This window comes from Trifolium pratense, linkage group LG5, assembly GCF_020283565.1.
Source record: "Trifolium pratense cultivar HEN17-A07 linkage group LG5, ARS_RC_1.1, whole genome shotgun sequence".
In the NCBI taxonomy this organism is placed as follows: domain Eukaryota; kingdom Viridiplantae; phylum Streptophyta; class Magnoliopsida; order Fabales; family Fabaceae; genus Trifolium; species Trifolium pratense.
In genome coordinates this window covers 585,246-657,334 of record NC_060063.1, presented here as the reverse complement: position 1 = coordinate 657,334, position 72,089 = coordinate 585,246, and the positions used below count along the sequence as shown (strand labels likewise).

The 72,089-nt window shown below is 32.9% G+C and overlaps 3 protein-coding genes and 1 pseudogene across 3 annotated transcripts; all 4 read right to left on the bottom strand.

Annotated features, from left to right (window-relative positions):
- Positions 1 to 12,042: 12,042 nt before the first annotated feature.
- LOC123884171 (heat stress transcription factor C-1) lies at positions 12,043 to 13,792 on the bottom strand. Its single transcript, XM_045933198.1, has 2 exons — positions 13,436 to 13,792; positions 12,043 to 13,067 (listed from the first exon to the last, which is right to left on the bottom strand). Exons 1-2 carry the CDS (start codon positions 13,643 to 13,645, stop codon positions 12,258 to 12,260), a joined length of 1,020 nt encoding a protein of 339 aa, XP_045789154.1. The 5' UTR covers positions 13,646 to 13,792; the 3' UTR covers positions 12,043 to 12,257.
- Positions 13,793 to 30,308: 16,516 nt separating this feature from the next.
- On the bottom strand, positions 30,309 to 30,890 carry LOC123884302. Its single transcript, XM_045933375.1, has 2 exons — positions 30,700 to 30,890; positions 30,309 to 30,582 (listed from the first exon to the last, which is right to left on the bottom strand). Exons 1-2 carry the CDS (start codon positions 30,888 to 30,890, stop codon positions 30,309 to 30,311), a joined length of 465 nt encoding a protein of 154 aa, XP_045789331.1.
- A 19,915-nt stretch (positions 30,891 to 50,805) lies between these two features.
- LOC123884170 (kinesin-like protein KIN-13B) lies at positions 50,806 to 56,889 on the bottom strand. Its single transcript, XM_045933197.1, has 12 exons — positions 56,463 to 56,889; positions 56,260 to 56,364; positions 55,156 to 55,299; positions 54,926 to 55,027; positions 54,255 to 54,332; positions 54,081 to 54,162; positions 53,832 to 53,991; positions 53,452 to 53,754; positions 52,773 to 52,991; positions 51,931 to 52,402; positions 51,416 to 51,481; positions 50,806 to 51,329 (listed from the first exon to the last, which is right to left on the bottom strand). Exons 1-12 carry the CDS (start codon positions 56,568 to 56,570, stop codon positions 51,153 to 51,155), a joined length of 2,016 nt encoding a protein of 671 aa, XP_045789153.1. The 5' UTR covers positions 56,571 to 56,889; the 3' UTR covers positions 50,806 to 51,152.
- Positions 56,890 to 62,840: 5,951 nt separating this feature from the next.
- Positions 62,841 to 65,585, bottom strand: LOC123884301 (annotated as a pseudogene).
- Between the last annotated feature and the right edge of the window lie 6,504 nt (positions 65,586 to 72,089).

The following is a 72,089-nucleotide window of genomic DNA, read 5'->3' as shown; positions in this document are numbered from 1 at the left end:
TCAAATAACTAGAATAAATTTTTATTAGGGTTAAATTAGTCATTTTAGCATTTTAGATTTCCATTCTTTAATATTTTTTTCTCTTTCAATATATCTTCTCTTTATTTCATCTTAAATTTTTTATTATTTTTTCTCTTTTCATTTCTCTTTTCTCTCTTTCCATTACTTTTTTATTATTTTAAAAGTGAGAAAATGAAGATATATATAGAACTAGAAAAAATAATAAAGAATGGAAAATTAAAATGCTAAAAGTAACTAATTTACCCCTAAAAAATGTATATAAGAAATTTAGTTACCTACATAATTACATTACTATCCTTCACTTAAATAAATTTTTCTTAGGTAACTAAATTTCTTTTATAGATATTAGAATATTAGAAGATAGTAGAAGTAGAGATGTTAAATGAATCTCTTTTGTCTAGTTTGTTTTGCCAATTGGATTCGATTACATAAATAGGTTTATATTCTTTCATTTATAAAGCGTTTAACTTCCACATTTTCGAAAAATGTGGGATTCAACTTACTTCACACATGCCACAACAATCTATGTCTCATATGTGACTCATCAATTCCTTATATATGTTTTCCCTCAAACGTAAGCTTTTTTTTAATCCATACACTTGCATCGTTGTTGTTGTGCTAAACGGGACACGCTGCATGTGTACCACCATTGTCATTGTTGTGTTAAACGGGACACGTTGTTGCTATACTTTCTACACAAAGAGATATTAAAACCTTCGGCTTTCACTGTTCGGTCATGAGGGGAGCTTGAAGATCATCCACATTAGACTTAAAGCAACAACACAAGTGATCAGTTGGACACCACTTCTTTATTCAAAACTTTAAGACATTAGATCGATCTATGAGTCATCTCTCATTTATAAAGTATTCAACTTTACACTTGCCACAATATATAGAACTTAATTCAAACAATGTAGAACTTCATATATTTACCTCATACTTGCCACAAATATTATATGACACACTTTTGAATTATTTTTTATGTTAATGTTGTTGAATTATATAGCACCTTTTTTTTCTGCGAATTTTCATTTTTGCTCTTGGATAAAAACTTCGGAACATGTTTTCCGAATTTGAACTGGAAAACTTCGTAAAACGCATTCCGAAGTTTTTATTCAAGGGCAAAAATGGAAATTTGGGAAAGGGGAGAGGGAAGAGAGGGAATGGGGGGAAGAGAAAAATCTATGTCACATACTAGTTATTTGGGCTTATACTTGTAGAATTAAGAGAAAATTAATGGGCATTTAGGCTTATGATAAAGAGCCACAACCACTAACAAGCCTGCTATTCATTCATGCAAATTTAAGAAATGCTTATTGTACCCCCGCACCTTTCTTAAAAATGACACCATTTAAATTTACCAATTCGAAGGGTAAAAATACCATTTATTTTTTTGTGTGTATATGGATGGATTTACCCGGACAAAACAAGAGTAATTATTTATTTTATTTTTTTTGTTGCAAAAAGGTCTTAAGCCCAGAAAAAGGGATAACATTCTCCATTAAACGGGAGTAATAATCTTTTAAGAAACATGGAAAATGAGAAAAAAGCTTCTTAATTTTCTTGTACATGGGACATGATTTTCAGAGCCCATATTATATTTGAGCTGGGAATTTTGCTCTTTAGGCCTCCTTATGTTACTGTCAGTCCCCATGTTGTGACCATTTTGTCCTTGTAAAGGATTTTGGGTTGTAGAATTCGAAATAGTTTAATTTTGGAACATAAAATCCGAAGTCAATTGCTTCCAAACACGCCTAATTTCGTAACTTTAATTCCAAATTTTTAAATTTTTTTAACTTCGGAACCTAAGTTCCGAAAGGTACTTTGTCCCAAATTCTTAGATTAAAAAGGTAGTGTAGTGTCACCCAGATTTCCTTTTCTTTCCTCAACAACACTTCAAACACTACACTTTCCCTTACCACACTATCTTCATCTCTAATTTCTTCTCTTAGTTTAAGATCAACGATGAAAACAATAACATATGAAATTTTTTTATAACAAACAACAACAATAAAGCCTACCTCTTCTATTTATCAACACAACAAATTAGCAAATCAACCAAAGGAAGTTGAGGATGTTTTCTCTTTAGGCCCCCAATGGTTCTTTTTCATCCTCTGGATTTTACTTTTTTGTCCTTCAATAAAAATTTCGGTTTCTATGAACCGAATTTTTTTTGCCTTGAAAAAAAAAATTCGGTTTCTGTTAACCGAAATTTTCCTGAATTTGAACTAGAAGCTGGTGACTAAGTATATTTTTGCTACAACCAAATATCTATTGATTTTTGTAAATACTACTACATAAGTAATTATTTGTAATTCTAACATATATGAACCCTAACATAGATATATATTCCATTGGAGAATTCATGTGGGCATTGGTTTTTAATGGTGATTCACATTGAACATAGGAAGATCTACAATCTTGATTCATTCTTGATTGATGAGAAAATTGATGTCAGGCGCAAGCAAATTAGAAAAATTGTAAATTTAACAATTAAATTAAAGTATTGTCATTCATAAGATTAATTCTAATGTTGTATTAATTTTGTATACAAAACATTTTATAATTATCATGACTTTAAACTATTTGTAGGCTACTATTATTTCACACATGTTTTTGCTCATATACAAAATGGAAATGTCATTTTGTCTGTTACCGGACTTTGAAAAATGGGAGATTGTTGAGCTAAGGGGATCCTAAATTGTGGCCACAGGCATATGGTGTTAAGTTTGTAAACTAAGTAACATTTCGTACATAAAATAGTTTGTACAATTTACTAATGTTAAACTATAATCAATTTAATGAAGCGAAAGGCTTAACATCCAACAATCCTTCAACAATCAGATAATAGGAGTGGTATGATTTTTTTTTTTTTTTTTATAAAAAAAATACATATACAAAATGTCTTTTTTATGTTTCTAATATTTTGTTTGTAAACAATATAGCTTGAAGAACGGACTATGAGGATGAAAATGACTTTGAGGTTGTTGACGGGCCCCCACAATGGTCTCCGTCATGTGCTTGAGACCAAGCATCGGAATATTGGAATAGGAATACGGATGCCACACCATAATCAGATTTGGAATGTGATGGTGACTCTGCAAGTGCACAGAATCGCAACCAAGTAATAAAGTGATAAGTTATCATTCTCCATAGGGATTGTGGCAAAATTACTAGTTTCGCTTAGGAATTTAGAAAGTAAAACTGATTTGCATTCGCTTTGTTTGTTTGAAAGAGTTTGGTTTAAAAGTAAATAACAATAAAGTAAATAAAAGAAGTAAAAGGCAATTAATATAAAAGAGTGTGCGAGTAGACACATAGGGTGGTTAAGTGTTTCGATTAAAATAAGCTTAGTATTACTATTCTTATTTCTATTGCAACCTTACTTATGACTAATCAATGCTTCGATAGGTTTAACCTTCGTTATCTCATATCATTACCTTTAACGGGTTCAGCCTCGTAGAGTACTTCCTAACCTTTAGAAGTTCAATATTTAACAAGTTCTCTACGCCCGCTTGATTAACCTATTCATTGTAGAATTTAACTACGTGTGATTCTTAATCCTGCCCCTACCTCAGATACCGAATTTAATTGTCTCGTAGTTGGTAGGATGAATTGTCTTTTTAGTCTGGCCTATTAATTCTGTTGTCACGAGATCAGTTAATTTCCTCTAGGTTCATTCAATAATGTGATCAATATTAAGAATGAAGAATTAAAACAAGACAATTATAGAAAATAACTCAATAACAATCAAATATAAACTTTCTCGAACCATAATTACATGTCTCAAGCATTCATAAGGGAGTTTATCTACTCGGCCTAATCTATGAAAAATAAATTACAAAGACAATAAAAGAAAAGAATCTTATTGGCATTGGAGTTCTCTAGCCCCTCTTGCCTCCTCCTTAGAGTTCTCCTAACTCTATAGTGAATATAGAGCAGCTCTCAATATCTCTGAATATTTTGGAATGAATAATTGTGAAGGAGGAGGGCTCTATTTATAGTGTTTCAGCTGGATTTGGGCTTTTTCCCGCGCTCCATCGTGGCCACGATGACGTTCAATTTCGTCTCATCGTGGCACGATGAAAGATTTTCTCCATATTTTCTGTTTTCTTCAACCGGCTCCATCATACCATGCTGGGTCATATCGTATTACGTTTTTGCCTTTTTTTTATGTTTTTTCCATTTTTCTTGCTTCTTGGCCAAGTAACTTCATTTTTTCAGGTATTTGCTTGTTTTTTATCTTCAATTGCTACTAAAACTCTTCTTCAAAAAATTGCTACTAAAACTATCCTAAAATACTACTAAAAACATCATATAATTGATTGTCATCAGAATGCAAATTTCGTTGGCCCTTCAGAAGTGTTTGATGCCTTTAGTAGTATTGTATGGGTTGGATATTTTGTTTACTTTGTGATAGGGTGTTTAAGTAGTGTTTTATGGATTGGATGTGTATTGTACTTTGTGAGGGGGTGTTTTGGTTGTTATTCCTAATTTTGTGGTGTGTGTTTGATGTTTTGATGGTCATCTTAAGTTAGTTTTTTTGCTGCCTTTTTTGGATGACATGATTAGTAATGTGTAATGTCCATTTTTTTTATTTCTTGTTGTATGATATGAATAAGTGGTTGCTACCGTAACAAAGCAACATTAGATCATTTATAATGCGACAATATCATAATATTTCATGTTTTCAATGTCAATTTCTATAGTTCTGGTTTCTCCACCACCACCAATCTTACGCCATATTATATCTAAAATAGCGAAAGAAACATCTCCGCTAGAGATAACCAACTTGCGACAACACACCACCAAACTACATTACATACACAATAAGATAACCCAAAAAAAAAACACAATTAAACCTAACACCAAAAAATTGGAAGCAACAATGAACCCAATAATAGACTAATTTCACTACTAGCCGCTTAGCACAAGAGAACTAAATGGCACACTTCCAAAACAAATTTTATCAAAAGGTTCTCCAAATTAAAAATCGTACAACTAAAAGAAAAAAAATAAATCCACAATCGAAACAGCTAAAAAATCCATAATTTCAAATTAAAACTCAATCAAACAAAAAAGAAGACACAATTGGGATTATAATTAATAAGAGGACAAAGGCCAACATAGACCCACAAACATCCTTTGAACTGTAAACAATAACCTTTTTCCATACCACAACTGCTGAAGCACAAACAACCTCCTTCCAATTTAGCAACCAAAAATACAAAACCATATATATATATATATATATATATATATATATATATATATATATATATATATATATATATATATATATATATATATATATATATATATTCTAAAGTACCTACATAGCCAAACGCAAAACAATATACTAAACTAAACCCAAAACTCACTTCAATTACAATATTGATTTTTTTGTTCCATCCTCATAGGCATCAAGATTTATATCTATTGAATTATCCACACTCCATAATTGTCATCATCACTATAAAATGTTGAATGTATGATTTTATGCAAATTTCCACAAACAAAGTCGACATAATATCCAATCCAAGGTTTTAAATTGCGGACCGCATCACTTGATGTGGCTGCAATATTGCGGATTCGGTAGGCACCACAACCACATTGGACCGCAATTGCGGTGTGAACTCAAATCACACGTGATGCCGCGCCGCAACGTAACGGCGTTTTGACCGCAATAGTCATTTATGTCCCAAATCAAGGAAAAGAGTAAAACAAAAATTAGAGAATCTCAAATTCAATTTCAGAAAACAGAAAGAAAAATAAACAAAAAACAAAATAAAGCAAAAACTTTTCAGAGAAAATCAGAATCTTATGAAGAGTTCAAAGAAACTTAATTTTTTTTTCCTTTATATTCATTCCATTCATTTTAGAATCTCTTTGTCCTTTAAATCATTGAGCTGGTCCTGTGAAGAGTTGCAGTTTCAGTGACTTCAATTTATTGTTTCCTATGAATAGTTTTCAATGTTTGCTATCTCTCAGGGTATGTTATTGTTAACTACTCATTCATATTCTGCTCTTTCCTTGTTACTGGCTTTTTGGGTTTTGTTTGGAAGTTTGATTTCTAGGTTTAGTTAATTAGTCACTATGTATTTTAGGGCTATAGGGTTTTGTGTTTCTTTGGGTGTTTGTGTGAGTGGATGAGAATGAGATGCTTCTTTGTAGAGAGAAATAACATATTTGAGAAGAAAATCAACCGGAGAGATTTTGTTTGCCGAAGCAAAGGATGATTTTATTAACTTTATTTTAAGTTCTGAGAGAGTGAATAACAAGAGAGAGAAGAAAATCTGAGAGAGTCAAGAACGGAGAGAGAATGAGATGTTTTTTTTTTTGTGATAATAAATAGTGGTGTTTAATTATTGTAATAATTTTAATTTTAATTTTTTTTTAGTGGGGGGAAGAATGGAAGTGGAGAAAATTTTTGGGGAAAAACGAAAATGCAGTGGGCGAAGAATGGAAGTGGAGTAAAATATGGTAGTGCGGTATTTTTTTTATTTCTTTCTAATTTTATAATAGATTTTTTTTGTAAAAAAAATTATTTTTTATATTTTTTATAAAGTAAGTGATATTTATGTTAACTTTTTTATTTACTATAGTAGATACAAATGATGAGATTGTGGAAGTTGATGATGATAACAATGAATCAAATGGTGATTGTGGTGGTTTAAGTCCACCAAGCGGTAACAATGGTGATGGGGGTGGTAATGAAGAAGTTAACGAAGGTGATGGTGGTGGTGGTGGTGATGAAGAAGATGCACATGTAGACCATGATTCATATGGTGAGACACCGCTTATTTATAGGTGTTATAGAAACTTAACTGATATGATGAGACATCACTTTTACACACAATCAATTAAAACACTTCACCTCATCAAAATTAAAATAAATAATATCAGAATAATTATTATTAAAGATTTTCTCTTTCTTAAATCTCAACTTTCTTTAACCGTCAATTATAATTGTTTCCTAACAAAACTATATCCCTTAATTTCTCATTCATGAATCAAATTACCCCATATTTCAATTTGTATCACAACCACAAAATGATTAACCTTCATTGTAAGAGTGAGATCAAATAACTAACTTTTCTTAAAATGAAAATTAAAACGAAAAATCTCTTACTTAAAGTGTACCCATGCAGATCATGGCCATATACATACAACAAGCCAAAAAAGAAACAAAAAATTTGAGAGTACATAGAAGAGCAATGGAGGAAGAAGAAGAAGAAGATCATGTTGCAACAATGGTTTTTTTCTTTCTAAAATTCCTTCACCAAACAATCCATTTAATAAAAAAAGAAAATTTAACAGGAAAAAATATAGAAGAAATTGGGACAGGAAAGAGGGAGAATCGTTAGTTAATAAAAGAGATATAAAAGAGATATTTTAATTTTATTTATTTATTTTAATTTTAATGAGGTGTAGTGTTTTAATTGGTTGTGTGTAAGAGTGATGTGTTAAGGGGGTATCCATGCAAGAATTTCTCGTAAAGATATATAAGGAATTACAATAATTATAATATTTTTTCTGTTTGTGCGGATAAAAAATTATTTCACGCCGCAACGGCCGCAATGTGCATCGCAGTGTCCATAATGGCAACATCTGCAACCGCAATTTAAAACTTTGATTCGACCCATAAAAAGTTCACATTAAAAAATGGACCAATAAGGCCCATAAAAATCCACACAACAAATCACTTGCAAATTGAACCAAACTACAACTACTACAAATAAACACCAAATTACATAAAATATTAAATACGAACAGATACTGAAATGTTCATTTTGGCAACATCAGAAGTGTATACGATACTTAACTTAGACAACTACACTCCAGAGTCGGCAGACCATTGACAAGTCCTGGATAAAAGGCAGAGGCATTATATTATGGAAAGTTTGGGCAATTGCATAAAATAAAGGGTTTGTCTAACATGTGCAATATTAAACATGTTAAAGTAACCAAAACTAGTAACTATTTATTGCAAACCAATAATTATTTATTAAAAAATTATACATTTAATATAAAATGCACAAGATCCAATATAAATTTATTATTTTGAATTTCTTAACATGTGCAAATTTGCACAGGATAGATAAACCCTAAAATAAAATAGTATGTCATATGACACTAACTTGCATAAACTTTTATTACCATCTTCCATAAGCATCAACACATTCAGTTTTGCCTTTCAATTTCCTATAAAAAGAGTGTTTAAACAAGATCAACTATTCACTCACCATGTATACAATACAACATAAAAATTATTGTAATTAATATATAACGTTTCACTTACAGATTGACCGAGGAACTCATAGGTTTCGTCAATGTAATGTCTTGCTTCAGTGACTGGAGATTGCGTATTTCCACTAGCAGAGTTAGTATTGGTGTGGGGACAACTATGCATGTTATGACCTATCACGCGACAAACTCCACAGCTGCGCTGACGTCTCTGATTGCTTAGTGTTCCGTTTGGCATTGCACCGCACCCTTTGGTTCTAACAATATCAGGGTTCAAAATATCCTCTTCAGCACTACCCGTCTGCAATCCTAGAGATAATTCACCATTTTTGTAGTTTCTTTTAATTTTCAGGCTACTAATTTCACCACCCAATATGTTAACAATGTGATTATACTCCTCTAAATCATTGTACACCAACTCCACTACAACTTTGCACATCTGTACAATAGCAGGAAATCTAGCAGTAGGTTATGCATCCCAATAAAGCAAACCACTATCATAGCTATCATGGATTGATTTTTTTGCAAATTTTGACCACCTAGGCAAAATCAGACATTTGAGGAAGATGATCAAAGTCCAGATACAACATCGCGGCTAAAATATGATCGCATGGCAATCCCAGAGATTCCATCCTCAAACAAGAACATTTAAAATCAATTGGTTCTTTACAAAATGATGCATTACCAGACACTACCATCACCGCAATATTTTGAAACATATATTGAAAATATACCCCATAGACATTTCTACACGTTCTGTATATGGAGGAGAACTGCCTTTTTAAGTATAGAGCGGAACAAAAAAAATCTCCTTTGTAAACTATTTAGCAGCAGATTTCTCTTTGGATCTCATGCTCGTTTGTAATACTGGCTCACCATAATTCGATTGGAAATCTATTTCCCTAAAACGAAAAAAAGTGAGGCACTTGTGAAATTGCTAAACAAAATCAGTCATACTGATCCGAGAGTGTAGAAACTGTCCAATGTGGTTGTGGAGTGCTACACATCGAGAAGTTGTTCTTATACCCGCAAAAAAACAACCTTTAATGTGAGCAGTCACCCACATTTTTCTTTTCTCGTACATATCTTTCACCCAACTGTTGTCTTGCAACCCAAACTTTTCAACCATCTCAGATTAGGAAATAGATGGATCCAAACACCCTTTACATTCCCTGTTCTTGCTTAATTTTCCTTTTTCTTTTGCAATTATGCATTTCTTTTCATCTTCTTTATTTTTCTTTCTTTTGAATGCTCACTTGAGTATTTTTTTCTTTTATGTTGTCATGAGACAACTTGTTATTAAAAGTTTTGGATGCAGTTCTAACACTAATAAGAACAATGATTTTGTTCTTAAAGAATGCATAAAGTGATATCATAAACCGCGAGACTTAAACGAATACTGTAAAAGCACTTCTATCCGGTCCCAAAGTGTTTGTGGATAGCGGTTGTTTACATTACAAAAATCGGTGTAAACACCAACATACATCTTTTGAGATGAGACACACATTCCGGAATCCCAATATTGGACGATGCATTCCTTAACAAATGCCATGCGCACAATCTGTGGCGGGAATTAGGGAATACCCTCCTAATAGCATCTCTCATTGCAAGGTCCTCATCAGTAATTACTGACAACGAATGCTTACCATTCATTGTAGTTAAGAATTGTTCCAGCAACTAGACATATGTCTCTTCATTCTCTCAGGTTACAATACCTGTCGCAAATACTATGGTCCGATTATGGTGATTAACCCCAGAAAACGGGAAATTGTACTTGTTTTTTTCCGGTAAGTGGCATCTGATGACAAGAATTCATATGATGTTTTTATATAGTTTTTAGTAATTATCAAGACTAACGCATGGAAAATACTTAAGGAAATCAAGTTACTTGAAGAAGAAGCAAGTGTTGAAGAAAAAGAGCAAAAAAGGAGAAAAAGCCCAGTTATATCGTGCCACGATGAGGATTTATTTATATGAAGAAAATATGGCAAATTTTGGAAGAAAATCTGAAGTCATCGTGCTACGATGCATTATATCGTGCCACGATGGGATGAAAATAAAATTAAAGAAAATCTGCACAAAAAAAATAATTTGGAGTAAATCTTGTTATATCGTGCCACGATGCACTATATCGTGTCACGATGTTGCTTGAAGCTCAAGTCCAAGAAGCCTATAAATAGAGCTCTCCTCCTCCACAATTATTCATTCCTCTCATTCCACGACAAAGCAACTCTCAAGGAGGGGGAATCACTTCAAGAGGAGAGGAAGGAGGTCTCAAAGGAAGACAACTCCTCACCACTCACCACAAGGAGTCCTTACTCTAGTGCGACAACGAGGTTACAGTTTATGTGTAGTTTGTTAACTCTTTTGTTATGTTAATTATGCTTAGAAGTAACTAATTTCCTTAGGCTTTGTTTGGATTGACGGAGCAGAAGGAGACGAAGCGGAAAGAAATAAGACGGAATGGTGTGGAACGGAGCGGAATGAAACAGATATTTCATTCCATTGTTTGGGTATTCATAATATGACGGAACAAATTAAAACTTTTTTATTCCATTTATATCCTCATTTAAAAATATTAATATCATGTACAACATATTACTACTAAAATATTATCTCCTTCAACAATTCAACTACTAAAACAAAAACTCGTTTTAATACTAAAATAGCACATCAAAACAAAGAAAGAAGAATGGAAAACTAAAAAATAACAGAGTTTTTTCTTTTTTCTGTCAAAGAAAAGAAAAAAAAATAGTTTTTCTTATTAAAGAAATCATCTTTATAATTAAATAAACAAATTTATGCAATATTAATAAACTTGTGATATTTCGATTGTAAACTTTATACAGCCTTCCTGATATGAGCTTAGCCACAGTACAAGCTTATATATGGAAGAAATCAAATGTCTTGGTCCATGTTGAATTTACCATTCTATTTGGGTGTGAATTATGTATTTGCATTATTTTGTGAAGAGAAGAAGACAAATGCAAAAATGGAGAAGAAGACAACTTACCGGCCGGTAGCGATGTGATATTAAAAAAAGAGAGTAAAAAGGTCATTTTAAAATTTGAGAGAGTGGTTCCATCACATACCTCCCACGATTTTACTTACTACTTTATTATTTGAACGATTTTGTACACTTTATGAAAACCACCAGATGCATTAGCCATCGAACCATACACCTGCTGGTGAAAATCCACACATAGTTCCATTCAACAGCTCATGGTTGTGTTCAATTTCAAATACAGTGACATACCATCTTCTAGAGATAATGTCTAATGTGCACTCTACATTTTGTCATACACCCACATCTTATTGTGTTCTTTTTGTTCATGTTGTCGATCATCTGGATTTAAAGCCCTTGAATCTCTAAATCTTTCACGGGAACATAAAAATGTTTGCTGTAAAACTTGTCTTTTCGGATTTGAAATGAAGTGATGAAGATGAAATTTCTGATTGGAAGGAAGTGATGAACATGAAAATTTTGGGTTTTAAATTTATGGGTTTGATGATGAAGTTAGTGACGAACTAATGTTTTTTTTTTGAGAAAAAACTAACATAACGGACCAATGTGACATACAGATATATCTTTAAAGGGTCAAAACATAACGTTTATTCACTAATGAATCAATATGAAATCAAAAAATTCTTTAAGGGACCAAAATACTAATTAAGTCAATAAAATAAATTAATAAATTATTAATATATTTCTATGGACTTTATTGTGTGAAAAGGAAGTATATTTAAGCAAAAGTGCAAAACAAAAAATCCACATAGAACACAAAATATCTAATGATTTATACTTTCTATCTTGTTTTGACTTCTTGTATTTTCTCTTTACATACAACAAATGAGAATTAAAAACCAAAAAAGAAACAGAGATGTTACACAAAATATAAAAAAGAAATCCAAAAATAAAAATAAAAATAAAAAAGAGAAAAATAGATTTGTCATACAAAAAAGATAGAATCCAAGATAAAATCCATAAACTAAAAGCCACCTTCTAACAATGAAAAAGGATAAGGTGGCAACTTACTATTCTCCGCCGCCATTTCATTGAAAACCACACACTCCGTTCTACTATTGCTATTCCCACCTCCCATCACCGGCGCCGGAGACACCACCGTCAACGGTGTCGGAACAACTGCACAATCATTCCTAAAACCCATTTGTCCAAACTGTGTCTGCCCCCACCAATCACCCGCCGGCGTCAACCCCTGCGGCGGCTCACGGTGGAAATAATCAATTTCAAAACCCATCTCCGGCGAAGACGACGTCATATTATTCGCAACAGTCACCTCGTCTTCATCAAACTCCATCTTCACGGTACTCGCTATCCCCATGCCGGAAGATGACGAAGAAGTTGACGTGGTCGCCACCGTCATCGCCGCCGTCTCCGGCGGAGATATAAACCGTCGTTTTTTCGTCTCAACAATTATTTGTTTTTCTCTCTCATTTAGTATTCTTGATAGAATTTGAGGATCTTCAACGACATTGCAAAGAAAAGCCATCATTTGTTGTGGTCTTTTCTCTGTTGTTTCTAATCTTTTGTTCATTCCTTGAAGCTCTTCATCTAAAATTCTTTGTTCTTCTTTTAGCTTCAATATTTCCTTCATCATAACTTCATCTTCTTCTAAATCTTCAAATTTCACCTCATTAAAATAATTATTATTGTTCCTTCCATTTCCAACTCCACCAACGTGCTTCTTCCTAACTATGTTCTTCAATAATTGTTTTTGTCCTCTTAGAAAATACTCATTCGCAAATTCCCATCTATCCGGATCCACTTTTCTAAAACCCTATACACAAACAAAAAAAGAAGCAAAAATATCAAAAATCTTAAATCAAAAAAATTGAATGATGATTTTATTGAATTATTTAGAAATGAAAAATACCCATTAATAAAAAATTGATTTTGAGAAGTGGGTTTGATTGAATTAATTAAAAATGAGAAATATTTTTATGGTCTCAAATATAAATAAAAGATTGATCAAAAATAAAATTTGAACGAAATACATCAAATTTCTTTGATTAGCTACTTTTACTTAGAGGGTATTTTACTTAGAGGGTATTTGATAGAGTACCCTTTTAAGAAAAAAGTGATTTTTTGGAAGTGGGTGTGTTATAGAATTTGGAATAAAAGTACTAGTAGATTACTACTACTTACGTAGGTGTTGAGTTGACGAACAAAGCTAGAGAAATTGTTGTGTTTGAAGAAAACAGGAAGAAGAGAGTGAGAGAATTGGAGTGGATCAAGGACGATGAAACTGTTGTTTGATGGACCCCACTTGATAAGGTTATCTGTGTTTGGTTCGTTAACCATGTGATATGTCTTCATAATGAACGGTGCGATCACGTTGTTTTGCTCCATCCCCATTTAATATTAAAACACAAGATAGAGTTATATATTGTGAGAGAGAGAGAGAGAGAGAGAGATGTATTGTATTGTGAGTGTGAAGAGTGTGTGAACAATAGAGGATATGAGAGATAGAGAGAGAGAGAGAGAGAGGAGGGTTTTTCTTTTATTCAAGGATGGGAGCACTGAATATATAAAGAGGACGCATCTACAGTAAAATAAGGGGAATGGGGTACGTGTTGAATATTGAGGGTGTATAGTGGTAATAGTTTAATTGTTTAATATTATCGGGTGGGGTCTACGTGGCATTGCTTTGTACACGTCATTATAAACGTGGCGTAGATATTTATGAAGATTGGTAACGCGCTTTGGTAGCGCGTGGAAGGTTGGTAGATTGGTGAGGTGGCAGGTGGGTATGGTCCCGGGCCTCCGGTTTAATGACAAAGGGAGGTAAACGACAGAGTGTTTTGGCCTTTTGGGTGAGAGTGGCCAATTAGCTAGGCAGCTTTCTAGTGCTGGATGGATCAGTCACTTAACTAAATTCTACTCTCTTTTTTTGTTTTACATATTAAATGTAAATACTTACTTCATCCGACCTTAATTATAAGCAAATTTTACTTTTTAGATTCATTTAAATACCAATGTATCTGAACTTACTTTTTGCAATAAATCTAAAAAGTAGAATTTGCTTATAATTAAGGCCGGATGAAGTATTTTAGTTTGAATTCAGACAAATCACCGTTCGATTTCCCGCAATTATAATTGAAAGGAGTAAAAATTATTTGATGCCAGAATGGACTTCCGAATCAGATTAGACGGTCCAATGAGTCGGATACTTGTGATGAAAACCAAAAAAAGTTGGACATATCACTATTTTAATTTTTTATAATAGGGAGGCCATTAGGCCAAATTACAAACGAATACAACGATTAAAGTAAACACTGGCAACATCCTTCCAAATAAGGTTCATACAACCCGGAGGCGGGTGACTGAGAATAATGGAACCCGTCGGTATAGAGAGAGCATAATTTGCAATCCAGTCAGCAACTTGGGTTGCCTGCCTATAAGTATGGAATATTTGGGTTTGTCAGTCCTTCATCTTAAGGCGATTAATGAGGGAGACAATGGAGACACAAGGATGAGACGGGGGCATCCTTTGTTGATCAAGGACACCACAATTGCCGAGTCCGACTCTAGAGAAACGTACCGGTAGCCCTTGTCCCACACCAGCTGAAGTGTAGTGAGAATACCCAGTTCTGCCATAAGTACTGTGCATGACCCTAGATTTCGGGCCACTCCACCAATAAGGCGGCCTGCGGTGGAGTGATCAGAGATGACTATTTTAATTTTTAAAAGTATTGTTTGATGTTAAATTAGATTTTAAATGTATCGAAATTATAATATATTTTTTTTAAAGAAAAATTATAAATATATTAACAAGTGTTTTTATTTTTTTAATTATGGTGATATAAGTACAAAGTTAAAGAATCTTATTACCATTTGGACCAATTTATTATTATTATTATTATTTTATAAGTATCTTTTTCATTAGTCATCTTAGGGTCCGTTTGGTGCACATGATAAGATAGTGATATGATATAAAATAGGATAAGAATAAGATATGATATAAGTAGGATAACAATTATCCTCAATTATCTTATCATGTGTTTGATGCACACTGAATAACAAACATGATAACTATCATATCATGTTTTTAATACATACTTGTTCATAATAATATGATAAGATATATAACATACATAAATGATAAAATTACCCTTGTAAAACAATTATTATTATTTTTAAAAAAAATATTTTGAATTTTATAATAAGTAATCAAATAACTTTATATAATTTTAAATAAAAATCATGAGAAAATAAACTATATATGTTAAATAATAAGTAATCAAATAACTTTATATAATTTTTATATGAATCATGATCAAATAAATAACCCAATTATATATGTTAAATAAGCTAAATAAATATATGATATATATCTCATATGTAATAATAAAACTACCATTTGCAAAAGAATTATATTTAATTTGTTATAAAATTTAACTTAATATCCCTATTTTTAAATTATTGTATTTTGATTTTTTTAGATTAAATAAATTATAAAATTACCCTTATGAGAAAACCGTGTATTTATATATTTAAAAATTAATTATTTCATTTTTAATTTAATATCAAATTATTTTATTTATTTATTTATTTTATTAATTTTCATTTTTTTATTTTCTTATCATATTCTACTGGTAACCCAACTCAAATTAAGAATAAGAATTTTAACTAGAGAGACATAATAAGATAAGTTTTGAAACTTATCTCTTATCATTTTGTCTCAACAAACACTGGATTAAGACAAGATATGACACAATTATTTTATCTTGTCTTTTATACTACGCACCAAATTAGCCCTTAATTTCTAAATACTATATATTTAGGTGGTCAATGTAGTTCTCAAATATGATTTTGTTAGTTAGTTTAATCTATAAAATTATTAACAAAAAGAGGTATTTAAAATGTGTTTATAATTTTGATACATTCATAAATTAATGTAACAACAAATTTCTGTTAGAAAATTTGTGGAGTACACAAAATGGATTCTTTCGTTTCAACCGAATCTTTTCTGTATACAAAAGTCGATGATAAAATCTCTAACCACTTACCACCTTGGACCAATTTATTATTGGTACCACCAAAACTAATCTATATAAAAATTATAAAATGATTTTAAATGTGACATCTTCAAGTAACCAAAAAAAATGTTACATCTTCAAAATGATTAATTTTGTATGTATCAATCAGAATCTTTAGATATCATATCAATCGGGATCACATGTTCAAGCCATAAATTACTACAAATTAAGAGTGATATTATTTGAACATTAAAAAGTTGACACCATATTCTGAAAGCTCTTTTTAAACACTTTATCAATTCGATCAATTCATAGATCAATCTTGTCAAAAAAAAAATTCATAGATCAATCTAAATGTAGCCAACGTTTAAGAAATATGTACTACTAAAGTATATGTATTTATTTTGATGGTATTCGAATTTTGAGTTAGATTTTTTTTTTTTTGGTAAGTAATTTTGAGTTAGATTTGATTCATCTTTATAAACATATCTTATAAACATATCGGGAAAAGTTAACATGTGCGCCTTTAAAGTACTTGTTTGTGTACAAAGATAGTAATTTCAAACATATCTTCAATCATTTATTATATAATGTGAAAGTACTCTTAAGTCTTAATACACTCGCATGTCTAAAACTATTGAGTTTGATGTGTAGATATAAATAATAACAAATGATCCAACAAATTTTAGATGAAATTTTAATACCACTTAAAATTTGAGTTCGACCGAACTTTTTCTTATCGAACGAACAATAAGACAAAAAACTATCTCATATATATATATATATATATATATATATATATATATATATATATATATATATATATATATATTACTATCTCTTATCTAACGTAAAACTCTTAGAAAATGGTGCAAATTATCATTGCAATAAAATTGTACTAATAAGAATATGAAGATGTTTTAGTAAAAAAAAAAGTTCATCATGGGCAAGCAGAACCACCATTGTAGTGTAATCAACGATGCAATCCAATAGAAATGGGACACTATCCATATCGTCTGACAGGCACTGATGCCAAAAAAACAATAATTCAATGCTTAGATTTAGAATATACATTTGGCACATAGTAAATAATTTCACAAGCACGTTAGTTAGTGATAATAAGAACAAAAGAAATATTTTAAAAACTGATTTTTGTTATGAATTTAATTGATGTTCATATAAGTTATTGATTCGTGTTATTGGCGGATTATATTTGTCTATATATATTTATAATTCTATAAAATATCAAGGATATTTTAATACTTTTGTTCTTTTGATATTAAGGGTATTTTAGTAATTTCACATAGTTTAAAAATATCACTTTCTCAAAAAAAAAAAGTTGATATGAATTTATTCCATAAATTAGAGTAGTCCTTGAGAGTTTTTTTTTATTTATTCTATCATTATAATAATTAAACTCACACATTTTAAGCGTAAAAAATAAAAAAAATTATATATTCGAACCAGGACTCTTTCTAATAATAATAACCTGATTACCAATTGAGTTACATTTATGAAACTCTTTCCACTTTCTAAATTCTAATAAAATATCTTAATTGAGGAGGAAGGTACATTTTTCATAAACTTCTAATCTATATAAGAAAATTAACTGTTCTGAATAAGTCTAAACTACCCTTGCTTAAAGTTTTGACATGTGTCCCAAATAAGGATAATTGATGTCCAAAAATTTGATGATTGAACTAAAAATACACTCATTTTCAAATGAAACCAAGTCATATGAGTCATTTGAGACATTTGTGAGTGGAAAAGTGTTTTATTAAACCAGATTTTACATTGTAACCAAGTCACTAAGGCATTTATGTCTTTTTTAGTTTGAATGAAACTAAGTCATCCAACCCACAAACACATGTGACATCTTTTTGCTTCTCCCAATGTCTCACCAAATTTCAAATTCGAAATTTTTCCCCTCATCACATATTCAAAATTCTATATATCTTCATTCATTTTCATATCATCCACTTCTCTCTTCTTTCTAATCTGCATTTTTTTTTATAGCATCCATCTGAAATTCTAATTGATAAAATTTTTAAAATAATTATCAAATGTGAGAAAGTTGTAACCAATTACATTTTTTTAAAAAAAAAAAAAATCTTATACGGAATAAGTTCTAACTTATATAAATTTCAAATAACTATCATATACAAGACAATTTCTAACTGATAAAAATTTCAAAATAATTATCATACGTGAGACAACTTCTAAATTATAAAAATTAAAAAAAAAAATTATACGGGATAAGTTCTAACTTATATAAATTTCAAATTAATGATCATATACTGGACAATTTTTAACTTATAAAGATTTCAAAATAACTATCATATGTGAGACAGGTTCTAAATTATAAAAATTTCAAAAAACTTATTTTATACGAGATAAGTTCTAACTTATATAAATTCCAAATTAACTATCTGTATAGGATAAATTCTAACTAAAAAAATTGAGAAATATTTATTAAACATGAGACAAGTTATAAATTATAAAAAAAAAATTAAAAAAAAACCTACTTTATACGGGATAATTTCGAACTTATATAAATTTAAAATTAATTATCATATACGAGACAAATTCTAACTTATAAAAATTTTAAAAAACTTATTTTATTCGGGATAAGTTCTAACTTTGTTTTCCAATGTTCTTTTGGTTAACAAGAATGATGTAACTATTTAAAATCTTATGTCTTTTAGGTGCATGTTCAAAGTGTTGGCGCGAATGGCTGTAAATAAATAATCGGAGGCGTGTAATCACTTAACTAAGGAATTATCCGCAAATATTGCGCAACTCCCCCAGAATACAACCGGTTCTTCTCGACGATAAACATGCTGAGGCTATCAAGACACGAGAATATCAATTCCCCCAGAATACAACCGGTTCTTCTCGACGATAAACATGCCGAGGCTATCAAGACACGAGAATATCAACAAAATTGGTAACTCAGACACTTATTAGAAAATACTTTGTTTTGAGGATTAGATATAAGGAAAACCGTGAGTTTAGGGATGTATCCATCACTTAGTACTTTCTCCTCTGTTTTTATATATCGCATACGAATATATTGACCAAGTTATAAAGCATTCTTCCCATATAATTAAAACAAATCAATTCGTTTTAATAAGTATTTTCAAAACGGTTATCAAAATAAATAGGCTAATTAGTTGCTATAAAATAGGAACATGTGATGTGAATAGGTTTAAGATTCCACTAAAAATATGGTATCAGTTATACATGATACAACGTACCAAAACTAATAAGATGTATATATATCTCCTATTTAATAGGTTAAATGATACCTTATCAAATAAGTAAACTAAAATAGTTCTCTAAGTCAAATTAAATTAATAAATTATGAAATAAATAACTTTTGAAATATCTCAAATATCCAACAATCCCTCACATATTTCAAAAGTTTTTAAACTAAAGAATAACTTAAAATTGTTTCGAAAACATTGTCCGAGTTACCTTTAGGTGTGATGCATCAAACTGGTGTAGCAAGCTATATGAACCAGTGCTAGGATGATAGACTTAACACACAGTGAAATTGGTGTAGAAAACTATATGAACCAAAGACCCTTGGCGTGTGTTAGTGGTCTACCATCCGCATCGCACCCCCACAATTCTCGTGTTACACAGTGTTGCGCATTTAGGCCGTGAGCGTGTCTGGTTTTCATGAGTGCTCTAGAGACCCGCCACAGTCTCATGCAAGCGGCCCCACTTGACACTCATATAGGTGATTCCATCTAGTGTATACTACAACCATACACCACCCATAAGGGCTTATGATAATCATTAAAAGCCTTTAAAGCTTACCCCTCAAATTAATTTTAATTTAGCACTTCTCATAGCCATTATCATAACACGTAGGAAATGGACAAAATAATTTTAGTGCTAACATAACTAACAAGTAATTTGTTTTTACCCATATGAACCTTCTTCATGGGATCTCCAATCACAAAGGTTGGGTTCCCATTACTTGTCGTTTTTCAGTGGCATAGTCCATTCCTATCAATTTTCTTCCCAGGGATCCGATCAATTCACACATATTAACTAAGACGTCTCAAAGTCAATTAATCTCAAATTTCTTCAAGTTTACAAGATAAACTTGGTTTCCACAATAATTTTATACAAGTCTACTTATATAGCTAATAAGCGACAACTTATTCATTAATAAAATAAATCTACTTATAGATTTACTCATTGGCTCATATCCAATTTATATCATCATCATGGTATTATTATAATATAATGGCTTGTACACTTTTAAATTATACATAATTCAATGTATATTCCATGAGTTTCAAAACATCACATATACTTTTCATCAATTTCTCAAATCATAAAATTACTCATGCATACACATGTCATCGCAAAATATAGCACTGTGCATATTTGTGGAGTCCCTTATTCGAGTTTACTTATCGAACTAATATTTCCAAGCAACAACTTTCACATCAAATAATTATGATTCTAAATTAGTTCTCCATTTTATTCAAGTCTACTTGAAAAGGATTTCAAGCGACAAATCACATTGGAGAAATTATATCCCGTCAATATATTGACTTTTATATAACCAATTTCGTAAAACATCATTATACTATTATAATACAATATGGATTATCCACAATGTACTATATAATATCTCTTTCCTTAATCAAGTAGCATTAGATTATAAGGGATATACCTTCAAAATATTTATTTAAACTTCGTAAGAAGGTTCTCAGCATACTATATTTGTAATTAAATTATACTAGCATGCATCCTTATAATCTTTTACCACAAATCACACTTGATTTTCTCATAGTTTAATTCTAATCACTAATAGGTTAAGATTAAACAATCTAAAAAATTGGTAACAACATCTTGAATGAATTTAATATTAGAATTAAATTAATAATATAGAGTTTTTTTTACAACCAACAAACTATATCATTTCATTATTCAATATAGGAGTAATACAAGGAGGTAATGTCTCAAAAGTACAACGACAAGACCATGAAACGGCCGCCCGAGCAAGTGTGTGAGCAACCATGATCGCTTGCCGCTTAATAAACTTAACCTTAAAGTTTGGATTACATAACAAAATATTTTTAATATTGCAAGAAATAAAACTAAACTCAGAGCTACCACCGCGTAAATGTGAAATTGCATCTACCACGCTTTTAGAATCCGTCTCAATGATAACATGAGTTAATCCTCTTTGTTCTAGTACCTTCTGTTGGGTTTTTGTATGTTGGCTACATTTTGCAAAAACATCTTTTAGCCAAGTGTTGAGACATATGTGCTTACGCCAAGTGTTGCGACAGATGTAACAACACTTGTATGTCTGTGTATCTGTGCGCGCCAGCTAGCGGTTTTAATTTCTACTCAATCTTTTGAAGATTTGATTGAAGAATTGTTTCAAGGTTTCTTACAGAGGAAGGCGCACGTGTTTAATGTGTTTCAGGAGGCAGCCGAAACCCTAGTTATATTTTCTAAAGGAATTATATTTTTGGAAAATATATTTTTGTGTTTAAAAAATAGAACTATTATTTTCAAAAATATATCTTGTGAAGATTGCTGCAGAAAATATAAAAGATTTATTTCAAATAAATCTTTGTGCTTCAAGAAGATTAGAAGATTTAATTTTAAAATATATTTACAACAAATATATTTATGGGAGGAATATTTGATGCAAAGAAAGATTTGGTAAAATTATATATTTTGCATCTAGAAGATTTCTTGAAGCTGGATCATTGTGAAAAGTCCACGAGGCTCTGCTATTTAAAGGGTGCTGCTAACCCTGTTTTATGGACCGAAACTTGATGCTAAAATAGAATATCAAAGATGTAGTCTTTTAAGGGTTTCGTGTCTTTAAGCCACTCTCTAGGAGAGTTGGTGTAAAGTGAACCACTCGGGTTGTGAGATGGTCACTATGTCCTCACTCAGAAACCTATAGGTAATGAGTTGAGTATTGTAATTGGAGGAAGCTTTTAAGCAACTCCAAATTGTGAACTTAGTCGTTGGCTAGGTGGTGATGTTATTGAAGTGTGTCTTCATCTTTGTCAAGGAGAGTGTCTCCATTCTGTTGTTATTGAAATCCTTACTGGTTGTAAGGTTGAGGGGAGTGAGACGGGGTCTCATATCTAGGAGTTCCTAGGTAGAAGTTGCATTGGGTAGGGATTAAGTGAGGAGTTGTAAACGGGGGAGTTTAGCTCTGAATTAATACTGCTGATAGTGAATTTCCTCCTGGATTGGTATCCCCCAGATTAGGCTGTTAGGCTGAACTGGGTTAACAATTATGTGTGTCGTTTATGCTTTTCAGTATATGTTTTTAATGCTCTATTTTATTGTTCTTACTGCTAAGACAAGTGTTACGACAAGTGTCTGCACATCGTGGACAACACTTGTCTACTGTGTACCAGAATTTCAATTGGTATCAGAGCAGGCATCCTGTTCTGTATCTGGGTGAGATCCTAGGGAAGATACTTTCTGGTTATGAACAAGTAAGGAATACTGAAAAGTTGTTTGGACTTGAAGAAGTTCATATTTGTTTGAATGGTCCCTAGAAGTGGAGGATGGACTATTCATGGCACGGTGTATAGCTTTGATGTTTGAGCTTCTGTATGGTTTGATTTATTTTCAAACCTATGTTAACCTGTTGCACCTGGAGTGTGGAATTTTTGCAAAGGTCATTATGGTGTGCCTGAAGTTTGTTGAGGAGTTTTTTTTTTTGCTTTGAATTCCGCTGCATATATATATGATGGAAAACTCCTGGTGGTTTTGAGTGTGCAACACTCTGTTCTCCTCTGAAGAGGTTCAACTAACTTGTTGGAGATGCCAACGATACTTGAGGGTGATCTCAAGTCCACTCATAAAGGCACTCATATATGAGTTTGTTGAAGAGAGATCTGAAGGAAGTTGTGAGCAATTTATTTTTGCTTCTAACCCTAAAAGCCAACCTCCAGTGGCTTTGATAAAGGATCTCTTGGTGTGTTCCTTAAGAAGGGGACTGATGTCCTCCCAGATGTTGCTACATCTGACCAGCAGTATGCAGAATCTTGTTGGATTTATTTTGACACTAGAAACTTATGGTTGACTTCTTGGGTGAGTTTATTTCTGATCCAAGTAAGTGGTAGTGCAGATGTGTGTTTTGCTTTTCCTGTGTAAGCTTGATAAAGGTATCTCATTCAAATTCTTTATGTGGAGGTCAAGCTTAAATGTCAAGGACATTTTCTCTGACATCTGGAGAATCCTTCTGATCAAAGGAGCCAGATTTATGGAATCTTGTTTATGGCCATGAAACAGATTCTGTTTGGAGGAGAGTAACTTGTGTATACCAACCACTAGATGTGCAGCTATTGAAGGGGGGAATGTATAATTCTCTAGAGTGCTATGAGAAGTTATTAATGAGGAATCCTTATTCTGAAGCTGTGAGATCTTGAAGACATGTCAGGATGGAGGTTGTTTACTCTAACTTGATATTATCAAGTCTATGAGAGCATAGAACTCTTGTTCTGTTGTAGTGAAAAGAGCTTCATGGGATTATGAACATTGGAGCTGCTTCAACCTATGTCCAATGGTTGAATTGTTATCTGCACTTTGGAGTGTCATCCAAATCACCTAGGATAGGCATTTCAGTTGTTTCTAGCAAGGAGAAGTTATTATTTTTGGGAGCAAAGGATTATTGCTCTTTGGTATTGAAAGTTGATCAACTACTGATGGTTGATTCTCTTGTGACCCCCTGCTGTTGTTAATTATGATGTTGGTGCTTCTACTAAGACCACAAGTGAATGTGTTGCTGATTCTCTCAAGGGAACTGTCCTTGAGACTGATGTTGTGTCAAAAATTGACACATCTGTGGCACTTGAGACGGATGTTGTGTCAGATGTTGACACATCTACGGAACTGGAGACAAATGTTGTACCAAGTGTAGGTACATTTGGGGTACTTGAAATTATCACAAGTGACACTGTTCATAATGATGCTACTGAAAAAGAAGGAATTCCTGTGGTAGCAAAATCTAGTAATAATCTTGTGGATTACTCTGAATCAGATGAAAGCAGTAAGTCCCTATCTAAAGGTAAGGGAGTGAGTGATTCTGATGTTGTCTTCATGCATGAAAACGTTACAGGTGACAAACTTGTGACAGAAGTGTCTGATACTGGTGTTGGTAAAAGGACTAGAAGTAGGACAGGTAAAGGTGTGACAACTGTTAGTACATCTGTCCATCACTCTGAGGCAGAGAAGTCTGCTAAAATGGCTGGGAAGAAAATTGTGACTGGTCCCCCTAGAACCAGGAGCAAGGTGATTCCAACTTCTTAGGTCAAGAAGAAGAGCTTAAAGAGAACAGAACCTCATTCTAGTGATTCAGACTTTGAAAGGGAGACAAATGTAGCTACATCTGGTGGCACATCTTGAAGAAGTGTGAAAGGTTTGATGAGAAAAGTGTCTGATCTAGGTGACTGTTTTGATAAGCTGGTAAGGGAATTTGTAGTGAATGTTGCTGACAATTGTGATGACCCTAAAAACCCTGAGTATAGGCAGGTTTTTGTGAGAGGAAGGTGTGTTCACTTCTCACCCTCTATAATCAACAAATTTTTGGGAAGAAGTAATGAGGAAGTAGCTGAGCTGGAAGTCATAGATAATGAAATTTGTAGAACAATCACTGGGAATAGGCTGAAGCAATGGCCTTGTCAAATGAAACTTTCTGCATCTCAACTATCTCCTTTATATGCAGTTCTGAATAAGATTGTTGTTGTTAATCGGGTTCCTACCACTCATTCTAGTAATGTAGCCAAAGAAATGGCTAGGTTCATCTATGTTGTGGGAACAAAGACCAGAAGATCAAGTGAGCTGACTGTTAGTGATAAGAATTTACTGTCTGGGACACATGTAGATGCTGGTGTAGGTACATCTGTCCAGCAAAAGGTTGGTGCTCTCACTAGGCAGCAAATGATAACTAACTTGATTGAGTCTAGTACAGCTCATGAAGCCATGAAACTGAAGACTGTGATGATCTTTTGAGCAAAGAATTCATGAAGACTTTTTTGATGTGTTGAATTTTCACCTGCTGTGATTAATAAGTTTTTGGGCAGGAGTGAAGAACCTGAAGATGAGGTAGAGTTATCTGACAGAGCTATAGGTTTGAGTAACTTTATCTACATTGTTGGTATCAAGACCGAATGTGATTTTGACTCTTATATTTTTTTTAAACTACTAAGCATGCTAAGTCTTTGGCTGTGAAGATGCCAACAACATTTCCCACTGTGCTTTGTAGTATTATTCTTGATCAGCATCCAAATATTTTGATCAACTCTGATGTTGTCTGTAAGAGGGAATCTCCTCTCACATTGCACTATAGACTAGTTGAAGGGACAAATGTCCCACATAATGTTGCAACATCTGGCAAGAAAATTCTGGCTTCATGACAAGAAAAGAGATGATTGTTGATTTGATGAACCTATGCAAGTTGACAACCTTGGTCGAAAGAAGTATGTCTTTGTAGTTGTTGATGATTCCTCCAGATTTACTTGGGTAAATTTTATTTTAATGTCTTCAAAGACCTTTGTCAACGCCTCCAAAGAGAGAATGAGGGTGTAATTGTCAGGATCAGAAGTGACCATCAGAAGGAATTTGAAAATGCTAAATTCTCTAACTTCTGCTCCTCTGAAGGAATTAGTCATGAGTTCTCATCTACCCTCTCTGAGCTTTGGAAGGGGAGAAAACCAAATGTTAATTATTTCTATGTGTTTGGGAGTAAATGCTACATCTTGGCTAATAGAGAACAAAGACGAAAAGATGAATCTCAAAAGTGATGGTAGGAATGGTGATCCTTTTGTTGTTGTCAATAAATCTCATACTATGACATGTTTGTATCTTGAACCTATCAAAACCCCTAATGTCGAATCAAATGTTGTTACTCATGTTAAAGGTTTTGTCAGTTCAAATGTTGTGGGTAGTGTTGGAACATCTGTCAGATGTACCTCTGAAACTTTCAATCTAGTATGAATGTTGCTGTTGTTGATGACACTGTTGTTGAAATTGTGCATGTGTCATCTTCCAAGGTTGTTGGTTCTGAAACTTTGTCATCCCTCACTAAAGTTGTGGTTGAGTCCCCCAAAGGAACCTCACATACGTCTAATGTCATCTCAGATGTTGCAACATCCTGGACCAACCCGTTAGTGTTGTTGAAACCTGTTCTGCAATCCCCCAAACTGATGCTGATATGGTTCTGAGAGTCCTCAATCTAATGAGGATCAACTAATGGTGGTTTGGAGTATTGAGTTTTTGAATGTGGTAGAAGAAACTGATCTTGATGATCTTCCATTTGACCAAAGTTGTTGCTCAAAGTGTGACTAAAAGAGAACTAGCAAGGTACGATTGTTTGGATGTGCATTTTGCTGAGAAGTATTATATGTGTTCAGATGTGTTATGATCAAATGCGATAATGCTCAGATATGTGATGATCAAAGGTGATTACTACTATGGTAAGTGACTGTTTCAGACCTGTTTCTGAAACCTCTAGTTTGATGGTCTTATGTGATGACAATATATCTATTGTTGAAGATGCTTTTGGTATATGTCTCTTGAGATTGAAATTGAATAATACTCATCTGTGTTGAATAACTTGTCTGTTCTGGTACGAGATGTTGTAACATCTGTCTCAACATCGTGTTATCTCAAGTGTTCCAACATTGTGTACAACATCTGTCACCCAAATGCCAGAATGTGGTTGACTATGAGCCAAATATTGAGGATGATGTCCTGGACATTATGTCACCTGATAGGAAGAAATATGACATGTAAGTGTTCCTTCTTAGATGATGTCTCTTTCATGATGTGCAAACAAGGGGGAAATGTCTGATGTGGTGGATATGATATGGTTCCTCCACTACTGATTTATATATGATGAGGTATGTATCCCATTGTGTTATCTTCGGTTGTAGTAGTTCTGTGCACAAAGTGGTTGATGTGCTGAAGATAATATAGGTTTATGCCTTATGACTTATAATCTTCATGCTATATTGCTGGAGTTTGGTACTAGTATTGTGGATAACAGCTCGCATGTTCTCTTTCCACTACTTTTGTTCTCCGCATCTTTTGTGGGCTAGGCCCTGGATTTCTAGCACCTGTGTGTGCCTATGGTCTGTCATATGTGCACTCTGATATTTCTTTGTCTTCTACTCTATGTTTTCTTATGCATGGTGTTTGTCAAAATTATGGCTAAAAAGGGGGAGTAGTGTGTGTGTGTGACAAGTGTGTGCACAGATGTTCTTACATCTGGTGACTGTTTCTGTGCTAATGCTTCTATGCTCGTATTGATGTTCTTATGCTTCTATGCTCGTATTGAGGGGGAGTGTGAGTTATATATATGCATATGTTGAGGGGGTGTAATGTTATTCAGGAGGAGTAGTAGTGTGTAGCTAGCCTGATAATGCTAGCTTATGCTCTGATAGTGTGCTTGATGGTTGTGGGAGTGCTATGTTCCTGATGTGTGATGTCATGCCTGATGTCTAGACATCCTGATCTGATGTGTGAGAATTTATTTTTCTCAGTATGTGGTTCTTTTGTGAGAGTTTAGTTCTCTCTGTTATGTAACTTGCACTTCTGATACTGCTATGGTACCTCTATGCCTCTGTTCTGTTGTTTAATGCACACTGACTTTATTTGTCAGAATTTGTGGCTAAAAAGGGGGAGTAGTGATCTGTGATATGTAAGATCTATCTGCATGATGTGTGGACAGATGTGCTGACATCTGGTGTGTATGTTGTTGCGGTTCTTTCTGCGATGTGTTAATCTTCTAGGCCTATGTCTGAGTGGAGTAAATGTTACCTTCAGCTCTGTGTGATGTGTTGCAAGAATTCCAAAAAGCATTTAAATTTGTAGCATAGGGCATGATCATAATCATAGTCATAGAAATATGGATGATTCATCGTGCTTAGTCATAATCATAGAAATATGGATGACTTTTATGCTTAGGATCACAGTCATAGAAATATGGGTGATTTGGGTCACATTCATAGCAATATGGGTGACTTAGTTAGTTACATTCATAGAAATATGGGTAACTTGTACATGCTTATTTATGAATGCACACATGTGTGTCTACAACAACCATTAAGCGTTGATCACTCTGATTGAATGCTTCTGCTATTACAAGGATGTTGTAGTTCCTATGGTTGATTACATTGTATGCTTGTGCTCTGTCATGCACAAATTCAGGGGGAGTGGTAGTATGAATAAGTGACAAGTGTGATGCCAGATGCTGAGACATCTTGGCTTTATTCTCTGGTGGCTGGGAATTTATTTTTCCTAGTTCTATGTTTGTGGGAATTTATTTTTCCCTAGTGATCTTTTGTTGAATGGATGTACTCTGATTGTAGGAGTTTATTTCTCCTATCCTTGAATCCACTGTGAGAGTTTATTTCTCTTTATCTGCTCTGTGAGGCTATATGTGTTTATTCCTGCTATTGCATGCCTCTGATGCTACTTACCTCTCTTGGAAGTAGTCTTACTATGTGTTACTTTCTTTCCTAGTTGTGTGATCATGTTGACTCGAAGGAAAGGTAATACTGTATCTCTCTATATACTGGTCTAATATTGTTTTAGCCAAAATTTGCCAAAGGGGGAGATTGTTGGGTTTTTGTATGTTGGCTACATTTTGCAAAAACATCTTTTAGCCAAGTGTTGAGACATATGTGCTTACGCCAAGTGTTGCGACAGATGTAACAACACTTGTATGTCTGTGTATCTGTGCGCGCCAGCTAGCGGTTTTAATTTCTACTCAATCTTTTGAAGATTTGATTGAAGAATTGTTTCAAGGTTTCTTACAGAGGAAGGCGCACGTGTTTAATGTGTTTCAGGAGGCAGCCGAAACCCTAGTTATATTTTCTAAAGGAATTATATTTTTGGAAAATATATTTTTGTGTTTCAAAAATAGAACTATTATTTTCAAAAATATATCTTGTGAAGATTGCTGCAGAAAATATAAAAGATTTATTTCAAATAAATCTTTGTGCTTCAAGAAGATTAGAAGATTTAATTTTAAAATATATTTACAACAAATATATTTATGGGAGGAATATTTGATGCAAAGAAAGATTTGGTAAAAATATATATTTTGCATCTAGAAGATTTCTTGAAGCTGGATCATTGTGAAAAGTCCACGAGGCTCTGCTATTTAAAGGGTGCTGCTAACCCTGTTTTATGGACCGAAACTTGATGCTAAAATAGAATATCAAAGATGTAGTCTTTTAAGGGTTTCGTGTCTTTAAGCCACTCTCTAGGAGAGTTGGTGTAAAGTGAACCACTCGGGTTGTGAGATGGTCACTATGTCCTCACTCAGAAACCTATAGGTAATGAGTTGAGTATTGTAATTGGAGGAAGCTTTTAAGCAACTCCAAATTGTGAACTTAGTCGTTGGCTAGATGGTGATGTTATTGAAGTGTGTCTTCATCTTTGTCAAGGAGAGTGTCTCCATTCTGTTGTTATTGAAATCCTTACTGGTTGTAAGGTTGAGGGGAGTGAGACGGGGTCTCATATCTAGGAGTTCCTAGGTAGAAGTTGCATTGGGTAGGGATTAAGTGAGGAGTTGTAAACGGGGGAGTTTAGCTCTGAATTAATACTGTTGATAGTGAATTTCCTCCTGGATTGGTATCCCCCAGATTAGGCTGTTAGGCTGAACTGGGTTAACAATTATGTGTGTCGTTTATGCTTTTCAGTATATGTTTTTAATGCTCTGTTTTATTGTTCTTACTGCTAAGACAAGTGTTACGACAAGTGTCTGCACATCGTGGACAACACTTGTCTACTGTGTACCAGAATTTCACCTTCAAAGCTTCGAGCAAGGCTAATGCTTCACCTTCTAATATAGAACAGTTGCCTTCCATCCATGCTGTTGCTCCCATGATAAACCTGCCCCTGTCATCGCGCAAAACCCAGCCAAGACTGGTCTTGTTTAACTCTTTGTGGAAACCCGCGTCGACGTTGCACTTGTACCAGTTTTGGTCTGGTTTCTGCCAACGAATGGGCTGCTGCTGCGCATTCTAACTTGCACCATGCTGCAGCTGTTGCACCGATATCCATTCCTCCCACATGTGTCGTGCCTTAAATCCCAGATTTCTTCCATTGTCCTGCAACTCGTTCCAAACAACATTGTTTCTGTTATTCCATAAAACCCATACAAGCATCGCAAAAAGACCAGCCAACTCCTTGTCAGAACCAGAGCAAATTGCAAAAATAAGCTCTTTAACACTGCTGGCCTGCAGTAAAAATGGTGCTAAAAATTGATCAAGACCTGCTGATAGCCGAGCTTGGGAACTAGCATCACAGCCAAGTACAACATGTCAATCATCTTCATTGTGTAGGTTACATAATGGACATAATAACGGGCATGGTACACGTTTTTCTTGCAAACGCATTCGTGTAGGTAAACACCCTTTGCTAATCCTCCATAAAAGATGTTTAGCCTTTGGTGGAGCACAAATTTTCCAAAGACTAGACCAATCATCCTGCTGAGATCCACCATTTATCTTCCCTGTAACATTCATCAACAATTTATATCCACTTTTAACACTATATTCACCATGAGTACTATCACTCCAAACTAATGAATCCTCATCAACCATGTTAAGTAATGGAGTGGCAATCATACGATTAGCAATATGCAACGGGAAAATAGAATCAATTTTCTCCTAGTCCCACAACTTCATATTTGGAATCATAAGATCATTAACGGTAAAATTATGCACACCTTGAACTTGTGGTGAAGGCAGCCATGCACCATCTTCTCCTCTTAGCCACGGTTCACTCATAATATTGATGCTAGCTCTGCTTCCAATACTCCACCTACATCCATGCATAAGAATCTCCCGCGATTTCCAAATACCTCTCCAAGCATAGCTCGGATTATGGCCCAATTTGCTTTCAAAAAGAGAGGAGTTAGGAAAATACCTTGCCTTGTAGAGTTTGGCTAAAAGTGTATTGGGCTTTGTCATGATATTCCAACCTTGTTTAGCAATCATTGCCAAGTTGAAAGAATGAAGGTCACGGAATCCCATACCTCCCTCAGCCTTTGAATGTGTCATTCGGTCCCAAGCTAACCACCGTATTCCTTTATTATTTACTCCACCTCCCCACCAAAAAGAGTTCATCATTCGCTCAATGTCCTTGATTGTTGAATCCGGTAGGAGATATACACTCATAATATAGGATGGTATTGCCTGCAGCACTGATTTAATCATAATCTCCTTCCCTGCTCTTGACAACGCTCTCCCTCTCCATGAGTTTATTCGCTTCCAGATTCTGTCCTTGATAAAAGCAAATATCTGCTTCTTCTTTCGCCCGATCATAGATGGAAGACCAAGATAGCTGCCAGTCCCTAGCACATGTCTGACACCCATAATTTTTGAAAGATCTTCCTGGGTTGCAATGCTGAGATTCCTGCTAAAGAAAACCTCTGACTTTGTCAAATTTATTTCTTGCCCTGACGCTTTTTCATAGATCTTAAGAATTGTCATCATATGGTTGATTTCTGCTACTGTTGACCTGCAAAACAAGAAGCAATCATCAGCGAAAAGAAGGTGGGACACCATCGGTGCCCCACGACATATCTGCACTCCATGTAAGTCTCCACTAGCCAGTGACCTATTGATTAAAGTCGACAACCCTTCAGTGATCAAAATGAAGAGATAAGGTGAGAGAGGATCTCCCTGCCTTAAACCCCTTCCGGGAAGAATAGGACCAACTTTTTCATAGTTCACCAATACTGAATAATTAACAGAACTAACGCATAGCATCATCCAATGAATCCACTTACTGGAAAAACCCAATCTCTCAAGTATACCACGCATATACCCCCAATCAACTTTATCATAGGCTTTGCTGATGTCAATTTTTAAAGCAAGTTCACCTTTCCACCCTCGAGTTCTTCTCTTAAGAGCATGAATGACCTCTACAGCTATAAGAGCATTGTCTAAAATCGATCTCCCCTCGATAAACGCCGATTATTCCTCCGAGACACACTTCTCAAGACAACTCTTCAGCCTATTAGCCAGCAATTTTGAAATCATTTTATATAGCACATTACAAAGCGAGATAGGTCGAAGATCCGTCATGGAAGTCGGATTCTCACATTTAGGAATCAGGCAAATATTTGTCTCATTCAACGATGACGGGAAGTACCCTCTTTCCAACCACTCTGTTGCAGCCTCAAATACATCATTACCACATAAGTCCCAAAAGTGTTGGTAAAAAGCTGGGTTAAACCCATCTGGACCTGGCGCTTTGTCCGGATGCATTTGGAATAGGGCTTCTTTCAATTCTTCTCGTGTAATAGGCCGAACCAGCTGATCATTATCATCTTGGGTAATTTTAGGAGCAATCAAGGAAAGTATTGGATCATGTGAAGAAGGATTAGATTTAAATAGCTGGTCAAAATAATTCAAGGCAACCGTACAGAGCTCAGGCTGACTTGTAATAACAATATTCTCATCATTCACAAGTTTGCTTATCTTCTTCACTCGTTGTCTTGCAGATGCCGACATGTGAAAAAACTTTGTATTCAAATCTCCTTCCTTCAACCAATGCATTTTTGCCCGCTGTTTCCAATAACTCTCCTCCTGTACCAACAGTCGTGCATGTTTTTCCTGAATCTCCTTAAAACGTCCCGAGTTTTGTGAGTCATTGCAACCCCGCAATCTTTCCATCTCCTCACTACATTCAAGTACTTCCTGTTTGAATCTCATGCGCTTTCTTCTTCCCCACCCTTTTAGCCTTTCCGCACATCTAGTCGTCTTGCTTATAACATCAGCGCCACTCTCCCTACCCCAACCATCTTCCACTACTTCATCAATATCATCCTCCTTCAACCAGCTATTTTCAAACCGAAACGAGTGAGTTTTCCTTTTCCAAAGCAGCGGTGAAGTTTGGAGTAAAATAGGACTATGGTCAGAATGAGAAGTTAGGAGATTCACAAGCTTGACACTAGGATATGTCGTGAGCCAGATTGAGTTAGCCATGGCCCTGTCAAGTCTTTCTTCAATAGCATTGGCTGCGCCTCTACTCTTACCCCACGTATATGGATAGCCTTCTAGCTGGATATCTGTAAGATCACAATCACATACGGCACTCCGAAATCCATTACACAACCAATTCGGATGAGGATTAATTCCTTTTTTATCTTCTTGAGCTAACAGATCATTGAAGTCACCTATAATACACCATGGTAGGTTGGACATGTCACGCAATTCACGTAATAAATCCCAGGCCTGCCTTCGTCTACCTCTTTCCGGATACCCGTAATAACAAGTTAACCGCCATTCTTCCTATTCCTTCTCGCTGACTATTAGGTTGATGAAATGTCTAGAATAATTCATCACTCTACACCTTATAGTATCCTTCCACATAACAGATAAACCCCCACTATGACCTACAGCATCAACTGTCAAACATGATTGAAATTTCAAATTCACACGAACACGTTCCATTGTTGAGTTTTTTGTTAGAGTTTCCGATAAGAACAAAATGTCAGGTTGGTGACCATGAGCGATGTTACGGAGATTAGGAATTGCACTCGGGTTACTCAGTCCCCGGCAATTCCAACTGAGGATCTTCATTGGTCCCGGCAGGCCTGGCTGCCAGGACCTGCCGTTAAAAAATGCTCAGAATTATGCATCGTCAATTCACTGTTTGTATTGTCCTCATCCCTTCTTCTCTTTTTCTCACTGTGCATTTCATTATCTTCCAAGGCCTTCTGTTTGAAATTCGGGTCCGCTGGGCAATGGGTCGGGTTGGTTAAAATTTTTGGTTTTTTTTCAGGTCTGGGTCGGTTTTGTTTCGGGTCAGATGTTGTTGTTAGACCGGGTCGGGTTATTGACTTTTTCTGGGTGACGGCTGTTAGGGTTTTTGAAGTTGAGGGCTTTATTGGTTGTGGGGTCGTAGTAATAGGTTGACTGTTGAAGGATAGGATTTGATGTGGTAATAATTGGCTATTATTGGTTTCTGTTTCTGGACTATTAATAATGATGGGGTGAATGGTTTAATGGTTGTTGGGGAATTAATGTTGGGAAAAAAATTTGGAATGTTGTTTGTAGTCAAGAACGATGGAATGGAATTTTTAGGGATAGGTACAGCTGTAGTATTTAGTGCAGGTAGAGTGTGATTAATTTGTATGTTTTGGTTGGTAGTGGAAAGGATTGATATGTGGCCTTGTGGATCATTAATGGGCAATGAATTGTTTTGGCTAGTAGTTATTGTTACCTGGCTATTATTGGGACAGTTTTGGAAAGGCTCTTGATTACTACCAGACACGTCAGCATGAGTGGGGACCGCAACATTACTCCTTAGTGGTTGATTTGAATTCCCAGCCATGTCACCACTGTGTTGCTTGCTCGGACCGCCGCTCTCCTCCCTCAACCACCGCGAAGCAGGTCTCCCTCCCTTTGTTCGTGGTTCTGCTCTGATTTCGGCTGACCACTCCCTTGTGTCATCATCTTGCTCCCATGATTCCACAGACAAAACAAAAAATTCCAAGCTTCTCATACTTAAATTTCACAGTACACCATTTCCCCTCCTTGTTCATCACTTTAGTATCTTTCTTTAATGGCATTCTGACATCAATTTTTACCCGAATCCGCATAAACTCTCCAAAAAGTAGAATTATTCTTCTTATCGTACTCCACAAAAGAACCAATATAATTTGCCAACGTAATGCCCACTTTCTCCTTCATAAGTCCCATTGGTAGATCATGGACCTGAACCCACATATTGACATGTGAAAGCGGTATGTGTTCAATTTGCATTCCTAGTTGGACTCATTCCATAATTAGCATATTGTTGTCAAAAATCCACGGGCTTCCATTGAGGACTGCCTCCATATCGAGTGGGTGGCCGAAATGGAATAGAATCTTCCCTCCCGTAGCCTCCTTTATCGTGACTCCTCTCACCGGCTTCCAAAGATCCGCCATTCTAATTTTCATGGAGTTGAAATGAATAGCCCTATCACAAATAAATCGACCAACAAGACACCACCGTAAATTCACCTGCTCCTCTTCCTCTGCGTCAAAATCAAACCGAAAACCTTCCTCCTCTTCATGCAACGATAAACCGTCAAGATTAGGATGTTCCATAGTAGCACACTAGATGGTAGCTATGCGAAAGTATTGTGTTATATTCTAGTATGATTTAATTGGTGAATATGAGATGAAAAAAACAAGCTTCTCACGCAGAGAAGTAATACCAACCCTAGCAGAGCACTAGGCAGAGAAGTTGTAATAGTTCGGCCCAATAATATAGAGTTAGAACCCAAAGAATACATACAAATTAACTCAGACCATACATTGTCATCTTCGTTAATGTTTCTCCATCTCTATTTACATTATTAAGCAAGTTTAAATAAATTTAGATTTTTAACTCGAAGTCCTCCTTCCCCTTTTGCTAAACATACTTTTTTCTCATTTCAACCAACAAATGGGCCAGGGGACTAACTCCAAGTCCTCCTTCCCCTTTTACAGTATTAGGTTAATGCACTATACTATACTTGTAATCGGGAGGGGACTAAAACCACATGATGTCGAAACTGAGTCCGAATCAGATTAGACAGTCCAGTGAATCGGATGCATGGTTTGTTTCGATTTGGATCAATTTTGAAAAATTAATCCAACATTCGATCTAATCCAACACATCAAACCAATATTTGATTTTGTGCAATTTTCAATTTTTTTGGATCGATTGACATATCTAATTTGTATCAGTTTGAATTTCAACACTTCTATTTGGATCTGGATTGCATGCAGTCCTGCAGTTATGATAGGTCTGACCATCCGATCATAATCAGACGTTCTAGATTAAAAGAAAATTTAATCAGGTTGTTTGACTGTTTTATATCTGAACTATTCCATTTTAATCGGACAGTCAAATCTATCTTGACTACATGATTGCATGGAGTTTTGACTGCATGCAATCTAAGAATCTGTTTTGGAAGGTCAATAAGCTAGCTTATAGCTTATACTAGATTTTAGCTTATAAGCTAAAAACTCTGTTTGGTAACAATTTTAAAAAATAGCTTATTGCTTATTTTACTAGCTTATAGCGTATTTTTTATACGCTATTTCAATTAGCTTTTGAGCTTATAGCTTATCATTTTTTATTCCAATTTTACCCCTATTGGTTATAGCTTATAGCTTATAGTTTAATTAAATATTAATTAAACATATTTTTTTATGTCATTTCAACCACTAATTTTACCAAACACTACAAATTCAATAAGCTAGCTTATTCGCTATAAGCTAAAAACTAACTTATAAGTTAACCGCTAGAAGCTCATCCGCTAGAAGCTAGCTTATCAGCTATCCGCTATTTTTTACCAAACTAAGCCTAAATCTCTTCTATTATATGAATGTGCCAAATTTTAACACGTCCATAAAAATAGTCCGCATAACCAAAAGGGTTACCCGCCACTCTCATCATAACCCTAATTACTTTTTGCTTCTTTTCTTGTTCATCCATTAGAGAGGGGTGATTATAGTCAATTTTGATCCATAATCACCTCTCTCTTGATTGTTCAACGTTGTAGATCCAAAAACATAATTATTTCAAACATTTAAAATTTGTCATATCAATTGAAAGTTTTATCATTAGACCGTTTTATACTATTAAAATAGATGTCGTGAACTTGTTAACAAATTCATTTTTGTTTTTAATTTTTAATAAACTTAAATATGTAATAATTTTAATCGACGTACTTTACAAATTAGAATGATCGAATATGCTGTTTTTTAGTTATGAACACGCGCGTGCAGGACAGAGTGTGAGACGGTGAGAGCTACATAGAAAGAGGGAGTGAGGGAGTGGGGGTGGGGGTTGTCCCAAAATAACAGTGGCTTAGATTCTTTCTTTTAAGAATTCTGATTGGCTGTTTGGATTTACTTTTGCACCAAGAAGAGTACTCGTGGGTGGGGCATAAAGTATAAATCCTCTGTCTCAACCTCACTGGCCCATTTGTATTAGCCTCCATTTCTAGGGGGATTCTAGGTAGAGCTGTCAAAATGGGCTAGCCCGAATGGGCCGGCCCGCCAAGCCCGATATTTTCCCGGGTTTGGGTATTGAAAATCCTAGCCCGAATTATTTCCGGGCTTTTTAGCCCGGCCAGACAAAGCCCGATTAAAATATGGGCTAGCCCGAATGGGCCGCGGGCGGCCCGCAAGCCCGAAAAAATTAAATGTGTCAATCGATAGGTCTCTCACCGATGAGTCATGTGTTTTGTGGACCGGATTGAATGTGTACGTGATATTATGGTGTACTATCAGTATTATATTATTTTCTATTTTTTAAAAAAAGTTTCCAATTTTTTTGGAAAAAAGTTTTCGATTTTTTTTGGGGAAAAATTTTCGATTTTTTTCGGAAAAAAGTCTTCGATCTTTTTTGGGGAAAAAATTTTTGATTTTTTTTCGGAAAAAAGTTCCCGATTTTCGGGGGGAAATTTTCTATTTTAGATAAAAACAATTTCAGAGGTTTTGTCTGAACAAAAAAGTTTTCGTTCTTTTTTCGGGAAAAAAGTTCCGATATTTTATTCGGAAAAAAGTTTCGGATATTTTCCGGAAAAAAAAGTTTTCGATATTTTTCTGGAAAAGTTCTAATATTTCATTCGAAAAAAAAGTTTTAAATATTTTCTGTTTTTTCACTCTTTTTTGTATCAGCAAAATTTTTTCAGATGAACATTTCGAAACTATTTTCCCCAAAAAATCGGGAACTTTTTTCCGGAAAACATCTGAACTTTTTCCAGAAAAATCAAAATCTTTTTTTCGGAAAAAATCCGAAACTTTTTTCCCGAAAAAAGAACGGAAACTTTTTTTTTCCAGAAAAACTCCGGAATTGTTTTTATCTGAAATCGAAACTTTTTCCCTAAAAAATCGGAACTTTTTTCCGGAAAAAAATCGCTAATTTTTTCCCGAAAAAATATCAAAAACTTTTTTTTCAAAAAAAAAAAATTAATACTGACAGTACATCATAATATCATGTACACATTCAATCCAGTCCACAGATCACATGACTCATCGGTGAGAGACCTATCATGGTCTCCCACACTAGAATCCGCCCCATTTCTATATCAATATTCTACTATTTCTTTGCCACTTTTCAAATGATGCTACATCATTGGGCAGCATATTCATATAAGTCATACCGCTCATAAAATGTTAACATGTGCACCAAATGCACATGTTAAGAATACAAATGTAGTAATATTCTCTTGTAACTTGTGCATTATATTTTTTAAACATTAAATTCTTTTATGTTATTAAATATAAATTTCTATTTTTAGATATTTAACATGTGCCCTTGGTGCACATGTTAACATGACCCCTGCTCATAAAATGTTTTTTAAAATTATCAAATAAATAATTAAGAGGATTTCTTTTCTTTTTTCTTTTTACAAAATTTAAGAGGATTTTTCTATTATAAACTAATTAATATATGAACTATTATTCAATGAAAGTCGGTTCAATTTGAAAAAAAAATGGTTACATAATATTGGTACGAAATTTCTTCCAACATTATAAATGGCATTTTTTTGAAGAAGCCAATCAAATATATTAAAAACAAACGCTAGCGTCTTTAGCACAAGGTGTACCAAAAGGAGTTAAAGAATCCACAAATTACAAAAGGAGGAACCTCTAGCTATCGCAACATAGCCAAAGAATCAAAATTATGTTACAACCTCAAAACATAAACCAGGTCTAGACCTCCGGACCGAATAATCGAAATGAAAAACAACATAATAAGGTATCGTTTGACCTAACTTTTTTTCCTCTTCGTTTTCCTTAAAAGTAACAAGTTAGGCCAAACAACAATTTTTAAAAGCTATAGTAAAAAAAAACAGCTTCTATATTTTAGAAAAAATTATAATATATTATCAAACATATTTTTTAACCCTATTATAATAAAAAAAACAACAACTTTTAACTTTTTTTTATAAAAAAAAAAGTAAAATTTACCAAACAATTTTTATTTTAGTTAAAAAGCTATTAAAAACAATTTTTACTGGGTGGTTGGTGGTGTTGCTGGATTTTCTTGATCTCTGGCGCCCTCCTCTGCGTCAGAGGCTGGAGCTGTTTTAAACCCATCTTGATCGGGTTCTGGTTTTGGATCCTCAAACCTGCTGGTTGGAGTTTTTGAGTGCTCTATGGCGGTGACTTGGCTTGTTCTCAGTCGTTGTCATTTGCTCTTCTCCTTTTCCTGTTGCAGATAAGGCTAGAAATGACTTTGTACTTGCTGCTGCAGCGAGTTGTCGATTATTGTATCTAGTTTCCGTGTTGACGGTCAGATTCAGTGTCGTACCTTAAAAACTAGATTAATCGTTTACTGTCTCTCTAGTTTGTTGCTGTAATGGTTGCATCCGTTACACATCTCTTTTTTTGCAATTTGGTTTGGGGTCCCGTGTTGGATTGGCTGGATTGTGTTTGATGTGTATTCAGATGCCTCACATTTTGTTCTTTCACTGGATTTTGGTCCAGTTATGTTTTGTATACCATTTTTGTGTAGGTTGATTAAAAAAAAACTATTATTGTTAGCTTTATGGTTAAAAGAGCTTCTACACTTAAAAAAGGACAGGTCAAACGATAACTAAGATTTGAACCACCAAAAAGTTTGGAGTTTAACATTTTTCATATGAGAACGAAGTTGTTCCGAACTATTGTGGAAAAGTCTCAAATTACGGCCCTTCGAAATAGTAAAAAGAGTTGAAATTCAAATTATATTAAAAACCAATCGAGACTTTTTGGAGAAACCACAAAGACTTCCAAACTGAAGGAAATGCTCAAATAAGGAACCTTGAAGAGTCGTTGAGATTCTTAACCAACCCGATATCAAAAGCCAAAGGTGGCCATAAAAAGCACAAGAGAAAAATAAATGATCTTGATCCTCTACCATTATAAACTAATATATGTCTCCTAAACAGATTCATCTTTGTTGCTAATCTATTCAGGAACAAGCACCAAATAAAGATATTAACCTTCAGCGGAATTTGCTTAAGCCACAGAACATGATTGCAACGTTCATCTATTGTTGTATCCGAACTAGTCAAGTGTTCATAAGCACTTTTGACTGTGTACCTGAGGGAATAATGAAGCTTCCATCTCCACTTGTCAGTCACACCAGCCTGCAAAAACACAAGTGAAAGTTGCTCTACACACTCCCTAACCAAACCCTCCTCCCACACAAAGAGTCTCCTTCTCCACTTTCACGCCTCACCATTATCCTTGCAGTCATTGCTTTTGCATTTCTTAGCTTACGCCACAAACGCCGAACGAGAATATTGGAATCAGAGTTAAAATCAAAAAGTCAAGAGCTTCGAATAGAGTACAGTTTCTTAAGAAAAATTGGGTTTCAACAAAATTCAGATACAAGGAGCTCGAAGAAGCAACAGATGGGTTTCAATCACTTGTTGGAAGAGGTTCTTCAGCTTCTATTTTCAAAGGAATTCTAAATGATGGAACTTCGGTCGCGTTAGCGATGATTAATCTCCATCGGAGAATCTGTTCGGTTCTCTCCTCACAACCGAATTTTCTCCATATACATGAGTCAGGAATTGAACCATTGACCACATGCTTAAGTGGACCAAATTACTCTTACCGTTTGGACGAATTCATTATTGATAAAATTATGATGAATTTACTTTGTGAAAAACAATTCCATATATATATTCTCTAATTAATGTAGGGGAATATCTTTGAATTTGATAAATTAACAAAAAATAGTAAAAAGTTATATAACTGAAATTTTTAATAAAAAATCCAATTTTTTTATTCTCAATAAAATTGCATGCAAATGCATAATATAATTTTTTTTGTCAAGATATAATTATATTTTTTAATAGCAATAGTAATAATTTTATTTTATAATTTTACCATATTTATCTTCTTAACATATGCACCGTCTTAAGACACATGTTAACATATTCCCGTAACTTATTACCATGTTCAATATAAACTATAAAGGCTCCACTTCCAATAATAAAAAGAAATATTTATTCCAACTTATATATCATGCAAAAGAAGAAGATCCTTTGCACTAGAGGAACACTTCCTTAGGTCCAACACCAAATAAAAGGTGTTGGACACACATACATAATTTTAAAAAAATAAATTGTAAAATGATTAATTGATTTTAAATAATGTGACTAATTTATTTAACATTTACTTTTTCTTTTATATAAGTGTGTGCCTAAATAAATTTTTGTTGGGGTTGTGCCCAACTAAGAATCACTCTTTGCACCGTATCACCCCAATAAAATAAGGCAAATGATCCACGCATGACTGTCTTAATCTTCACTTTATCATTTTTTATATATGCCTTTGAAATTTATTAGAAATATGTCATTTTAATTTGCATTTTTGTTATTATTTAATTTTGGCCTACTAGCTAGCATCATTGATAAGGATGCTAGCATGTGTGTATAAATTGGAACGATTATTTTTTTTAGCCCACATATCTATATCTATATACTTCATTCGTCCCAAAATATAAGCAAAAATTTGTCAATGAAAGTTGATGTATTTGGTTTAAAATTTAGTCTAGATACATTCATTTTTGTTGACCTCCTTTTACTTATATTTTGGGACGGAGTAGTATAATGCTAGAGATTTGTATAATATTATATTATAAATTATTTATATGATTGCCTCTTCCCCGTTTAGGCAAAGTGATCATTACTTGCCCAAAGAAGAAAAGGTGTCACTACAATTTGATTTTTAATTAGAGGTTCTTTAATTTTTTTAATATATTAATCTACTTTATCATTTCTTATTCCAAAATCCAAAGTGTTAAGAGATGTATCGATTTTATTCAATATTTTATTAACTCCAAGTATAGATGTACTTGGCCATTTTACCACCGTTCATTCATCCCTCCAATAGGATAAAATAATATATTCAGGTTTACCAAGATATAGGTATAGCTTATTATTGGCTCAATTTGCTTGGTAGCTGTGCTGCTTTTATTTAACTTACTATTTTTCCTACTCATCAATATTTATACATTTAATTTAATCATACATATATAATTGAAAAAAAAATAAAATATTCAAATGTTTGTGACCAAGCAAAAAATATGTCTCTTCGCTCAAATGAATAGTCATGTTCCTTATTAAGCTTGGGATGAAAATATTAGGGTAAATTTAACTATGCCCTATTGGTGGTGTAGCTTATTATTGGCTCAATTTGCTTGGTAGCTGTGCTGCTTTTAGATCAACTTTCCATATCTCCCATTTTGTCTCCAAGAAATATTTGCAACATCATTAACATTTGAATATTTAATTTGGTCACATACATATAATTAAAAAAAGTAGAAATAGAAATGAATTATTCCCTCTCTCCTAAACTAAATGACCTAGTTGACCACTATTACGTTTGTCAATGTACAACTTTAATCGTTAATATTTTAAATTATATTAACAAGCGGAGATAAAACAAGAATTCAAGAGGTGAAGTTAGATTTATTGATAAAAGAATTCTAGGAAGAAGAGATAAAACAAGCGGAGTGATATTGAATAAGTTCTAAGAATCTAGGTCCGGACAGAGTAAACTTCGTTTTTTTTTAAGGATTTTTGTAAAGAAATTAAAGGTAATTTCACAAAAATTTTGTCAGAGTTCCATGAAAATAGGAGGCTAACAAAAAGGTGTCAACAATAAGTTTATTGCTCTAAGGCACATGTTAAGGAAGCAAAAATAAAAATTATTAAATGTTAATTTGTGTATTTTAACTTTTGAAGCATTAAATTTACGGTATCGGTAAATGTTGAGTTTCTATTTTCTAAAAATGAGAAGTCGGTGAAATTATCAAACTATGGGCCAATCTCTTTGGTTGCTTCTATGAGCATATGCTTCTTGGATGCTGTAGAGCAAGTTGGAGTCAGGGTTGGAAGAGCTATTTGGATCAATTGGTTTGCCTATCTATGTTTGTTCAAAACATTGTTTTTAGCTGAAATAAAAAAAAAAAAAAAAAAATTACATAGAAATCTATTTCATAAATGGCATAATTTGGAGAGAAATGTTGTTAATTATATTCTTATAGAAATATAAAAAAATCTGTCTATGTGAGTTTAATTCATTTGGTAGGGACATTCCATTATTTACATAGAAGTCAGAGTTCAAACCTCAAATATTTCACTTATCCACAGTGAAATTTTTAAACAGTGAAATTTCTAGCAATCATGCTACCTAGCCAAAAAATTGAAAAATTAATAACTGAAATTTTGAACATTTATTAAAAAGTCAATTCATCAAGCAAGTACTTCCTCTGGTTTTTAACATAAGAAAAATTTCACTTTTTAGATTCATTGAGAATTCAATATATCTAGTCCATATTTTTAGACTAAATATATTGAATTCTCAATGAATCTAAAATGTGGAATTTATATTATATTAAGGATCGAAGGGAGTATCATAATTCAAACACCTTTTTTGGATTTGACATGCATGCATTTAAATATTTTTATCATTTGTTTTCTTGTGATTTTCTGGTATTTAATTGCCCTATACTTGAAGGTACATCCAAATTATCTCATTTTATATTTACTTCTGGGCCAACAAAGATATGACATAAATGTAACACCTGTCGACTAATAAGTGGATAACATTTGCATTTCATGTTTAATTTCATATCTTCACTGTGCACCGTTGACGATTGATGCAAAATCAGATGTGAAATCTAAAGTTTTAGATTACATTAATTATTGATAATCCTTACATAATCAAGAACCAATTTGAACCAATTGTTAGTCGTTTAGTGGTGATTGGTGATGGACATCGATCGTAGGAAAGATTACGGTTTGATTTTTCGTAACTGCGATCGAAGAGAATTGAAACTACTTGATATCAGAATTGACCTCCGAATCAGATTAAACAATTTAGTTAGCCGGATACTGATGATAAAAAAATTAATTTGAAATGTGCCGGATTTAATTATTTTTATCGCATGTAATGACTTTAATTATTAAAATATTTCAACTTGTAATCAAGTTTAGGTAAGCTTAATTACATGGAGTCATAGAGATGAAACTAGTGAAGTAGATTCCGGTCCCCGATTTGGTCAAGTGATCAAGAAAAATGATTTGAGTCTAATGAAGCAATATTAAGTATCTAATTGGTCGGTTATTTTCTAAGTTAATAATTAGTAAATTAAGTAGAACATTTTTCTTAGGGTCTAAGTTTGATAAACAACTAAGATGAAGATTTTCAACATATGATTTAATGGTTCAACCAATAAGAATATTGTTAATTTAAAATAATATATGTAATATTGTTTCTATACATTTCTAATTAGTTGACATCATATGATGAAAAAGGTTTAAGTTTTATTGCATCAGTATTGTTTCTATCTCTTTCGATCGCAGTGGCGAGCATCTGTTGGGGTATCTTTTTAGGCCCTATAGTTTCTTCTTGTTGTTTGGGAATTATTTTGGGCAGAGTACCACTTGTACTTTCTCCAAATTTGGACCTAGTACTAATTGTACTTTGTTCCATTTTTTGATTAATAAATATATATATATATATATATATATATATATATATATATATATTAAAAAAAAAAGTATATACTCTAGAATGGGCTTTAAAAAACGGTAATATTATTGAAAAAATCATGCATGGATAATATTATTCATGATCTTTTGTGATATATAGGTGCACTTTGACACTATTAATAGAATTGTATAAAAAAAATGTCATGTCAAAAATCTTAGCAATGACTTTAATCAAATTATCGATATCACGCCGACTTGTAGGATTTTGTTTCCATTTCTATGTTAATTTATACTTAACTAAATATGCATATCTTTGAGAAGTGTCCGGAGATATAAAATACGTCTTTATCATTTCAAGTAAGCTCATTAATTAATGCAGCAAGCTAGAAGTGCACCTATATGTGCAGTAACCATATACTGTATTCTGATTGAAGTGTTAAACTGTCGGTATGTATTCTTAGTATATAAAGGGATTTCTGTTGTATTGTAAGGATTTGAGTACTTTTTGTTGTCTCGTCTTTGTGCGGTGTATTTTGTTGTCGCGTGTTTGTGCAGTGTTTATTTGTTTCAGGTTGAATGATTAGTTCCGATCTAGTGCAAATTCAATCAATGTTGACTTTGGTGTCATCAATGCTACAGATCTAGAGACATGGATATTCCGGACACTTCAATATAGTCATATTTAAATTTGTAGGCTTATGCAATTTGTCGTTTTATGCTATTAACATGGATGTTGTGAGTTTATTCGCAGATTTATCCCTTTTTATTTTTAGCGACTTTGAATTTGTATTGCAACAATGTACTCTATCAATTTGAATTAATGAATATAGTTTCTTTTAAGTCTAAAAAAAGAAAGCTAGAAATTTATTCAAGAAATAAAAGCTCAGAAAAAAAAAAACTAATCCAATGATACTTGATACGAGTAAGGGATATATGCAGAAAAGAAAATTTGATCATTGATACTTACACTTCATTGTCTCAAATCATCAATTATCAACCTATTAAGTATTATTATACAAAAAAATTATTCGATACCAGACAAAATGATACACATGCCAAGAGAGAAAATAAGAAGCAATTATCAAAATTAAGAATTTTACTATATTTTTTGTTAGACAAAATTATTTGGGGCCTAAATTTTAAACTTATTTTTAAGGAACTAGGACGATCGTCACCCTCTTTTTTCTCTGCCTCAGATATGGCCTTGGACTCACAGACAACTATATTCTACCACTACAGTAAGCCGCCTCTCTGTGGACAAGTTTCCAAAAGAAGGTTTTAGGTCTCTAAAACTCTAATTCTCTATCTATAAGAGCCTAACTCGCGGTCTAGACAAGATATGCAACATCTAAATCCTAATGCCTATTACATTCAGTGCTTAGTGAATTTATCGCCAAGAGTGTATATATTGAGTTTTTTTAAAAAAAAAAAAAAAAAAAAACTCAATGGTCCGGTGCAGCCTTACCACCCAAATCTTTAAGTCTGGCGAGAATCACTTTTTTTTTGGGTTAAATATGTTTTTGGTCCCTATAGTTTCACATAATTTTCGTTTTAGTCCCTGAAGTTTCTTCACTCAAGGTTTTTAGTCCCTACTTTTCATTCAACTCGTGCATATCATTCAAAAAAATTTAAAAAAATTATGCGGTAATGTTTAGTACATTATATGAATCTCTTTTAAAAAAGTTTATTTTATTTTAACAAGAGATGAATTAAATATGATTTTTTTTAGTTTTTTGCACATAAAAATTCATAAATATTTCATTTTATGTTAAAAAAATCTAAATTTTTATCGGAGATGTTCTTATAATATTCTAAACATGAATATAAAAGATCATTCAAAAATGTGAAAGTGTACAATAGTTTGATTAAAAGTAGGGACTAAAAACCTTGAGTGGAGAAACTTCGGGGACTAAAAGTGTGAAAACAAACTTCAGGAACTTAAACAAAAATTCTGTGAAACTATAGGGACCAAAAACATATTTAATTTTTTTTTTAACATCCGGAGAGAATAACTTATATTCTTAAGGATAGTCATTCTTTTTTACTGCATCACTCTAAGCACAAATAATGCACATTAGCACATATCATGAAATACAAAGATATAATTTTATATATTCAATATATAAAATTATATCAGTGACTATACTTATATTTATGTATAGGAGTACAAATAAAGTTGACCCAAGACATGACTATACTTATACTTATTTATGTATAGGTCAAACAAGACAAATATCAGTGATAAAAGTTTGACATTGTAATTTTAAAGATCATTGATGTAATTATTATTAAAAAAATGTTAAACAATATTAATATTTGATGAATATTCATTTTAATTATATTTAATTAAAGTACATATAATCTATAGGGAAAGCCTAGGAGCACTAGCAGCCACTTTCGACCTGTAAGGTCTCAAAACTATTTTTTATTTAATTAAATTATTATTAGGTTTTTTTTTGTCGTGTAGCCTATAGTGGTTTAAAATTCCACCCTTAAAGAGGATAAGTGGAATGACCGGAGTTGGAAGGTCGATCCCTTACATATATAATATAATGTCCTACCAACTAAGCTAAGTCGGGACAAATTATTATTAGCTTTAATATACTATAAAGCTATTCATATAAAATATTAGTATATCAACCAAGACCAATGTACTATTTTTATTTTTATAATTAAGGACCAATATACTATTTTAAATAAAGGCATGTACATATGCATGTATTCACAACATATTGGTATAACTGCCAAGTACACCTTTGATTTAATTAACTTGCTTTTCCCATGATCTTGGCAAGGGAGGATAGGGTGGGATACATGTGTATAGTCATCCTAGCTACAATAAAAAATAAAGTACATTCCAAATCGAGAAATCTTGATTTCAAGGATATGCATTTGTAGTGGACCTACCCATGTTCATGATATGCTTTTGATAAAATCAACCGATGTAATATGAATCATATGATTTCTATAACTTTGTTAGTAAAAATAAAATAAAATTATTTAGACCTAAAAATAAATTACATGGAGTCAAATTTGTATGACAGACAATTAAGTAGTAGTCGAATGAGTCTTAGTTCCCTGACAAGTATAAAAACAATTAAATGCGAAGAAACCGAATCTTTCTCAAGTCTACTAAAATACAGCATGATCATCAAGACACTTTAGACGTGATCAAAAGGCAGATAAACATGAAAATCAGACGTTCTAATCGTGCAGACACTATTTGAAGAAAAAAAATTGTGCACTCCACAATTTGAAATACCTCATGTTTTATTTGAACTGTCTTTTGAAGTTATGAAATAAAATAAATTTAATAATTAATTTCTTAAACTATATTCATTTATCCTGGGCCGTATATTTTCCATTTGCTCATCATTTTGATGCTTTGTTCTGACTTCATGCAAAGTTTTTCATTTTATTCCTTTCTATTCTATAAAATTTACAGACCACTTTTTTCCTACCAAAAAAATAATAATTTACGAACCACTTTTATATTCATTTTTGGTTTTTATAACAACCACTTGTTTATATATAGATGAATAAACTTCACTCACCAGGTCACTCACTACGTCACTTTTGATATAACTGTATTTGTTATTACATAAAACACGTGGTACAAGACTTTAAAATTTAAATATTATCAAAGCTCAGCCACATACTTCATAACTAATGATGCAGTTAATCCAAAAAAAAAAACTAATGATGCAATTTTTTTATTATTTTATTTTAACAAGTACTGATGATGCAGCTTGATGTGTAGTATATTCGCTCCTTTTTACAATGAATATTATTTTTGTCCATTTCATACATTAAGAAATGATTTTAAAATATAAAAATATACTAATAATTTTAATAAATTATCCTTTATTAATTATTAGTGTCTTTTATATTATTATAAATGTAAAATGAAATGTTTTTTTTCTCCAGAAAATGAAACGTTCTATCTGGACTTAAATATAAGTAAAAAATAACATATATATGGTGTAAATTTGAATTAAATACATTTGAGTTTTAGCTTATATTCAAGACCGGAAAACCTATACTATAAAAAGAAGGACCGGAAAGTGTATAATTCTTTGAAAAAAATATACATAATGTTAATTAGAGCGTACAATTGAAAAAATTATTTTATACAACTAATATGAGTTGTGAGCATGGTCTAGGACTTTATCATAGAGTGATAAAAATAACTTCAGGTTTGATTTCCACCTAGAAAACTAACAAATACATTTTTTTTATACTAAAGTGATAAAGTTGAAATACTAAGTATGATATTAGTACCATGAGAATGACACATCACCAAGGGTTTAGGGGACAAAATACTAAAATATGGAAGACACTGAATATCAATCACACTATTGGGTATATGTAACTATCATGATAAAGTTATCAATTATATAGACACAACGGCAACATCAAGTGATTTGTGTCTTGTATGCGTTTTGAAAGCCACAAGCACGATCTATCAACTAATAAGAAAACCACAGGCACACGATAACTATTAAGCATTGGACAAGTGTCTTCATGACAATAGAAGCTCAATTGAACTTTGCTAGTGAATGTAGTACGAACATATAGTATTATGTTACATGTTTTCTCTTTAGGCCCCATGGTTCTTTTTCCCTTTGAAATTTACTTTTTTGCCCTTCAATAAAAACTTCGGTTGCTATGAAAAAGAAATTCGGTTTCTGTTAACCGAATTTTTCCTGAATTTGAACTAGAAAAAACTTCGGTTTTTGTGAACCGAAGTTTTTAGCAAGGGCAAGATTGGAATATTTGGGGGTATAAAAGATATATGAGAGGCCTAGAGAGAAAACATCATTATGTTATCTTTGTGTGGCTGGAAATATTAGAGATTTTGTGAATGAAGCCCCAAGAATTGCTTGTTATTATAAATGTAAAAGTTAGTTGAGTATTACTTACACTAGTTATGAGCTAGTTATTCTCACTTTTTATATGATTCGGAAATGACCTAAAACTGATATGGCCGAAGTTTCAGAATATGGCGGAGGAGGTGGAGGCTGCTCCCTGAAGAGGGGTGGTGTATTTGTAAAGACTTCAACACTCAAGTTAATGAAGGTTTTAAGAAAATCATGAGGTTTAATTGAATCTTAAAACGTCTATTTTACCTAGACATGGGCCCTTTTATATAGGTGAAAGATAGGGGAATCTGAGTCCAAAAGCAATTATGCAGTTGAGAGATATCCGACGTGAATCACAAATCGTTGATTGATTGTCATCAGAGTCGTAATCAATCACATGATTTGATATTCTAAATCGTTGGATACGTCCTTGGAGTATGCTCCTCTCAAGGTCTCAGGTTCGATTCTCTCTGGTGCCAATTTCGGTGGGCTAAGTCTATACAGAGCAAAAAAAACTCTGGCTTTAAATGGGCCCCCCGCAAGTGGGCGGTCGGATTGGTCCCCTTGAATTAGTCGGTCCTAGAGCCGGATACCAAGTTTTCAAAAAAAAAATATTAATTAATTGTTGATTGGGCCTTGGCCCATTGCTTAACACTGTATAAATCTCATGGTACATCTTGATGTAGTCGTCTTTATCATTCTATCAAATCAAAGAATCAACAAACTAACTACTACTAACAAACTCTAAACTGCCTAGCTTTCATATTTCTACTTATAAAAGTAAAACTATTGTCTAGGAAAAACAGATTTTTTTTATTAATATTCATGATTTCATGCATTACACATTTAGATATGTATTCAAAAAATAAATTTAGTGAAGTTGAAATATGAACCAACCAATCTCAATCCAATGCTCAAGATTGTTTGACTGTTTTTTTTTTATGATTAAGAATCAAACTCAATACCACAAAATTAAGATCACTCACCCACCTTGTGCACCAACCGCTTGCGCAAACACGGGTCTAAAGATTGTTTGACTATGTGCTTCTATGAGGAGAATCCGAGTCTCTGTCTAGGTTTTCAATCATCATAAGCTGGAGGGAAAAAAAGGGCACTGGAATCATGAATCATGATATAGTACAAGTAGACAAAACATCCATGCCATAATCGAAGTGCATCAAGGAAACTAGTATACAACAGAAAAATGTCACATGAAGATTCTCGGTTGCAAAATACAAGCAACAACCCAACAGGGTAAATTTGACTATATAATGTACACACAACACTCCACATGTTATGCCACAGGAAAACAAGCATGTGGACATACATTTTGTATGTAAAACAAAGGATGGGTCAATTCCTGTTCGGGGAGTCAAAAAACCAGTGAGCATCAACATTCTTTATTTACACATGAGAAATGATTCATGCCAATGAAATCATAGCAGCAATATCTGAGGCACAGAGAATTCACACCCACAACACATCAAACTATTTTCTCATCATAAACAAAATCAGTCACCAGAAGATGAGAAAATGTTGTACTCATTTAAACGTCTCTGGAATTGAGCCAACTGTGCTTGCAATTGATATATTCCTGCAGCCTTTTGAGACAAAATGGTATCCAATTTGGAAATATAATCATCCAATTGATTTCCTGGTTGGTCAGCTTGAAAGAGTAAATTCATCTCCTGCATTAAAAAAAACTCCACAATATTAATGAAAATACCAAGCTAAGAAAGAACAATATCTAAAGGTGTAAGAAATCTGTACATACCTCCCTAACAATATCTACTGTTTCCTCCACTTGTCTACGGTGAGCAGTTACAAGATCTTCCTCATCCTAAATGCCGAGCAAAGCACAAATCATTCAATGTTTCATTTCACAAATATGTATTGGAGAAATGTTAGTTTTTATGAATGTCAATTAACTGATAGGCTATTACACGAATTTGGATCCACAGTTCACACGGTCGGCACATCAGTAAACATTGGATCGGAGAAAACTGTCCAGATTACAATGCATATTTTGATTTATTTTTTTATTACAAAATACTGAGATTTAAATTTGGACCGTCTGATCTCAATCCAACAATGCATGGGATCCCTAACTGGAAGGAGTCAGAATTCCTATTATACCAACTACCCCCCTCCTTGTTTTCTGTCAAATCCCAAATTAAAGATTTTTTTGACATTTTATAAAAAGAACAGGTAGACACACTTCCCTTTCGTATACTACTTGTTCGTAATAAAATAGCAGTACTCATTGATCAATATGTCATAAGAACATACCTTCAACAGAGCATTAAAATCATCATCGGGATCAGAAGATGTATTCTCAACATGTTTAGCACGAGAGCCTATCTTCCTTTTGTCTTCTACGGTAGATAACTGGTTGTTATCCACCCTCTTGCTCGTTTTTCTTGTTCTGTCTTGTCCATATGTTGGTGCTAGGTAATCATTTTCCTTTTCAGCTCTACCATTTTGAACGCCTCTTTGACCCCTTTGTTGGTCAGAGTACACAGATGGTGCCAAATTTCCCTCGAACCTACCACTTTCAACACGGTCCACATTATTTGAAGGCGAGGGTTCTCTTTCAGGCTGTTTGGACCATCCGAATTGATTCCTCTCACTGGAAACATATGTTGTTTCATCCTCAAAAGTATTATCATGAGGTATAACCGGCAACACAGTTGAGTCTCTAAGGTTAGATGAAGAAAGGGGATCCCTTCTGGAGCTATTACCCTTTGACAGGCTCTTTACCCTGAAATATCACCGTCAATTAGAACACTCCTCCCGGAATAAATTACAAGCAAGATTTACCTCATATTTTGGAATGAAATAAAAGCAAATATCAATTACTTCTCTTCTATGCAATAATAGTATCTCTAAAATATCCCTCATGTAATTTAACTTTTGTATTGCTAATGAACAAATTTATTAGTCATGGAGGGTAACTTAGACAATTGACTTAATTTTTTTATATTCAGATTGCATAAATTAAATGTGATCAACTACTTTTCTTAATATGCATAATTTAGCCTATTTTTGCTTATATTTCATTCTGGACGGAGTACTTTTTTGCATCAAATCAATCACTTTCTTACAAGAAAAAAAAAATTCAAACTACATACCTGTCAGCATATCTTAATGTGTTGAGAGTATGCTCACATGAACCCGAGCTTGGCGAAATGCAAGATATCATTACAGTCCGCGAATTACCAACAAAAGAGTCACGCAGAACTTCAGTCAATTTACTTCCTCTGAAAGGGATATGCCCTTGGTCATTGTCTAGAGCTCTAATGCATTCTTTTAATGCAAGTAAGCTTTTATTAATTTCAGCACCTTCAATCCTGGAATTTAAAATAAAAATCAAGTTAATTAAACCAAACAGTCATTCTGACAATTAAACATCAAGTTCATTGAACCAAATAGGCATTCTAAGATCGCTACTTCTAAATGGGGATAAGATAACAAAATATAAATGATAGTGATTTAAGAATTCGTAAATTTGATCAACTAAAAGCATGTTTGGATAGGTATATTTGAGCATATCTACTGACATAAGCACTTGTGAGTCTACTTGAGAGATCACATAGAAACAGTTTATGACATGTCTATAAGCTTTTTTCAGCTTATTTCCACAAAGTCATCAGGATAGCTTATGAAAACATTTTACAGCTTATATGGAAACAGTTAGCATTTATTTCATCTTTAGTTATAGAAATAGCTTATATATAAGCACTTGTATGACACAAACTTATGTTATAAATGCTAATTAAGTTGTTTATCAAAACAGGGGCTAAGTCTCACCTAGTCTGCTTATCGTTATCAGTAGTATCTGCACCACGTTCACTTCCAGCCAGATCTATGAAAGAAAGTTTGCCTATAACTCGAGCAGGCTTTGATTCAGACCCATCAGCTGATCTCTTGATAACAAGTTGAAGTATAGCATGTGATCGAGACGATTCCTCATTTGCACCGGTTGTACCAGTACTTCTTGTAGCATTTCCTTTCTCAATAAATTGCTTGATTGTTTCAACTTCAAAAACTCTGTATTCTTGCAAGCCAACAATGCAAACTTGCTGTCTACCATCCTCCCTCATCAAAAGTTTTCTGTAAAACCATAAACCAATCAAACAAATACTGCAAAAGCAATACATTTTCAAGTCCACAGAATTTATATGACTTACTTTCTATCATTGAGAAGATCAAACAGTTTCCCCCCATATATTTCGAAAAAACTAATGTATAATTGGAAACCTTGGTTCTGGTATGTGTAGTGCATTAATCTTAAAATATCTTGGGATGCTTTGAGAGGCAATGGCTGCATAGTATAAGTCTTTCCACTCCCTAAATTACAGTAACTCATATCAACAAAAAAATTCAAGAGGTAACAATCAAAGTAGTAGAGTAGAGTATGCCTATAAACAAAATCTTACCGGTTTGCCCATATGCAAAGCAAGTTGCTTTTGTTCGTTGGAATATCAATGGAACTATGGGCTCCACGGTCTCAGCATACACCTGGAGGAAAAAAAAAAGAGCAACTATTCCAGTGAAACTGTTGAATTATAAGTCAATGTTGTTACATGAACTACCACTCGTTAAATACTCACTTCACCATTTGAAACATCTTCATCCAGCACGGCATCAAAAAAGAACTCATGTTTCTCGACGTATTCTGTCAAGTCAACCTGCAGACAAAGGTGATGCGGAAACACAATCAAGAAAAAAGGTACAACATCCACCATATAAGTACAGTACAAATATTTTAATTGTAAAGCATGTGTATATGCATTCAACATTGGTTAGAAAAATGTTGACTTAGTTTGAAATGGTCTCCCTGACAGAAATTGTAATGTACAATGCAGTTTGATAATTCGATTTGATTAGACATTGCGTGGGAAATGATGAATGGATAATTTCATTACAAATCCTTCAAAACAGTAAATAAAGTAGAAAGAAAATTATATGTTGTAGTTATTAATCAACAATGAAAAATGTTTCACAAATCGAGCAGGTCCTACATACATGAAGGTTTAAATTTAAAATTCATCAGTCAAAATAAAAAGCAAAATTAGAGTATTATGTTATTATGCTCAGTAGTTTGGTTAATTCGGAATCAATTGGGGATAACACTGATAAGTACTAAGTACTTCGTAGTTTGTATGTCAAAGATTTGCTTGCTCACTGCTGGAAAAGCAGTATAAACTAAGCAGTTCACACATTCAATCCAGAGTTCAAATCATGAAAGCGTAGATTTTGATACAACCTATGACTTACTCACCTTGAGTTTTCTTTCGTGAACTGTGAGAGAGTTTGAGTCTATGGTAATAATATCTTCCTCTTTCTTTGCTATTTCCTTCTTATTTAGTGGTCTCTTCCTAACCTGCAACAGTAAGCAGCACTCTTAGCCGAAAACAAAATGCAAATGTCAAAGGAACTAAAGTAAAAGCCCTTGTTGTTCAATAAACATAAAATAAGGCATGAAAAGGAAACATACGGAAAGAAGCATACCGCAACTTTGATCTTAGCAACATTGTTTGCTCTCTCTTTATCTGCTGCAAAACTTTTAAGAATGTTGCTCTCAGCCAAGCCCCGAGACCTAGGCGCGAGTTTGTTCCCGGGGAAAATCGGCTCAGAGTCATCAAAATATTGCCCCTAAACAGTATGAATAGCCAAATATTCATTGTCAACAACGTCACACATCTACTGAGAATTTAATTAGAACTCCAGTCACTTAAATGTTCATACAAATCATCATAGTAAATACCGAAAACCCAGCAAACTATTAATTACCATCTGCAATTAGTCATTAACTTTTTTTACAATGAACACCATGACTAGTTAAATATCACCTTTGTCAATCGCAGGTCACGGGAAACAACAGTTTGTTCAAAATTCTGCTACATTACAGTGCCATAGCGCCATTATTTGACCACACATTTATTCCAATACACTATAGCCCTTATTCGACAACACCATTACCTATTTTCATGGGTTAAATAGCGAATTTTGGTTTATCTCCTGTAATCTATTTTTTCGATTACCCTAGTAATGTCAAGATTCTATCCTTTTAGCCCCACATTGAAATGTTGACTTAAAATATCGTCCTTTTGCCCTTTGTAACATTAGCGAATTTCGGTTTTCCCCCCTCACTAACCATGTCACGTCATCATTTATGATGTATCTTAAGCCAACATATTCAATGAGGGGCTAAAAAAAAGGAATCTTGATATCACAGGAGTAACTGAAAAAAAATTATTACAGGGGAACCGAAATTTGCTAACGTTGCAGAGGGGGTAAACGCTATTTTACCTATTTTCATTATGAACATCAGATATTTATGGAGAATCAAATTAAAACTCCCGGCATTTGCATATTCACACAAATCATCATTTTAAAACTAAAAACCTAGAAAACTAGCGATTATCATAAGCCCAATTCACCCAACTAATTCAACAACAAATAAACATCATTAACATTGTAATTACTCAAGCAACTCAGATTAATTAAACCTGAATGGAATCATAATACACTAGTTTTTTTTTTTTGCTTAATTTTTCACAGTTTTCCAGTTAAAAGCTCTTCGATTAAGCTAATTCCAAACAAACAACAAACCTCAGGTAAAAGCTCAGTATCAAACGAATGCAAGTCAAGCAAGCCACTAGTGAACAAACGATCATCATCATTCTTCCTCAAGCTCGATGATCGAGTTCCAAATTCCTGCATAACACAATTCGATCCATTCACAATACATACCGAACATTAAGCTTATGATTTTTCATAGAAAATGAAAACGAAAACCGAAAAGAAAACCTCACCTGAGCAAAAGCTGAAGGTTGAAACCATCTTCCATGATAATTTGCATCAAGGATGAAATTATCAGAGTTCTGACGCTGGTGATGAATTCCAGAACTTGATCGCGGCATCGATTACACAATCAAATTCATCAACAACGAAATTCTCAATTGACTTTATAGTTTCAGCAAAATATGCACAAGAATGAGATGAAAATTAGAGAGAAAAATTTTCTGCTATTTTTTTTTTCTTCTTTTGTTCAGAAAATTTTCTCGGGAAAAAAAGTAACGAGAGAAAGTGAGAGAAAATTTGAGTTTGAAACTTCAAAAGGAAAAGAAAAGCTATGTGACTGAAAAGTGAAGTAGAGAGGAAGCGCGTGTGTTTACTTTGCGGTTTGGAAGACGAGAAGCGCGTGTGTGGAGATTAGTTAATTTTTCAAAAAATGGAAGTAATTCAATATTATCAGGCTTTTGCGATTTTTTGACTTTGAACGAATTTGAATATTTTAGGCATAATATTTACATTTGAGGAGGGTTATATTGACTCCGAGAGTAAGTTATAAAAGCTACTCTAAATCATGGCCTTTGATTTTAATTTCAATTAATGGCTAAGATTGATTGATAATAAAACACAAAGTGAGACTTATTTTTTTATTGTATTGGAAAATTATCAAAACATACATTAAATAGAAGAGAATGAATCAATTGTAATCATCAATTGAGACTTATTTTTTGATCACATGAGAAAACAAGGATTCCACACACTCTGAAATGATGTAACACTAATCGTTTGACAATCCTGTTTTGACAATTAATGATTATAATTAATTCATTATCTTCAATTTGAGGAATGTTTTGATAATGTTCATTTTCCAGTGTGATAAAAAAAAATAAGTCTCACCCAACTAATTATTATGAATCAATCTTAGCCATTAATTGAAATTAAAAACAAAGGTCATGATTTGGAGTAGCTTTAATAACTTACTCTTGGAGTCAATATAACCCTCCTCTTTACATTTTCTGTTTTTTTAATATAACCTAATGGGCAATGGCTAGAAAATTCCTCTTAAACGTGAATAAGTGAAATGTCAATACATTTTAATAGTTTGTTAAAAAAATTATTAGTATTCCTCCGTCCCAAAATAAATAATTTAGTTGACCACTGTCAATATAACCCTCCTCTTTACATTTTCTGTTTTTTTAATATAACCTAATGGGCAATGGCTAGAAAATTCCTCTTAAACGTGAATAAGTGAAATGTCAATACATTTTAATAGTTTGTTAAAAAAATTATTAGTATTCCTCCGTCCCAAAATAAATAATCTAGTTGACCACTGTCACGTTTGTCAATGTGCAACTTTAATCGTTAATATGTTAAATTATATTTTATTAAAAATTACAAAAATTATATATTTTAAAAATATTCATCGAGACAAATCAAACAACAACTCATATGCTAATATTTGCATTTATATATTAGTAGAAAAATATAATCAAAGTAAATCATATAAATTAAGCTCTTCCTTAGAGGAAGCAGAAATCATAAAATCTTATAAAATTGAGTGACCCATAAATGAGATAACCATTGATTTCTTCTAGCTTAATGAAGTTATTGGGTTCGATATTTGGTTTGGGCATGCATCAATGTTAAAATTTATAAGGAAAGTTTTCACTTCTTTAGATCCCACAAGGCTCGAGGAATTAGTCTCTACAGTTGCGCGCATGGAATACTCAGTTCACGCAAAAAAAAAAAGAATAAAACTGAGTATTTCAAAAGAATGGACTAATTATGTGAGTCGATAAAAATAGAAGATCAAGAGTGTAATTAAGCCAAAATTTTATTTAGAGTGACTTAATTAACAATTTGTCCCTATCAGTCATAATTTAACCGACAAAATCGATATTTTTAAGTTGCAGGTCTTTATTTGGATTTGAATTCGAGATTTCATAGTGTGTGTGGGTTTCAATGATTAGTCAAATGCATTCGGGGGTCTTTTAAATTTCACTTTTGTAAAAATTAGGTTTTTCCAATAACAAATTGGCTATTTAAATTTCAAACTTGTTACACTGTTACCATTCCAATTATCCTACATTTACAAAAACATTGACGCGACCGTTAATTTTTAATTTAATTTTTTTTTGAAAAAACTTCTTTTTGGCGCGCTTGTCTTTGACTCCTCAAACTTCTAGAACGAAAATATTTTCACAAAGTAAACAACTTAAGTTTTTTTTTTATTTATAAGCAATTCCAAAAACTCGGATTACTATCTTTGATCCTTACATGGTTACTAGTAAACGGCCCCTACTAATTAGTATTCAAGTGGGATTAAAATACAAATTAGTAGGGGGCCTTTAATTTGTGAAAATATTATTGTTTTCATTTTTTAAAATATGTTCATTTTAATTTTCTAATAAAAAATGTTAAACTCTTAAAATGAAAGTTGTAATGGAATGAAGTAGAAAAAATAGTTAAAGATTATGCATTTTTTAAAATAATAATAATAATATTTTGACATTTTTATTATTTTCTAAAAATACACATAATTGTAAGTCATTAGATTTGGTCTAATGGTAAGGAGTTTGGGTAGTACGTTATAGGTCCTGAGTTCGATCTCCAACTCATTGTAACCAGAAAATAATAATACACATAATTGTTCATTTTAAGAGTCAAATATCTTATTTTTGACAAATAAAATTAACACTATTGTCAAAAAATAAAAATATAAAATATTTTTACAAAATAAGCTTCCTACTCATTTTATTTTGGGGGAAGCTGTGTATATTTTTCGCGTGAAAACGCGCTCAAGTTTCTGAACTTTGTTTGAAGCGGTCATAATAGATTAGATTAGTAGGTGACGTTTAGGTGTATTGTCAACTCAAAAAACCTTGCATTGCATGTGTTAATCGGATTCACGTCCTAATGATGAGAGAGTGGCCCCAATCAAATTATGCAAAACTTTTTTTTTTATTAATCATTTAAAAAAAAAAACAAACAAAAATCCTAGCTAATGGCTGAGCATCCCAAAATATAGATTAAAAAGTTGCAAATACTTCCTTCGATTCTATATACTAGAACTTTGACCCATGCGATGCATGGGTCTAATTAGGTGTAATATGTAATAATAAAAAAATAAAATACAAAAATTCTAAGAGCATTTTCAATAAGAGTAGTATATGGAATTTCATGGACTAATTATTCTATATTTGTTTATGTGCTTATTTTATATTTTATATATTTTTTAAATAATTTTGGAACTCGATTGTTTTGTTTACTTATTAAAAAAAAATTACTGATAACTAAAGGTTAAAAAATTGATGATAATTAAAGGTTAAAAAAAAATTAAAGACATAATTAAGAACATAAACTTAAGTAGACATACATAAATAAATAAAAATTATGATTAATTCCGCCGTTCAAATTTATTGAAAACAGGGTTAACATATTAGGATTCCTAAATTCTTTCATAATTGAAGCACATGTTTTAGCGGTTGAAAGGTTTTATCGTAAGTAAGGGATGCAGGTTCAATGACAAATCTGTATTTTTTTAATATAAAGCTGCAATAAAAAGAAAGAGAAAATGAGAGGGGAAAAAATTTGGTTTAGGGTTAGCTTATGTTAGCAAGCTTATAATATAAGAGATTATTGGTTTTTAATTGTTGAAATTGTGCAATGAAAATTGATGGTGCTTAATTGTCGTATGAAATCTTTCCTATGAAAGTTGATGGAGCTTAACACTTTGTGAACATAATTTAAATCACAATTGGTCTGCTAATGCATATTGTATCAATTGATCATCGGTTAATATTAAATCTGCAATGTTAAAATCAAAATAATGAATGTGATTAGTGACATGACTATGATTGTGTTTGGTTGTATTGCAAAAAAAATTGATTTAGCAGAATTGAGTTTGATAATAACTTTCCAAATTACACGTGATAATAACTTTCCAAATCTCACATGATAATTATTCTCTAAATTTATGATCCGGTAGAAAAAAATTATTGATCAGGAAAGGCATAAAAATATTTCGTGATGAATAATATAGTCAACAATTATTTTGATATGATATACTTTTAAAATTGATGGTGCTTATCAATTATTGCACATAATTTTAATCACAATTGGTATATTTGCCATAGTGGTTGGAAATATTGTCTTGCACTGAAGGGTTGCGGGTTTGAATCCTATTCAAGACAAAATTGTATTATTTTTTAATAAAAATTGCAAGATAAAATGGAGGGAAAACAGAGAAAACAAATTAGGGTTTAAAGTTTGCTTGTGTATACAAGCTTATAATATAAAAGATAAGAAAAAGTTTCTATTTTAAATTTATGGTAAAGTTGATGTATCTATCTAGGACAGGAAGAAGTACAAATGGATGAGACTAGATCAAAACTCCCTTCAAGAACCACAAAATTTAAAATAAACTAGATACATTATCTCTAATAAACAAGGGAAATCATACCAGTAAACAATAGTTTGTAAAGTAAGACCATAATTGCAAATGTATCGGCAACTTCATTTCCTTCTTTAAATATGCAAGTAGCAATACAATTCGGTTGTCTAAAGAGAATCATTGCATTATTATTAATCATATGGTTCTCAAAAGAGGACAATTCTATCGTAGGCACAACACTAAATATATATATTTAGGCACACATACATGAAGTAAAAAAAAAAATTGATTATTATTAGATGATGCGACTTAATTATTTAACTTTTATTTTTATTCAATTATCATGTGAGTGTGCCCAAATATTTTTTTGGGGTTGTATCCAAGTAAGACTTTCTCCTCAAAAGAAAGAGGTTCGATAATTCAAAGTTCAACCACGAGATAAATATATAAAATCTAACTAAAAATATTTCTATCAAATTTATTTTAAGGAAAACTCATTGACCACTTTAATGTCTTGTTTAAATTACCAAAAAAAAATGATAAAACAATAACAACATTAAAAGAAATGATAAAAAAAAAGTAGCATGATATCGTTGATGAACCATTAGAGGAGAGGAGATTGATAAATTTCTCAAGGAGAGGTTTAAGAAATGGATGTTGATCTCACGAGGATAACAAAAATTATCACAATAAAGATCGAGTTTCATACTATGAGCCAACTTAATACCATGCAAAAAGACTCACATCTGACATCTCGACACAAATTTGGTGTTGGAGTCGTTAGAGTTTGTGTCGTGATGAGCTTCGATCTTGGTGATATTAATCGACTTGAGGTTTGTTTCTTGCCTTCATTTTCATTGGTGATTTTCTATTCTATCCATCTTGTTGAATGTTGGTGCTTATTTTATCTAGTGTATCTTATATGGGAGTTTTGTTTTTTGTACTCATGTTATCTTTTGTTTAGGGTTTACGATACTTCTTGTATCCTCTTATGACTTTTTTTTTATAAACAAATAATTGAATTATAAGGAGTATAAAGTATACTCAACCCTTACAATTCTAACAGATACCATTATATGCTTTGAATACACGATAATGGATCTTTACACCAATCTAAAAAAATAAAGGAAGACATACTTGCGATTCTCCCTATACACCAAAACCAAGAAATATAAATTATTTGATCCATCAAGGAATGCAGATTAACTACATCTCCTCTAAACATGATGTTATTACGGACGCGCCATAAACTCCACGTAGTTGCTAACCAAATTACTTGTCGAACTTTTACATATTTCTTATGACTTGTTTGTATTTGTCCCTCTTTAAAAAAACATCTTGGGACAAATAATGTTGTTAATTCCGAATTATAGTAAAACCATTTGATAAATTAATCAAGTGGTTGAAATTAAATGGTTAATGAGTTCTCTAAGGATAAATCATTCTAGAATATCAGAGTTTGATTTCGATGAGAAATAATTTTTTGTCAAATTTTATTTACCTTCCCGCGAAACTCCAAATTACCAAGGGCGCATTTCCTTGAAAATTGAGGGGTTAACACAACTTTTTTCGATGAATTTGTCACTCGAGTTGCGTATAAAACCTCCACATGTTGAGTTACCATTGATTTGATCGAGAGATCCATCAACATTGACTTTGAAAGTTCCATCTGACAATGCGTAAAATATCTATTAATAGTATATTCAGAGGGTGATGAGTATCATAAACATTAAAACTCATTTGAGAATAAATCAGATGCCACCAGTCTCAAATCTAAGTGTTGGAATTTTTTATTTTTTTCAAAACTCCGTATATAAGTGTTGGAAAATACTAGAACATCGACCCGTGCACCGCACGAGTCTGATTAGCCGTAAGATATATAATAATTAAATAAGATATGATAATTCCAATAATGTAAGGTATATGAAAAAAGTTGAGTAACATTAAACGATAGTTCAACAATAATTTTGAGAAAATATTCATACAAAGAAAATTATGTTATATTACGGAAGACTTCCTTATAGACCACATTCGAAGTCTTAGTCGTATCTTCACCATCGTCATCGATGATCAATATTTTTAATCTTTTTCTAGAAGTAACTCTTGAAATTGCAACATACAACTGACCATGTGAAAACACTGGCGACAGAAGATATATCCCAACATGCTTTAAAAATTGTCCCCGACTCTTATTAATAGTCACCGCAAAAGAAATCATTATAGGAAATTGTCTCCGTTGAAATTTAAAAGGAATTCTCACATCAGATGGTGTCAGAGAAAATCTAGGTATGAAAACCTGATCACCAATATTACTTCATGAAACAATTTTTTCTTCAAGAGCACGTTTTCCCAATCTCGTAATAATAAGTCTTGTTCCATTGCATAATCCTAATTTTTTATTCAAATTCCTTAATAGCATAACTGGAACTCCAACTTTAAGTCTCAACTTGTGATTTGGCAGTCCCGACGTAGAAATCGTGTTCAAAAATTCGGGAGTATGAACATCATCCACTGTTTGACCGTCTACATTTTGTGTGAGTGGAGTATCATAACTCAAATATGTTTTTTCTTCACCAGGAATTAAATCCAACATATAATCATTTATTGTGTCGACTATTGAATTTTTAGGAGGTAGTATAACTCTATTTTGGAAATACGTTATATCGTTCATGTTTTGTAAAAGTTAGGGATAGGTCCTTTCAACGATAGAAGCAAGAGGATCACCTGAATTTGGAATCAATAAATCTGATGGAATGTCAAGTTCTAAATCATCGTCATTGTCATCTTCAATTTCTCCATCGCCAACACCCAAAACCCATTCAGAAAACAATCTTCTTTGTTCAACGTCTGCACTCGAAGCACCACTGAGAAGCCTCATGTTTTTCTCAATGTTAAAACTTCACAAAAATTTCAAAGAATCGAAGAATTAATAGTAGCATGAACAACTTCCGGTCTTGTACCTTTGGGTATTACTGGTAGAATTTGTCTAAAATCTCTGACAAAAACAACAACTTTTCCACCGAAGGGAATGTGTTTATTTTTTTCATCAACAGACTTGAGAATATCTTTTAAAGTTCGATCAACAGTTTCGAAACAGTGTTTGTGCATCATTGGTGCTTCATCCCATATAATGAGCTTTGCTTTTTGTATTAATAGCGCCAAAGGGCTTTTAGGAACTATGGTACATGTTGAAAACTCGTCAACATTTAGAGGAATACAAAACCTTGAATGTGTTGTTCTACCGCCAGGTATAAGCAATGCAGCGATCCCACTTGAGGCAACTGTTAAAACTATCTCACCTTTTGAGCGTAATGCGGCTGACATGACCCTTCAGATAAATGTCTTCCCTGTACCGCCATAACCATAAAGAAAAAATACACCAGGTTTGTTTTCGTTAACTCTTGTCATGATTGTGTCATATACTTTACGTTGCTCTGAAGTCATAGTTGACATCAATCTAACATTGTCTGTTATAATTCAATCTGTCGTGTAATAAACTATTTTGTATATCAGGAACTAATGATGTGTTTGCTCTAGGCATTGGAGGATAATCTTTTAAACTCTTCCCACAACTACGTAACATCATCTCAATATTTGCTAGTGCATATTGTATCAATTGATCATCGGTTAATATTAAATCTGCAATGTTAAAATCAAAATAATGAATGTGATTAGTGACATGGCTATGGTTGTGTTTGGTGTATTGCAAAAAAAATTGATTTAGCAGAATCGAGTTTGATAGATTTGATTTTGGTTAAAAGTGAGTTAAACAGAATTCATTTATGTTTGAATACATTAACGTAAAAATAAAGGGTATTTATAAAAAATATCAATTCTTTTTCCATTTTGTTTTTGACAAAATTCTTTTTCCAATTTTAGAAAACTACAATTTAATAAACTACATAATAAATAATTTAAAAAGTGATATAAGCAAGGTTACATGAGTAAAAAAATAAACAACTCATAAGTATGGTTTTATAGAAATAGATGAAAATATTTTATACCTGGAGCACCAAGCAACGTCTCTATTTGTGCAAAATGTCATCAATCAAAAGATGTGAAGTACTTGTCCAAACTATTTCTGGTCTGGTCGGCTGATCTGACACCAATAATGTTGCAAAAGTCCCTGAACCCCAGTGGCTTGTCTCTTTTATTGCCTCTATATACTCCTTATCATCATCCAGCAACCCTCTTGCAAAACAGGCTTCCTTGAAACTATCATATTTGAAATTATCCACTGTTTTTAATTCATCAAAAGAAGTAGGACATTTGACGTAGTTTAACAAAGTCCACTGTTTTTAATTCCTCCAATTGAAAAACCTCTTTGTCTTGGAGCCCACTGATGCAAATTTTCTTTCCACACAAACTTAGTTGGGAATTGACTATATGTTAAATTTTTTGTCTCTGGAAATTTCTTGTTTGCATCCATCCATGCCAAAAATTTTGATGTGCGACACTTTGGTTTGTTTAGAACGTCTTCAATATGCTTGTTATCTTCAAATAAAACAGTGTGCTCATCTTCAAGATGATAATTAAGTCGCTCAACCGTAGGCTCTCTATAGTGTATATCAAAAGAAAATATCCTCCAAGCAGCTTCACATGCCGACAAATATCTACAGTCAAAACATTGTGACTTGTCGCTTCCATTACTAGATGTATAGAAATTTGCTATAACACGATCATTGTGACTTGTCACTAAATGCAAAATTGTGTCGTGTGTGAAAATCCTAATATCAATACTCGGTATCATAATTTTAATAGAAATAACATATAACATTAAATTAAATATAAATAATTGAGAATTTTTGTGTAAAAAACAACCTATTAAAAAATTTGGAACTATATTAACTTCGGTTACGCAAAACTCAACGCAGTAGGTCCGATATCTAATTTGCAATTCATTAACCAACTTCTCTCGATCAAATAAAGGATTGGGATTCAAAGAACCTGTTTAAATATATATATATATATATATATATATATATATATATATATATATATATATATATAGGGGTTTTCTAACTTAGACCCTAGTTAGGTCTAAGTTAGCAAGGTGCACCTTTTCAATTGGACCAAAATACCCATTCTTTTTAATTAATTAACCAAAATACCCATTAATAGACGCAGATCCAGTGTCGCGCGCGTACCGAAGGACCATGGTTACAGACCGTTGCTTTCCATCAGACAGCCAAGATCTGATCTCATCCAGACTGTCTGATCAAGCAGACAGCCCAGATCATCCTGATCCATCAGATTCCAGCGCCTGCGCCACACTGGATTACAACCTGGAGAGAGAAAAATTTGCTTTTTAAAAGTAGGACACGTGTCACACAATGGTTGGCTGGGCGTGATTTTTGTTCATTTAATACTTTGAACTCAATTATTTCGTTGTAAATTAATTTTTTATTTTTTTATTTTTATACCAAAATTCATAATTTTTTTTTGTCTACAAATAGAGACTTGGTTCGTTTGATTTGGACACCGAAAAAAAAACGCAATTTTTCACTACCTTAATCTCATTTTTTGTCTACTAAATACGTTACTTGTGTGTTGTAATTTAACACGCACCACTCAACCAACTCACTGAAACCATTATACCAGGAAAATAGTAGATAATATTCTGGAACTTTTGGTATATTTTATGAAATTTTTGGAGACCTGAAACTATTTTTAGTTAATTAAATGAGATAAAACGGTAATTAAAAACTAATGTTTGCTTCTGAAACCATTTTACTGGTAGAATGGTTGCACATAGTTATATTCTGAAACCATTTTACTGGTAGAATGGTTTCAATGAGTAATTTATTAATTGTGTTTGCTTCTGAAACCATTTATCTGGTACAATGGTTTCAGAGAGTTGTAATCTGAAACCATTTTGCTGGTAGAATGGTTTCAGTAAGTTGATTATTAGTTATTTGCTTCTGAAACCATTTAGCTTGTAGAATGGTTGCACATAGTTGTATTCTGAAACCATTTTACTGGTAGAATGGTTTCAGTGAGTAATTTATTAATTGTGTTTGCTTCTGAAACCATTTATCTGGCACAATGGTTTCAGAGAGTTGTAATCTGAAACCATTTTGCTGGTAGAATGGTTTCAGTGAGTTGATGTAAGGTAGTGAAAAATGAGATTAAGGTAGTGAAAAATTGGGTTTTTTTTTCTGTGTCCAAATCAAACGAACCAAGTCTCTATTTGTAGAGAAAAAAAAATTATGAATTTTGGTATAAAAAAAATAAATAAAAAATTAATTTACAACGAAATAATTGAGTTCAAAGTATTAAATGGAAAAAAATCACGCCCAGCCAATCAGACAGCGACACGTGTCCTGCTTTTAAAAGTAGATTCTTCTCTCTCCAGGGTGTAATCCAGTGTGGTGCACGCGCTGGAATCTGATGGATTCGGATGATCTGGGCTGTCTGATTGATCAGACAGTCTTGATGAGATCAGATCTTGGCTGTCTGATGGAAATCAACAGCCTGTAACCATGGTACTGCGGTACGCGCGCGACACTGGATCCGCGTCCATTGATGGTAATTTGGTTAATTAATTAAAAAGAATGGGTATTTTGGTCCAACTGAAAAGGCGCACCTTGCTAACTTAGACCCAACTGGGTCTAAGTTAGCAGCCCCCATATATATATATATATATATATATATATATATATATATATATATATATATATATATATATATATATAAACAATATCGATTTCAGGAATAAAGATAATAAATCACAAAACAGAATGAAAGTTTATACACACCTCTGAGTAAATTAAGTCGAATTGTGGTAAAGTTGTTAACATGAGACATTGAAATGTGAAAAATGTTTTTTTTTTAAGATGTTTTCTCTCCCAACCCACCTCAATTCTTTTCTATCCCCTGAATTTCCGTTTTTGCCCCTGGGGGGTACTGCGGTTTATACGAACCGAAATAAGCTGACATGCTGATAAATTTCGGTAATCACTTACCGAAATCTGGGACATTTCGGTTCGCAGGTACCGAAACAATTATTTCGGTAAAATTCTACCGAAAATGACCTAATTCCAGCGACCAACGTATCAAAATCTAGGACATTTCGGTTCGCAGATACCGAACAAGCTGACGTTCGTTTTTTGTGTACCGAAAACGCTAATGTTCGGTTTGCAGTTACCGAAATGGTCTAATATTTAGCTTCGGTGAATACGAACCGAAGTTTTTTGGCAAAAATGTTTCAAACCGCAAGGGGCAAACTTGGATTTTTGGGGGTAGAAAAGAATTGAGGGGGGTTGGGAGAGAAAACATCTTTTTTTAATAGATTTCAATATTGTTGAAGGTGTTATAGTATGATAATATATATATAACTTTCCAAACCACACGTGATAATAACTTTCCAAATCTCACATGATAATTATTCTCTAAATTTATGATCCGGTAGAAAAAAAAATCATTGATCAGGAAAGACATAAAAATATTTCGTGATGAATAATATAGTCAACAATAATTTTTATATGATATACTTTTAAAATTGATGGTGCTTATCAATTATTGCACATAATTTTAATCACAATTGGTATACTTGCAATAATGGTTGGAAATATTGCCTTGCACTAAAGGGTTGTGGGTTCGAATCATAGTCAAGACAAAATTGTATTATTTTTTAATAAAAATTGCAAGATAAAATGGAGGAAAAACAAATTAGAGTTTAGGGTTTGCTTGTGTATACAAGCTTATAATATAAAAGATTAGCCAATTCATGTCCTTCCAAAGGGCATTAAGAGCCCGATTGGTTCGAGGTAAATGGAGGGGAGGGGTAATCTTGACAAAAAATATTTTCTTTTTATTAAATCATTTTTTCAAAAAAAAAAAGTTTTTTATTCTTGAAAAAAAAAACAAAATTTAAAAACAAATTTTTTTAAAATGTTCCCTCACAATTTAAAATGTTCTATGAATTAAAAATATTCCTTCAGCCAATTTAAAACGTTTTTTTAACCAATCAAATCTATCTTATAATTGAGATTTTTTGTTTTCAAGAACAAAAAATGTTTTTTTTTTTAAAAAAAATTAATAAAAATATTTTTTTTTTCAAGATTACCCCGCTCACCTCCCTTCCCCTTCATCTATCTCAAACTAATCGGGCTCATGCGAGACTCCAAAGAAATTGGACCAGGTTCCAATTCCTTCTTCAAATAGATTCAATCAATCCAAACATAAAATTATGTCCAATACTTTAGAAAAATAATATTAAAATCACTATTGACCTCGGATGTGGAGCCAAATGCTTTGTTGTCATTCAAACATTATCCACAATAGGATGACTATAAAATCGGTTGATGGGTACTCCACAAATTATGTTGAGGGGCATAAATGTCCTAGATAAGATTTGTCATTCCAACATACTAGGAGTAATATCAATGGGACCTTTGATCGGGTATGACTATGATGCGTGTGACCACTCTGAAACAAGTCAATATAAGATATTGGACTTGGATTAGGTATACTCAGATATCAAAAAATATAATATTGAACTATACTTGGTTGGTATAAAATTGCATTTAATATACATGAGTTAAAGTTCAAACTCCCTACATTCCAAAAAGTGAAATTCTATGCGGTAGATTATCTAACCAAAAAATATTCAATTAGACACAAAACAACAAAATAAACAGACTTCACATAGAAAAAGATAAATCTATAAACCGGGTTGAAAAATTATCAACATATATAGTTTAGGCTTAATTATACATTTGGTCCCTTATCTTTATTTTATGTTTCAAGTTGGTCCCTTATCTTTTAAAAGTTTCAAATTGGTCCCTTATCTTTTCTTCCGTTTAATAAGTTAGTCCCTCCCGTCAATTTTTTGACTTACGCCGTCAGATGTGGACACGTGGCAAACGGAAAACAAATTCAACTTATAGCAACGACAATTGTCCGTAGGTAAAAGTCACAAAGCTTTTAAACCAAATCAATTCCATCTCAAAATTGTACCTGAGACGTAGCTCTTGTTGGTGTTGATTTTGCCATTTTCTTCAGGAAGGCTTGTTTGAGAAGATGAAAGAGGCATTCGATCTGGTGTTGGAGGAATATGAATAGTGTATGAAACATATTCAGATGTTGTTTCTTCTGTGACATCATCTTTGGACATCGAAGAATAGTTACCTCCAACAATCTTCGAATCGCGCTGCTGCTAGAAATTTTGTTTGAAATGTTACTGAGAGGAGAGTTAGGGTTGTTGTTAGAAACAGAAGGACGTGGACTTGGACTTGTTAGACCGATGGTTCTTCTATTTCCTCTGGTTTTTCCGTCGGAAGAGACAGTTATTTTCACCGGAGATGCTTCTTCTGTTCATATTCCTCCAACACCAGATCGAATGCCACTTTCGTGACTTTTACCTACGGACAAATTCCATTGCTATAAGTCGAATTTGTTTTCCGTTGATTTGGTTTTAATTTTGAAGCTTTTGTGACTTTTACCTATGGACAATTGTTGTTGCTATAAGTCGAATTTGTTTTCCGTTTGCCACGTGTCTACATCTGACGGCGTTAGTCAAAAATTGACGGGAGGGACCAACTTATTAAACGGAAGAAAAGATAAGGGACCAATTTGAAACTTTTAAAAGATAAGAGACCAACTTAAAACCTAAAATAAAGATAATGGACCAAATATACAATTAAGCCTATAGTTTATTAACATACTAAGCTTGAGACTTGTATGCATCTCAACATTCATAGGATCATCTAAGCTTCACGCAATTCTTAATTGAGTCTCACTTTTCTTCATCTAAAAGATAGTTCAACCTTCTTTTTTCAAAAAAGAAAAAAGAAAAAGGAGTGTCTAACCACATATGTACCTTCAACGTACTGTAAAATTTAAAGAGTGTGAAATTTCAATACAAGTTCAATAAACACAACATATAGTCTCATGAACTCATCTAAGAAATTCCAAGCATCACTCAACTTTGTGTCGCATAGCATTTTTATTTTTATTTTTGGAAATGCACATCCATAACATTTTTTTGGCAGGGCAAGGACCACCTAACTTCCCAACTCTACAAATATATAAAAAAATTGAACTTACATATTGACGGGTTGGTTTGAATATCCGATATATCTATTGGCTTAATTATAAGCTAGCATACACTTTTTAAGATACAACCAAAAATTGAAATCAACAAACCATCTTCTTATATCCCCTCAATCCAAAAGTGATTCCATCTTGAAACCCATTCTCAATCATGGTATGTGTAGATCCTTTCCTTTTGTTAATTTTTTTATTTATTTTCTCTTAACGCATATTTAGTATCACAGTAGATTTGTTAACATTACAAAAAACGACTGTGACTTTATAAAAATTATAGAGCACATGTAATTTTTACAAAATTATGGTGGCTCACCGATAATATGATTCTAATAAATCAATTGCAATATCAAGCATACACTTAGATGTTTATTTACAAATGCAAAAAAGCTTTGTTAATTTTTTTAGGTAATGAGTTTTTTTTTTTCATTGTGCTTGTTGTTGCAGTCTCTTACAACTTTGATGTTTAGGTCAGTGCTTAGACTTCTAACATCTCTAATTGGTGACCCAACCACGTCAATCTCAACATTGCTATACTATAGTGGTCTTCTGCCTCACAATGTGACTCTAGTGAGAATGGTTAGACACGAGATGCTTGATCAAGATAACTATTTCTTCCATTTTATAATTTGCTTAATGAGTTGTTTATTGTGAAGTAATTATGACAAATGTTTTTATGTATTAAATAAATTAAGTTGAGAGTGAACTAATGTGTCTTCAATTTTTGTTTTATAGTCTTTTGCATGAGAATGTTTTAAGATAAAGTAATGTTTCGAAGAACGTTTAATATATTTTCCTTTTTGCCAAAAAAAATTAAAATAATATGAATTTATGAAGTATTTTGTCCAAACGACACAAAAAAAATTAGGAATTTGAAATTCCTTTCTCCCATATGTTTCAAAATTTTCAAATTAACCCATATAATTTTTTTAAATTGCGACCCCTAAATTTTTTAAAGAATTGCAAATTGATCCATAAAAGTTTTCAATTTGTCCTTAAATTTTTTGAAAATTACAAATTGATCCCTATTTTCCAAATTTTAAATTTGACCCAAAACTTCAAATTTAAAAAGTGGCACAAAATATTCACAATAAAATTTCTTATTACTCTATTCAAACACACATTTAAAAATAAAGATAATTCAAATATAATAATTTAAGTTGCTTAGAATTTCAAATCCTCCAAAAAAAAAATTAAATTAATT

Bases quoted from the DNA above. Each gene is read 5' to 3' on its own strand.
- LOC123884170 (XM_045933197.1), bottom strand. From the start codon at position 56,570: ATGCCGCGATCAAGTTCTGGAATTCATCACCAGCGTCAGAACTCTGAT. The intron at 51,482-51,930 runs GTATGTTCTTAT...CTCGGCATTTAG, and splicing joins ATTTTAATGCTCTGTTGAAG to GATGAGGAAGATCTTGTAAC. The intron at 51,330-51,415 runs GTATGTACAGAT...TTTTTAATGCAG, and splicing joins CAGTAGATATTGTTAGGGAG to GAGATGAATTTACTCTTTCA.
- LOC123884302 (XM_045933375.1), bottom strand. From the start codon at position 30,890: ATGGTTGATGAGGATTCATTAGTTTGGAGTGATAGTACTCATGGTGAA. The intron at 30,583-30,699 runs GTGTTTACCTAC...CTGTGATGCTAG, and splicing joins TTATGGAGGATTAGCAAAGG to TTCCCAAGCTCGGCTATCAG.
- LOC123884171 (XM_045933198.1), bottom strand. From the start codon at position 13,645: ATGGGGATGGAGCAAAACAACGTGATCGCACCGTTCATTATGAAGACA. The intron at 13,068-13,435 runs GTAAGTAGTAGT...GTTTGTGTATAG, and splicing joins TTCGTCAACTCAACACCTAC to GGTTTTAGAAAAGTGGATCC.